A 61,741-nucleotide genomic window follows, 5' to 3' on the forward strand; every position below is an offset into this window, starting at 1 on the left:
GTGGAGGGATGGATACTTGCTTTTTCAAAACCAAGGACAGTGCAGGGAAGACTACACATGGACCGAACTAGGTGGGATGGGGGTGGGGGGCAGCTGGTGGAATACTAAACACACAACTTCATTGGGGGGCTGCCCAGGGTTTTGTGGAATTAGAAGAAACAGCAGGGGGTTGCAACACAACAGCAACATTTGAAAGGATATTGCCCACCTTCAGACAGTGGTCACCCCCGTAGGCTTCACAAATCAAACAGACAATCAACTTCATGCCACTGACGCACAAGATAGAATAAGGTGCATAAAGCATGACTGACAGAATGAGGGAGACAGGACATGGAGTACCTACCTCGGGGCACGTTGGCTGTGGGGGAAACTGTGCTGCTTGCTAACTTCAGCACAGAAGAGGAACCAGCCCAACATTAGGAATCAGGAACCACACTTACCATACTCAGTATACATCAGATGTCTCCAATGTCTGCCATCCCCTCAGACCAAATATCCCTGTTCCATGGATTCGTGAAGACACAATAGCCCCATAGCGACAAAGCTGTTCCCCTACATAGGTAACTAAATGTTGCCTTCGGCATGGGAAGGGGAACTGTATACTACACAACCACAGCAAATACACAGAAAATAACTTGACAGTGAGCACATATAGGATAGAAGGTGAGGTAAACAATGACCCTGACCAGGTAAAGGGCTTTGGGAAATCAAACCAGGTCTCCTGTGAACAACCAGGAAGATAAAAACACCCACCCCAGATGAAACCATGTCCATGAAAACCACACCCAACAGGACCCTGCAGCCATTCCGGCCCCCTACATGTCAGCTCACTCTCTGTAAACCATGAGTGGGAATGGACAGGTAGCGGACAGACTGGGAGCTTGGCTGAATATGGCACAGGATAATGCACCATGTCCACACAACACAGCCAATAAACACATACAAGTATCCACACAACAAGGTAACAACAGTGGGGTGTACATAGCATTAGGACAGTCACATACTCTGTGGCCTGTGGAGACAAACCACCCTGTGTTATACAGGGAGACCACACAAGACATGCTATCAGCAGACAACTCCATGGATGCATTCCAGACAACACTCTCCAGGTATGTCTTCGGGATCTCTGTCTTCTGTCCTTCCAAGAAGGCAGCCATCCTGTTTAGGTCCCACCCAACCCATACAGCAAGTTGAAAGTCATAGAGACATGAATGACAAAGCAAAGGAAACTATTCACAGGCAGCAAACAAAGCTGTGCTCACAGATCCTAAGGGAGACATGTCACCTCCCCGCAGTGACATGCGGCACAGATTCATGAAGGTGAACAGAGTCAAGGCTTCCCATGAGGTACCCCTAGGGTATCCACAAAGATGACAACCTTCATTCAATGCTGGCAAGGTGCGTGCATGGGGAAAACAACGCACAGATCCCTCAGACCAACAGCAACCTCCACAGGGAGAACATGGCCACCAGGAAGGGCACAAAGACCTAGAAAAGAGACATTTCTGTTAGCAGAATCCATAAACAGCAGGTTCACAGGACTTCAACCACAACAAACCCATTCATGAACCCAAACCAAGCAACCCACCCACCCACCCACCCAACACAGGCAGTCCAGGATGCTCAAAAGAAAAATGGACCTCAGGGACAGCCCAAACTCTCTACCCTACTCTACAAACCTATAAATTATCAAACATCAACACTACGACCTTGAAAACAGACTACAACACTTTCAATGACTTTTGGCTCCTTAGTACTGGGATAAGCTCTTCAACACTAAGGTGATGGCTTCCAACTGCCTTCACAGACTGGGATGACGTGGCACACTTCAGCACAACCTAGGCTGGGCTGCTTGCAATGACGGTGGCTTTCCAGAGCTACACAAGATTGGGGAAAACACTCAACTGCAGACACAGATGTCACTCTATGCAACATTAGCATACAAACGGCACCTGCCACCCTCCACAACATCCATCTGTTACTGGTGGACTCACTCTAGAGTGCTATCTCCTTCACACTCCACCAGGCCCCTTCTATATCCGTCTTTTCTACAACATAACACAGCACACCACTACACTCTAACCTTCCCTAACAATCATGGGAGAGCAAGGACCAAGCCTACCTGGACATCACTAGGACCACACATAAATGCTCTGACGGACCGGACCCTATGGGCACTGCAAAGACTGGCTCAAACAACACCCTTTCCACAGGTGGCATTCTCACCCACCCAACAGAAACAACAGACTCAACTCCTCTACGGTGCCAGGTAACTTACAATCAACACATACTGTGGCACAAAAAGGAAAAAACTCCCATGGGGAGCCCTGGAAAAAATGGATGCACGATACTGAAAAGGACAGGGAGCTGACAAAAATAGGTGGGAGACACTGCTTCAGAGAAGACCTACACAAAGGACCTCCTCAGACTTCACAACCACAATATAGGAGATTCACCTACTAAATACTCCTCTCCCCTCCTCCTCCTCCTCCTCCTCCTCCTCCTCCTCCTCCTCCTCCTCCTCCTCCTCCTCCACTACAATCTGTGCATCTGGGCCACATTTCAAACAAAAATTTTTAGAAACTCAAAACACACAGGCCATACACACATATATCTTTTCGTTCAAAAAAAATCAACATGGCTTCCCATGGACCTTAACCTACAGTCAAACAGGAATACAAGGGGAAAACAAAAGCACATGCATGCAAGAAAACCACATCTACACATGGTCTTGCCTCCTCTCCTACAGGGGACAAGACACTGCAACTCCTATGAAACCTACACCGTGGAAACATACAATACACCACTAGGTCCACAGGCAACAAGCTGCACATGCTCTCCACAAACCACTACCTAACCTCCTGCTCTGGGACATCCAATAGGGACACATACCTTCTTCCTTTTCACCTAAGAAAGGACTGGCCAAGCTTCCATGGGTCGACACTGAACACTGTCACACTTTCTATTCCTCACTCGGTAACATCCTGTCATACTTATCCTCACACTCAACTCCCCTACGACAGTACACTGCCATCTAAGCAAACACGCCTGCTCTCTGCATCTGAGATCACTTCAACAAACTCTCATCGTTCGGAACCGTGCCACCTTCTGACTTCTTGATGGCATAAACACAGCCACCCAAAGACACTGCTTCACCTCACAGGGAAGCTCCAAGGAACAACGACCTCCCACGGATGGCCAAACAGGGACTTCCACATTCAATAAATGACCTGAAAAAAAAAGCAACAAACATTTAGACAGCAGCCTTCACCGCAAACGGTCAGAAGGAATCCAAAGCAGACAACACTCGCTGTTCGGGGGTGAGGGGGAAGGGAGCCTCACATGCCTGCACAACACCCACCACAGGACTGTCATACTCACAACCGCCTCCAGAGTCCACGACGGGTCACTCAAACAACTGGCCACAGGACTTCTACGCAAAGAGTGGGGCCAGGGGGACGACCCTGAAAATGGCACGTGACCAATCATCACAGGAGCCACTTACCAACACATCCCCTCCATGGCTGCTTAGCTTCACCACGCCCGCCATTTCATGAGGACCCCAGACATACTCACACAAACACATCAGCCTGCGGCTTCCACCTACAACCATTACACACACATACAAGACTTGAAACAAGTCTATGCAACTACCTATGCCGATTCAACTACCTCTCACACCCATCTTTCTTTCTCTGCTCCCCTCCCTCCCCCCCCCCCGGCACCTCCCTCATACAATCTCTACAAATCACTAGAAGAAATATCCACAGTGCTTCCACGACCATTTAAAACCATAACTGTGAGGGAGGACAATCCATGCAGTTCTGGGACACGGAGACAAGCACACCCCAACCCTCAAAAGCACTGGGGGAAGTAACTCCCAAGGGGGACCCCCAAGGGCTCAAATCCTCATGCTGACATAGATGTTTACCATGGCCACACATCCTCCATCCATGCTCCTCAACGAGGAACACATCATGGGACTAGGTCCCTACTGAAAACACAACACACATCAACTCCACACAGATGAAACGATGACCAACCTCTCCTAGCACAGGCACAGACACCTCAAAACTCAAACAAGACAAACTCAAAAACCATCCCCTCGGCCACTCTCCTCTCCAGGGGATCTTCCCTTCTCTCCCATGCTCTCCCTCACTTCAACACCAAGGAAGCGGTCACAGACCTTTCCGACAATCCTGTCCAACTTCCAAAACGCATGCGGACACTCCTTGCTCTGGTCCATCACCACAGAAAACCTTCTGCAAACTCCTACACCAGGGGTCCTCAACCTTCTTAAACACGGGGCCAGCTCACTGTCCCTCAGACCGTTGGAGGGCTGGACTATAGTTTTTAAAAAAAACTATGAACAAATTCCTATGCACACTGCACAGATCTAACTTTGAAGTAAAAAAACAAAACGGGAACAAACACAATATTTGTATTGGCATGTGGCCCACAGGCCATAGTTGGAGGACCCCTGCTCCAGACAATGGCCTCCCATGCACCTTCACAGCACAACACAAAGGCACCGGAAAAAGAAAAACAGGCCCACAGAAGAAAACCACATCTAGAGAGGATCTTGCCTCATCTCATGCAAGGGACAGAAACAAGCAAACAGATCACACCTACAGTGTGGGGACGTGCACCGCACCCGTTGAAAACACAAAACTCTTCACTCCACAGGCCTCCACGGTCCACAAGGAGGAAAACTGAACAGGGAAAAAACATCTTCATGCCACGGCCCATGAAGACTCCCTCCGCTAGGCACTCAGTCATTCCTCCATTCATTCTCTGACTTGCTCTCAGCTACACAATTCTAGGACGGCAACGCTCATCCATCCTTTAAAAATCGACTCGCATCCTTGGCTAACGTAGAATCCCCAAAACCAGCAAATACGGACCTCATCGCCAAACTGCCCCACAGGTTCAAAAACGTTCCCGTGCCGCTTCAAAAGCACAGGTGGGCACAAACCCCTTTGGATCGCTGCACAGAGCATCAGCCTCCACCATCAACTATCCCAGATTCCATGACAGCCAAAAGTGGGTACCTTGGAGATAAGCACATCCGTCCCATGTTCAAGCTGTAAAGGAAGCAGCTGGTCCAAGTCTCAACCTCTGCATCCCACCCCTCTCCCTCTCCATTCCTCCGTAAAACAATCCAGAAAATAGACTTTCATTGAAAAACCTGCAAAGATGCACATCTCCAAAATTGTACAATTCCATTCAGCATCTCACACTCCCTGCTTGACAATGCACAGTGCCCTCTTTCAAAGTCGTTCTGCGCAAGATCCAGGAGAGGACCCATGGATGACACTTACTTAGAACACACAATGTGCATTTTCAAAAACGATGTGCACAGGAGTGGCAGAAAAAAACCATGGCAAAAGAAAGCCATCAGAACAATGACATCAGGACCGTTCCACGTTCTTTCAAAAGGGGCGGTCATCAATCTACATCAGACTCCCCCAGAAAGGTGGGAGCTCAACAACTGCTGCAGCTTTCACGAGGGAACGGTCGTGCACATACCACAGAAGGACGACAGACGTGCACCGCTCAAGACAAACAGCACAAAAAAAATGCATGCTCTGCACAAAAACCACATGGACGGTTCTCAGGACACTCAAAAAGGCACTCTGTCTTCTTCAATAGAAAACACGGATGCAAAAGAAAACGAAACAGACAAGAAACACATGTAGATAGCCCACACCACCAGAAAACTGGAAAAATACATTCCATCACTAGGACGAGAAAATGCACATTTCGGATACAAGCAACAACTGCCGGAGGGGGCTCCCCTAGCTCCAGCCACAAAAAACACTCCTGACATGGCCTGACCCTCCCTGACTCACAACCCTGGTGTAGGGTTTCTTCCTTGCAAGGGCCCTACCCGAGCCTGCTTCACCCAAAGGCCTTTCACATCCTGCACTGTCCTTCCTACTTCACTGCCCATCCCAAACTACCTTGCCCTCTCAAACGCCCTTGCCCTCCTGCAACCCCTGCATAACACCGCAGCCTTTCACAACCCCCTAGTCCAACAGCAAATTCACAACATACCATGTGGATGCTTGTCCTTTGGAAACTGCCTACGTCAAAAACTCACTTGGGATGACCCACGTAGCCACCACATTTCAGACACTGACCTGTGCTTCCAAAATACTGCCAAAGGGAACAGGACCAACGCTCCTGTTTCGTGCCACCCTGCATCCGCGGCACTGAACCGACGACTCGCGGGCAACACAGGCACACGGAGGCTCCGCTGAAAATACAACACATCCACGCAGTGCTTTCTTCCCCATGGGCTTGCCACACAACACTGATTTCTTCTTTCACTTCCAAACACCATCCACTGTCATCACTCAGGGGACAAAGGACAGAAAACACTGCCTACGCCTAACAGACATACGACACGCAGTTTGGCTAGACCACAATCATCAAACATCAAAACACCATCTTCCTCATGAACCACCTCAACAGAGGAATCGAAGGGATCCAAGCACAACATTTCAATCTTCTTCACAAATACTAAATTACTTCACCATTTCACACAACACCAGTGCCAACACATGACACATCACTCACACACACACACACACACACACACACACACAGAGGAACCCTATCTATCTGGCCCAACTCAAAAAACACAAAACCAACTTCCAGGATTCCCAACTTTCACTGCATACTACAGAACTTGGGGGACGACATGGTCATCGGGACCCCAGCCTCTCCACCCCCTGCAACACTCCACACACAGGATCCCATTCCATACCACAAGCAAGGGCAACCAGCGGCACAGACTCTACACAAACCCCATCCAAACCTCCTGCTCTGGGACATCCAACATCGACACTTACCTTCTCCCTTTTCGCCTACACAACAGAAGGGCCATGCTTAAGCGAGTCCACATGGGACACAGGCACATCAACAAACACATACACGGTATTGCAATCGCTCAACAACACTACAGGACTCAGCCTTTCTGAAAAAAAAAAACACAAAACACATCCTCATGGGCTCACCAGTCACTCTTTCTGGGCCTCCTTCGGTAAAATCCTTCCACACATAGCATGGCAATCAACGCTTCTACAACAGTCCATAGCCAGCTAAGCAAACGCTCCTGCTCTCGCACCTCCTGTCCCTTGAACTGATTCTCACCCTTCTGAAACAAAACACCTTCTTACCTCTTCAGAGCAGAAAGGCATCCACCCAAGGACACACTGGGTCACCGCACAGGGAAGCTCCAAAGAAAAATCACCTCGCATGGATGGCCAAACGGGAATGAACATCCACCTTCAATGCATGACTTGGCCTGAAAAAAAGCAACAATTATCTCCACAGCAACCTTTGCCACAAACCGTGGGAAGGAACCCAAAGCACACCACACACCCTGTTTGGGGGAGAGCCTCACGCGCCTGCGTGGCACCCGACACGGGGCTGTCACCACTCATTGCCACCTCCACCCGCTCCACCAAGGCTGCCTCCAATAGCTGCCCACACGACTCCTGAACAAACAATGGGACCAGACGACGACTCTAAAAATACCACATCGCCAGGGACCACGGCACACACTCACCAACACCAATCTTCCCCCACCCACCGTTTCACGAAGACCCCACACAGACTCACACAAGCACACACGACCTGCATCGGCCGAACGGCTCCCACCTACAACCACTCACAACAAACACATACAACACTCAACACGAGAAAATTAACAATCACAATTCAACAATCGCTCACATCCATCTTTCTTTCTCTACTCCCTCCCCTCCCTCCCTCCCTCCCTCCCTCCCCCCCCCGCCCCCCCCCCCCCCCGCCCCAATCAAAACCTATTGCACCAAGGGACACTGCCAGGGCACCCACCTGGCTGCTTCCATCACACCCAACAGCCAGCGGAGACATCGGCCTCCCCTCAACCTTCTCACACGGAACATCTTGGAAGCACAGGCACGGATGAAGGGACAGAGGGACGGAAAAATGAGGGGGTGGGGGAACAAAACCAAAGTGTGAAAGACCTTTTAGAAAACTATCATCACACGCTCTAACAATTCTAATACGTTAAGGACACTTGCACACGCGCAAGGGAGGATGAATGGACACAGTCTTCCATGACGGACAACGTCCTCGTCGACTCAGAAACACACTTGGACACCAACACGGCACGCACCGCCCACCTACATGCTCCACCACACACCCACAACACACACACACACACACACACACACACACACACAGCCAAACACACCTCTCCCTCACCACCCACTCCAACCACACTCCAAAAACAACACTGCCTGCACAACGAAGCACCAAAAACAACACATCCACCCACTCCCACACCAACGGGACAACAAAATCACAACACAACTCAACCGCTTACCTCTGCCGACAATGGCTGGGGAGCTTGCCCCACGAACAACGCACGAGGACACACTGCTCAGGCATTAAACATCAATTCGATCACCCTGGCTCAGCCGGAATGCCTACAGAAACCACTCGGGACCGGGACCGCGGGCTTTTTAAACGACTTTGGGCGGGATTTCCAAGGGCGGAAACTTTTGGGGGCGGAGACTTCTTCGCGCATACCCTGAGGGCACACATTCCAGTCTCCTCACCGAAACTCAACAGTGCCCTGCATCAAAATCACTGCCCACACGGAAATCACCTCAAAAGCCACGAAAGGGGACAAGGGGACCACCTCCAGGGCTCCATCAACCCAAACGGCACCTACCCCTCAACCTTGGGGACAAGAAGTGCCTTGCACGGCCTCCCTTTCCTCTTCGGGACAGTGACCCGCTGGGATCCCAAAACACAACCTGCACTCTCAGCGGACACGGACTCTCCACCTCACACACAACACAATGCATCACCTGCTGCTCACAAACAGCTTCAGTGCCTGGGACACACGCCTCCTCGCTCCTACACACTCACATCTCCCTTGCCCCACCACACCTGCCCTTCTTCATTGTTGCTCCCACCCAAACGGCCGCCGCTCGCCACACCCTAGCACCGAGTGGACCGCAGGAGACCATTCACCGGCCCTGGGACACACACACCACCTGTCCTTGACACACACCACACAACCTTCGCCTTCCTCACATCACTCAACAACCAACAATCTGACCTGCCTTGGCTCCTCACAAACGTCCCTGCCATCAGGACTCACAGCCACGCACCACACTCAGCCCACTCTCCCGGCCCACACTCACTTGGCCCCAGCCAACAGGCTCCATCCACAACGACCCACACGAGCGCTGCACCCTCTGCACACACACTTCCGGGGAAACAAGAGCAGAGAGACCAGCCGGCTCCCTCACCAACCCCAAAACCTCACCCTTCCTCCCCATTTCAAACCTAATACCATCCAGACACCACTTCCACCCACACAACACCATCGCCTGCCCTCTCAACAGCCACACCCACATGCCCATGCCTGCGGGGAGCCACACACCTCCGCCCTCATCCCCTCAACAATGGCCCATTCACCGTCAGCCTTTGGCCCAAGGGAACCCCAGCGCTTCCAAGGCACAAAGCCTTGCCAACACATTTCTGGCCAAAATCTCCAATAGCCTCTTCTCTTTGGCTTTGGAAATGGATGACTTCTGCTTGACTCCACACCACAGTGGCTACACAACAAAATCACAGGCCGCACACGGATGGCACTCACTTCCTACCCCAATACAAAAAGCTTACCATCCAAAATGCACTCAAAAAAACCACATCTTCACACAACACCTGTCTCTCTCGCTTATAGCATCGGCAAACAGGGACACACTGGCCACTGCCTACCATAGGGACCATGCCACACAACACCCAACTACTGGCAAAGGAAAAGGCATAGATATCACTTCAAAATGTGGACAAAAGGGGACACATGCTGACCTGACAAGCTCAGGGGAGGCCTGCATAGCACTTTTGCAGACTCAGAGACATAAAGTAACCACAAAGGATGGTCTGAAATTAAACTTTAAAAGCAGTGATGGTGGGCAGTTACGTCCTAGGCCAGTATCTTCACTGATAAGGTCAACTGAGCTCATCTATCTTTTTGCATCTATGATAACATATCCTTGGAATGTCTGGGTAACTTGTGACTTCCCTTTTTATGGAGCCCCTGGGGCACAGCCAGGTGTGCTGGGCCCAGGACAGATGCTGCAGATTCTTTCATTTATCATGTTACTTGTTCCTGTACCCACCTAAGGATGTATCCATCATTTTACTTTTTATCCAATCCCAGGGGTTCTCCCCCCCACCCCAGCTTTGCTTTCTCCCTCCTCCTTAATCTATCACCAATGAATTTCATGTAACTCACTTATGTCCCTCCTTTGATTACAAATGTATAAATACAATTGTAACCCCGCCATTCCCCGGAGCACTATCTCAATTCCTTAAGGTTCTGCTTCCTGGCATATGTCGACAGTTTGGCTCAAGTAAACTCACAAAAAGTTTTTATAGGTTTCAATGGTTTTTTTTACGTTAACAAAAGGAACAGCTTCTCTAGAGGCAATACCCAGAACACACATTGACATGCAATCTACTTTCCCCACGACATAGGACTCAGGAGGGACTGTGACTGGGAGGCCCGCCACAAAAGCCTGGGAGTTAGCAAACAGACAGAAAACAGACAAACCTAGGAACATAGACATAGGACAACCTCATGGCATCGTTGTTATGGGTTCAATCAGCGAGATAGACCACTGACTCAGAATTTTAAATTTAAGAGCCTTTATTAAGCTGGCCAGGTGACTACAGCATGTCCCTCCTGTAGGGAACCTCGTACTGCAGTGCCGACCGAGTGTACAGCAAAGCCTTTTATCTGCAACACTACAAACCATTTTTTAAAACATGAAAAAACAAACTGCAAAGCGGTTCATTAGCCGTTCCTGGTACTGGCAGGGTAAAAAGTTTGCATAAAATTTACGAGCAGGGTCACGCCTGGCTGGGTTTAATCATAATGATGGGGCAGAGGCCATGTGCTCAGAAAAGTGCCTTCTTCCCGAGCCCAGGCCCCTGCTGGCCACGCCCAGGATTTCTTTGAACTAACCAATGACAAGCAAGGGATGTGCGCGCCATAGAGATGACCACATCCTGTGTAACAAGACCCGACTTGCGCCTGGCCAATCGGCAGGACCACAGCCAGCTCCCCTCCCCTCACTATTAAAGCCCTGATTTTCTCACGGGTGGCACTCGGTTTCCGGTCGCTGCGTCGACTGGAGGCCCGGGTCGGGTTAGCTAACTCAATAAAGGACCTTCTGCTTTTGCATCGGACTGACTCCCTGGCATGGTTTCTTGGGGATCTTGAATTCTGGGCATAACACATAACACATTGTTTTTCTAGCGAGATAATTAGCAATTTTTCTCTCCCATGGTCCCTGCCCCTCAGCCCACTCAATAATTCTTCTCTGCCAGGCCCCTGCCCCTAGCACAATCGTGTCTTCAAGATTTGGATGGGGGAATCCCCTGACCCAGCAGCGATGCTCCTTCAATAAAGGTCTCTCCAGGGATAACATTTAGCTTTTCTGCCAGGATGACACAACAAAAATACCAGGAAACACAATATCGGGGGCGGGGGGCGGGGGGCGGAGGGGGGAGGGGAGAGGGGGAGAGAGAGAGAGAGAGAGAGAGAGAGAGAGAGAGAGAGAGAGCACGCGCTCTCCAAAATGGTGGTTTCCTAACTTGTTTTATGCATGCATTGAAAACAACAACCGGTTTGGCTCAGTGGATAGAGCGTTGGCCTGCGGACTGAAGGGTCCCAGGTTCGATTCCGGTCAAGGGCATGTACCTGGGTTGCGGGCACATCCCCAATAGGAGATGTGCAGGAGGCAGCTGATCGATGTTTCTCTCTCGTCGATGTTTCTAACTCTCTCTATCTCTCTCCCTTCCTCTCTGTAAAAAATCAATAAAATATATTAAAAAAAAAAAAAAAAGAAAAAGAAAACAACAGCAGACATCAATGAATGACTTGAAATCCATGGCTGATAGATGGGGGAGTAGGGACAAAGCAAAGTGGAGGAAACCTCTGGGGTTGAACAAAAAAGAAAAACTATTCAGCTGGGTGCAGGGCACTTCAAAGTCAACCATTCACAGAACCGCAAGAACAATACAGGCACTTCTGCTCCGAGCCAGGGTGACGGAGCTGCACCCTCAGGGAAACGGACAAACGGAACTCCAAAGGCACAAGGACATTTCACAACTAGCTCATCTCATACACAAATAACAAAAGCCTGCATCTACATGCAAATGCATCTTTCTCAGGGAAGAGATTGCCCGAGGACATGACGAACCACTAGAAACTCACTTTTGAGTCAAGCTTTGGCTTTTCAGGCCTTCCTCATGGGGACGTGCAGTCTCTTCCCTTGGTGAGGCCACCGCGCAGCACTTCCCTGAGTGACTCACGCAAACCTGCAAACGGGACATTCAACACATCCAGGACTCACGATACCGCAAGCATCCCATCTGCTTTCTCCTGCTACACTGCTACACACTGTTCAATGCAATTGCATGGCATCAGTGAGTCCAACTCAACACTCAGTCCTAGGATTCAAACCACATGGGGGGGGGGGGGGGCATGGGGAATTCCAGCTTTTCCAATGGCAGCGACCAATTCATTGGGCAAAGCTCACATCCACCACCCACCCCATCTGAGGGACTCACCCAAGATGCTCAGACACCTGGGGAGGCGTGAGCTCACAAACTCAAGCCTCCACGGACACAGGGGCACAGCAGGGCGGGGGGGGGGGGGGCACGAACCCTCCCTCCACACATGGCCGAGGGAACTCACCCCCCAACGCCATCCACCCTTCCAGGAAAACACCTTCACATGCTTCACCTGGGAATCCCACCATTTTCTCAACGACTCACACACGGAGCCTCTTCCACCACCACACATCACTCGATTGCATGGCCGATCTACAAACCAACCCTCCACAAAACCGGCTCCTCACAACATTGGGGACTGCTGGCCTCGGTTCCAACACTGAAGCCTGGGGGGAGCAAAAAAATGCACAACACTATGGACAGGGGAACCGCGTGCCTCAGGGAACATGACAAATGGCAAGACACCTTTTCCTTAGCACCACCTGACCTGGCACACGGTCACAGTCAAGCAGCAATTGCAGGGGGGATGCAGACAGGATTAGGCATTTGGGAGAATTCGGGTCCATTGAAAAAAGACAGGGGCACACACTGGGACAACGGACATGGCCACAACACAACCAAGCCAGGGGCACTCACATCTCCATCACACAAGGGAGCACCAACACTCGCATTTGCATAACAAAAAGATATGCAAATACCCCACAAAGGTCAACATTTACAAAATAAAGACAAGGAAGCCCTGGATTCAGGTGGAAGGGAAGAAAGCCCAGAGGGAATAAGAGGCGAACCTATTACACGCGTGTCAGAGGTGACACGCGAACTCACTTTTTTGGTTGATGTTTCTTCGTTAAATGGCATTTTAATATATGAAATAAATATCAAAAATATAAATCTTTGTTTTACTATGGTTGTGAATATCAAAAAATTTCTATGTGTGACACGGCACCAGAGTTAAGTTAGGCTTTTTCAAAATACTGACACGCCAAGCTCAAAAGGTTCGCCATCACTGGACTAGGGGAACCAACTCCAAGGGGAATATGGTCCCAGCAGAGGGAATATCAGGCACCAGGATCTGCACCCTTCACAGGCCATACGGAAAGGAACCCAATGGGACCCCTTTCACGCTCCCTACCTGGCAGTCTGCACTTGTTCTTCAACACAGCTCCACACTGGCTACAACACTTTCTGGCCGGAAATTCATTCTGCCATTCCAGCCGACAAAAAAAACAGGTTCCAGTACAAGAAGGATGGAGCCACCCTTTCAGACACCCGCTACAAATGGCCACCCCTGCCCACAGTGCCCACTCAGTGTGCACGAATGACAAGCAAATCTCTCCAACACACAAACACACACACACACACACACACACACACACACACACACACAAACACACAAACATTCCTCCTCAGCTCGGTCTTGGCTCCACCTGCTGGACAAGCAGGGACAGGCATTTCCAATTGCACTCCTCTCACCAACACGGACAGACACACATGGGCTCCCACACAGCTTCCTGGGAGGAACTTGACAACGCGATGATGCTCTCCTCCCTCCATCCTTCCATTCCAAGGAACAGCTTTTCACTAGGAACACCTGTGCTTTCAGAAAAAATCTTCTTTCTGGAGCGTCATAGTCGCACAAGGAGTGCAAGGAAAAATATAGCACAGAAACCTTTCACTTTCAACAAAGAGGCTTCACTTTCCTCAGCTGATTTCACACACAGTGATTTTGGCATTTGAACTTCAAGGGATTCACAACATTCAGAAGCGAGGACGCACTGCTGGATGCTGATCACATTCACATTGACGAGACGTAACATAGCACAACAATCCGACTTCATCGCATGGCCCCTTCAACAGGAATGCCTATGCATGCCACGTGCTCAAAACTGGGCAGAAATACATGTTTATTTCTGATTATGGTAGATGGAAATGGTTTCAAATTGACATCTTTCAAAGGGAATATGAGCACTAGCCCGTGCTGCTCGCTCCATCAGCTTCACAGATACACCTGCTACAACCAACACTCTCTGCTCTCTTTCAAAAGGACACAAAATGAACAGCTTGGACACGGTGAGAGAGTCACCCGACAGGGAACCTCAGTGCACCCATCTCCAGGATGCCCCTCCAAAGGGCTGCAAGGGGTGTACAACCCACAGCAAAAACAGTAACTTCAGGGAATTCGCTCTCATCAAGGATTCTCTCTCAACATGGATAGTTCTCTCTCTCTCTCTCTCTCTCTCTCTCTCTCTCTCTCCCTCCCTCCCGCCCCTCCCACCCTCCTGCTCTCTCTCTCTCTCTCTCTCTCTCTCTCTCTCTCTCTCTTCCTTTCTAAAATAATAAAAATAACTTCCTACAAAAATAAAAACATTCTTTCTGCAACAAGCCATTCAGCAGAATATTTTTCTTGGGGTACTAACACGTTCCCATGACTAAAACTGACTGCGTCTAGCCCCACCCAAAACAATGACAGCCTCCCCGGGACTGACTGCACCTAAAGTGGCGGTCTCCACGGTATGGACAGACTCAACATGGACAGCCTTGCCTCACCGCTACTAAATGACTAACTGTGGAAACAATGGCGGCCTCCAGGTCAATAGCTGCCTGCTTCTTCAGTCATGGCCATCCCCAAGGAAATGGCTGCCTCAATCACAGCGGCCTCCAGGTCACTGAGGGCCTCAACCATGGTCGCCTCTCGATGACCATCGCGGGAATAACATGTTCTCGCCAGACCCCAAACACTCCAAGGACAGACTGGAGGCTCCACAATCACAGCCTCCTGGGGAATCACTCACTGCCTCAACAATGCCTGCCTACAGGGGACCAGCTCACATCCTCAACGCACTGGATCACCAGGCCAGGGCAGCGCTCTCTGAGGCCTCCCTCTGCAGGCCTGGGCCAGAAACTGGTCACACATCTACACCCGTCACTTCACTCCATTCAGCCACGGAATCATGGCCGCCCTGGACAGCCTTTGGGATTTTCCGGGATTTCTTTTTCGGGTTTTTTCCGGAGACATTTTAGGGGACCTGACATTTCAGCACCAAGGACAAAAGCACACTGTGTTTTCCTGCAACGGCCACGAGAGCGCGGCAGAGGATCGCTTGGCCGCAGGGATGGCCTCACAGGCAGCGTCCTTTCACCTTGGCTCCTCCGAGATGCTCTCTTCTCAGTCCAAACACAAGAAAAACTCTGGGAAATTGTGGAGCACAAAACGCCACATTTCTAAATCGGCGCCTCCTCATGCGCAATAACACAAGGAAGCACAGAGGGGAATCCTAAGCTTTAGGTCCTTCCCTGGAATGGAACGGACCTGCTATGGGGCAACCGGTAAGAGACGACCACCAGAGCCAAAGGGTAGAATTTAGGAGCCTTTCTTAGCTGGACAGCGACTACAGTTACAGCACCCTGCCATAACAAGGACGGAACTGCAGACCCGACCAGATGTTGAAGTAAGCTTTTATTCACAAAAACCACAAAACAGTTGGCTAAACACACACAAAGTTCGTCGCTCCATTTCTCAACACAGGTCACAGACTCATACCTTTGAAAGGCCACAGGTTACACACTCATACCTTACAAAGGTTAGACTCTTCAACCCTGGCTAAACCGTGACCTGCTTGTAAAAAATGTTAACAGGAAGCTGTGGTCTTTGGACCACTGAGTTGACAGAAACACATCTAGAGCCCTCGGGTCTTGGGACCACTGAGTTCACAGGGAAACATTATCTGGAACCCTCAGGTCTTCAGATAATTGTGCTGTCCTGGTTCTCAGGTACAGAGGAATTTGCTTTCTAAAACCAGTAACATCACAATCAATGGGATATTCACATTATAATCAAGAAGGCATTCAGTCGAATGGGATCATTTATACAATTCAGAAAATCAAAATGACTTTTCTATTGTTAAGCCAAACAGCAGAGTTAGAGTTAAACTATAGTTTCTACCTGGGATGATTGCTACCATACTTCACCTTGATGTACTAGAATCCGCTCCAGATGAGAACAATGGTGCTACAACGGTTCCTAGCAACCTAGAAAGGTTGGCACAACTATAGCTGTGACAAAATGGGTTTTCCTGGTGTGAGGCTAGGGCAGAGAATGAGGGCAGGCCTGGCTTCTGTTCTCATGTTTACAACTATGACCTCAGGGGGAATCTGCCCACTCCCCCTCCACACTGCCAACACCCCTCCTACCCAGGTTCCCCGGCCTGTGCTTCCTGGAAGAGGTAGTAGAGGCATCCTGAAGTCAATGACAGCTGAGAAGGAAGGTGCATTTAAGCAGCAAAGCAGCACCTTGGCCTGTGGTCTACACCTCCACACAGGTGGAATCAAGTGAGAACGTGCACAGCCAGGGCAGAGGATGCTCCGAGCGTGGGAGGCACCATCCTCCCAGGCAGCTCTGGAGAACACACTTTCAAAAGACTCAAACTTAATCCCATGGTCCCCAGTGGTTTCCCTATCAAAAGCAAAATTATCTCAGCAGAGCGTTAATGAAGAAAGGCAGGGATATTAATGAGCATCTGTGAAAGCTCTCTTTCTCTCCCTCAAGCCTAAGGAAATAAGATATTCGAGTGTTAAGAGAGGGGTGGAGAGAGAGAGAGAGAGAGAGAGAGAGAGAGAGAGAGAGAGAGAGAGAGAGAGAGAGAAGGAACACCAAGAAAGAACTGCAACTGCTGGTTATATAGTGCCCTGGCTTCCTTCCCTGGCTTCCGTCCTTGCTCCCCGGCGCTCTGCCCAAGCTCCCCGGGCTGGGCTTGGTTAAATACTCGCTGGGTGATTGAGTACTCCTGGTGTGGGAGTAAGTAATTAAACTGAGGAGGCTCTGGGAGCTGCCAGATGCATGCCTGGGGGTGTTCTAGGGGTGTTCCCAGGCCCTGCTGAGCCAGAGCCACTGCTCCTGTCCAGGGATTAAGCTGACAGCCTGGGCTCCTTGCAGGCCCCCCATGGCCAGGCCGCCCCCCTGCCTCCAGGCTTCTGTAGTTGCCATGACAGGGGCACAGCGCCCACCCTGCCTGCCTGAGCTCAATCCCGGATGGCCGTGATGCCTTTGCCCCATTTTGCTTCCATTAAAAATGTCTGTGTATTTCCAACCTTCAGCCACCGGCTTCCGCCAGCGGAGGCAGCCTGAGCCCTGGGCGAGGCCACCCCTGAGGAGCCCAGGGGCCTGTGGCTGCCACAAAGGTGGCTGTGAGCACAGGGGCTGAGATGGGGGCCACACGAAGGCTCCAGGGTCCTCACGGCCTGGCAGGGTGCCCACGGGACCCCGCTCAGAGGAGAGGGACGCTGGCCTGGGCGGGGAGGGGCCTGGGTGCTGAGACCGCGCCCCTAGGGTCGCCCTGGCTGAGCCTGACTAGCTCACTTTGGCACCGGCAAAGCCCCCTGGGCCACCAAACAGCCACCAAACAGGAGCAGATAAGCCACCTCGGCGGGTCTCCCCTGCTGTGCGCTTCCTTTTCCTCCAGAGGGAGCCACCGAGGCGGAGGGGAGGGGAGGGCGGGGCGCGATGCGGTCTCACTAGGCGCCTCCCAAAGCCGGTGCTGGGTGTTCGGGTGGATGCTGGACGAACGAGAGGTCCGGATCCTTCTTCCAAGAACACACAGTCCAGTGGCTCTTCGTGTTCCCAACAACAGGAAGGCCACTGAAACGAACACTCCATTTCTCCCCCCACTGATGAGCACACCCTCCGCAGGCCGGAGGCACTGGGCTGGGCCTGGGAGCAGGTGCTGCACCCGAGGTGGGTGTGGAAGCGGCAGCATCGGGGAGGGATCTGTCTGGTCCCCACAGGTGGGGAGACACGGGGACCTGGCCAGCAGCCCCAGCTCGGTAACTCGGTCACACTGGCCACCTGCACAGCGACCTACACATACCATGGCTCCCGGGGCAGAGCCCGCAGGGCAGAGGGCAGGAGGGCCTGGGTTATGGCGCCCGGGCTGCTGGGACACCAGGCAGCTCTAAGCGAAAGCAAGAGGGACAGGGAGCTGCGTGTTGCTGTGAAGGTCGTCAGAGCATGAGGCCAAGTGAGAAGCAAAATACAGACCTGCAGGGGTGGGGGGAGGGGTGTGTCAGCATGCGCTTTTATTTACATAAATAAACAAAAAATGATACAGCTGATGAGGGAACTGGGTGTGGCAGACATCTTTAAGATCATGCTGGGCTTTGAGCTTCAAGCTAACACCCGGCCGGCTGGTGTGGCTCCATGGATTCAGCATCGATCTGTGAACCAAGAGGTCCCGGGTTTGATTCCCAGTCACACCACAGGCCTGGCTTGTGGGCTCGATCCCCAGTAGGGGCGTGCAGGAGGCAACCCATCAATGAGTCTCTCTCATCATTGCTGTTTCTATCTCTCTTCCTCTCCCTTCCTCTCTGAAATCAATAAAAAATATATATTTTAAATCTATTGTAACCAGGTTGTTTTGGTATTTGAATTCCTCAAAGTTGAATAGTAGGAGCTCCTCAATGCCTCCATCAATCTTTTTTTCCCCCCCTTTATAATCATTACTATTTTATTAATGCTTGGATTGCCTGCTCTCCCAGAACTTGACATGAGACCAGAAACACCAATCCCAGCCAGAGAGGATATGAGGGCGAGGAGGCATTTGACCACCATACCAGGTATGTCAATAAACCAGAAAAGGCCTCTGTGGGCTCTGCTCTGACCCCCTCCTCTACCCTATGGCTCCCAGTTGACATCTGAGTTCTACTTTCCTTCCTGTCTCTCCAGAAGTGTCAGTCCACCCAGCAGAGAAGGACAAGCCACTTTGCCAATCTGGTCTATTACATCTGCCAGATCTGTCCAAAGAGCTCACCTTCTAACTGTCTAAGATTCTGCCTATCTCATATGGCCTTTATGTTTTCTCTTGCTAAGCACTGTTCATTCCATGGGTCAATTATATTGTCCCAGAGAACTCCTGTGGCCATTTCCTGTTCCCTATTGTCCTATCTTTCCTAGTTCTTCTAGCTACTGTGTTATTTGAAGTGGAGTGAAGGACGGGAAGATAACGTGTCTTTTCCTCCCGTTCCCGTGGGAACCACCGGGGCCCTGCTGTGGTTTCACCTGTTCTTTGTGCCTTGGAAACAGACAGAAACACAGACACCACGTCCATCAGGAAAGGAGAGCACAGCCCTCTGCTCTGCCTTGTGCTCACCATGGAGACGGTTCTCAGGGTCAGAGTCCCCACAGGAGGCTCAGCACATGCCACAGTGAGAAGCATGCAAAGAGCCAAAGGGCTGGACTGAGGGCCTGGACTTTATGAGGAGACAACAGGGGAGTGGGGTCCAGTGACGTGAGGTAGGTGATGCTCGGGAGGACAGGAACTCCCAAAAGCAAGGCGTGTGAGCGCGTTCTGTTCTCGGCTAAAGGGAGAGCTGGTCTCTGAGGAGCTGGCTGGGGCTCTTGAGACAGACAGACAAGGCTTCCCAAGCATGCTGTGCCTTTGTGCTGGCTGGTCCTGGAACCTAAAGTCCATGGGAGGGTCCAAAAAGGAGGAAGGTATGGGATCCCAGAGACCGGCTTCCACTGGGACAGGCCAATGCCCAGTGGGTGGAGCCAAGACTCCTCAGTGAGTAGCACCCATTCAGGTGGCCTGTGAGCAGGAACTTCAGGTGATGCTGGAGGCGGCTGGAGAAAAGGGCACCACTGAGCTCTGAGAAGGGAGGCCTCCCCGGCACTGTCACTGAGGGCGTCTCTCGGGCGCATGGACCTTGCTGCTGCTCTATTTCTCCGTATCCTGGATTCCCCACTGAGGAAGGGGGCGGGGGGTAAGCAGCCCACCTTAGTCTTAGAAACAGAGTCTCAAGCCAAGACCGGTTTGGCTCAGTGGATAGAGCGTTGGCCTGCGGACTGAGGGGTCCCGGGTTCGATTCCGGTCAGGGGCATGTGCCTGGGTTGCGGGCGCATCCCCGGTGGGGGATGTGCAGGAGGCGGCTGATCGATGTTTCTCTCTCGTCGATGTTTCTGACTCTCTATCTCTCTCCCTTCCTCTCTGTGGAAAATCAATAAAATATTAAAAAAAAAAAATTAAAAAAAAAAAAAACAGAGTCTCAGGCCTGGAAGGATCTTGGAAGCCAAACCTGGGGCCACCCGGTGTCTCGGCACTTGCCTCCCGCCTCCTCCTGAACCCCAACCCAAAGACCCTCTTGTCGTGGGAGGATGGAACTTTGGTTCTCAAATGTAGGACCCTCCCTGACGAAGATGGACTAGGAGGGCAGAGGCATGAGGATCACAGGGACCCCAGACTGGACTGGCACAGGGGCTGAAATGCCGTCAGGGCCCACCTGGTGTACAACCACGAGGGACTTGCCAAGAGTCGCACAACAGCTGACAGTGGAGCTTATCGCTCCTTTTTACCACCTCAGACCTGAGGCTGGACAGAGGGGGGTGGAAAGAATGGGAATCAGGTGGAGAGCCTGGGAGGACTTCCCCGAGAGGGTGGTGTGGGAGCAGGGTGTACAGAGGGGGCGGGGCGTACAGAGGGGGCGGGGCACGACCACAGCCGCTCCCATTCAGTGAGTGGTTACTAAGTGTCAGGCGCCCTTTCAGGCCATTGCACATGCAATCCTCACAGTGGCACCAAGAGAGTATATTCATCCGTGTTTTACAGATGAGCGCAAGGAGACCCAGGTTACAACCTGCGAGTGGCTTGGCTAGTGGGTGACGGAGCCTCCCTTGGGAACCAGGGGTGTCTGGCTCCAAAGCACATGACTAGAGTGGGTCCCACCCTGGCTGTGTCTCCTGGAGCTGTGGTCTCAGGCTCCCTGCTCCTCGGGGAACAGAAACCCCCCGAGTGGACCGTGCCCAGCATCTCAGCACTAAGCACTCTTCTGTGGTCATTTCATTCCTAGATTTTCCAAAACAGCCTCCAACACCCAGAGTCACAGCACTTTCATCAAGTCGGTGCCACCGTTCCTTCAGACCCATGGCTTCGATGGGCTGGAACTGGTCTGGCTCCACCCTGGACGAAGGGACAAGGGGCATCTTACCTCTCTGGTCAAGGTGATGGTGGGGTCTGGGACAGGGGCAGGGAGGCAGACAGGACCAGGAGGGGTGGACAGAACTGTCTCCTACTGATGTCCTGTGAGGGCGGGGAAGAGGGATTGAGGCCTCCATGCTTCAGGGTCCTGGGACCTGACCCCGGAGGTGGACCCGCAGACCTGTGTCCAGAGACCCCACAGAACAGGAAGACGCCATGACCGCAGTGCGGGCACGGTAGGGTCAGTAAGCAAGCACCCATGTGTCGCTGCCCACTTAGTGGGTGTCACTGTGCACAGTCCCTATGACGGGGACACTCAGGCACATCCAGGGAGAGCAGCCCAAGCATCTCCAGGGACCAGCGGGGAGCGACTGTCCAGACAGATTGCCCACAGCACCAGCCCAAGCACGTTCAGAAGTGATACTGGAAGGAATCATGGCTGAGTATTTCCAAAAGACGCGAAGGCACAGATTCAAGGAGCGCTAACCCTTAACCACTCACCACCAAATTGGTGAAAAATGAAGTTAAAGAGAGGACTTTAAAAGTAGCCAGCAGAAAAGGCACAATTATGTTAAATGGAGTAAGAAGCACAAGGCTTCAAGACTCTTCAAAAGGGAACACGAAATAAAGATGTTTGGGGATCAATAAGAGGTATCAGGGTTTCTCACCAGCTCACCCGCACTCAAAACAAACACTGAATGTTCATCAGGCAGGGGGAAAACTATCCAGATGAAAGGAGTGAATAAAGAATAAAGACTGCCAACCTGAAAGATGGATTAAACTAAATAAATATTGACTGTTACATAATATCTTGTGGGATTTAAAACATATATACAATAGACATGATTTAAAAAAACAAATTAAAAGTTGTCAATAAGAACTTACAAATCTGGAACCCAAAGTCTTATCTGAGTCCTGGCCAAAAAAAAAGCACCTCCCCAAATACTGCTGCGCCTACTGCCACCTAGTGGCAGCATACAATAATTGCAGGGTAAGCTAGGAGAAGAGATTTACAAGGAGTAAAGATTTACAAGGTGTAGTAACCAAAACCTAAAGTTATCAGTAAGCATGGCAACCTGGCATCAAGTTGTCCAATAAATATTTGTTGAATGACTAGGTCATTGCTATGTTTTCTTCCTGTATTTATTTTTAAGAAAAAAAATCACACTAAAATAAAAACTGGCATCTGTCCATTATACAGAATTCAGTCAAACATGCTGAAGTCCCAACGATGGAAGTAAAAACACAACCCCAAGCCCACCAGCCAGAATAACCAATCACATACGTGAACGTCCTTTTGGACAACTTAATATGCAAATACAAAAAGAGAAGCATGGGTGATGAACAGATGGGTAGAGATATTTTATGAAAACAATCATATCTTGGATACAATTTTAAATTTAACTTTACTTTAATTTCACCAAACAAAGAGAAGTTTATGGAATTGCTGAATTCATATATTTCCTCGATACAAGAGACATTTCCCCTAAAATATCCCTTCAAGATTAAAAAAAGAAACTGTGAGAACATTAAAGGTTGAAGTCATTATGATTTTCTCCAAGGACATAGTTTCATATTTTTTTTTTTTGGTATAGACTAACTTCTTGCTGTGAAAGATGAGTTCACTGGCCCAGCCACATGGGCATGAACACACAGTTCTGAAAATACTGAAGCCCTTCTGTAGTTAGTAAATGTCAGCCACTGCACTCTGCCCAGGGCTCTCCCTCTCTCTTGGCTGCCCGATCCGACCGCCAGGACTGTCTGCCCCGAACCCAAAGACACAGGGGAAAGGGGCCTCTGGTCCCATCTCCCAGTCGCCTTCAACACCCACCCCCAACACCCACCCCTTCGCCCCAAGCAGCTTAGCTTCCATCTGCTTTACATAATGGCCTCAGGTAAAGCTTTTGAAAACCGCTGCTCAAGGTCAGCCCTCAGGCCCTTGCAAGTTTGCACAGCTAGAAGAATGGAGGCCTTTCTCCCAAACACAGCTCCTATGAAGTCAAGTGAACGTCTGCCTCCTGGTGTCATTACCTCGCTTCCTAATGGGCAGCAGACACAGACCTGCGGGTGTGGAGACGGCCCCTGAGCCGGCTCTAAATTGGATGAGGCAGAAGGTGCTGGAGCCCATGCTCAGCAGGGAGTGGGCTTTGATCCGTGCCCAGCCCTGTGCCAGGTGCTCACGGTCCAAATCCTCTCCAATCCTGAGAGGTGTTTCTTTGCTCCCTTCCCTCCCTCCCTCCCTCCCTCCTTCCGGATTTACTGAGCACCTGTCTGTGCCAGGGGCTGGGGTATAAAGGCAAAGCTAGCACCCCAAGACCTCACCGCCCCGTGAGAGCATCATCCACAAAACGGCTGTGAACGGGGTGGGTGCAGGATGCAGGGGGAGCCCCAAGTGACTCAGGGAAGGTTCTCCAGTGGAGTTAAAGCCAAGCTGGGACCTGAAGGATGAGGAAGGGCATTCAGGTGGAGGGAACTGCCTGTGCTAAGGCAGGGAGGCAGGAAACAGTCTGCCCGGTCAGGGAACTGTGGGAAGGCGATGGAGCCCAGGTACAGTAACTCTGCTGGGTGAGGTTGGGGTCCCAGAACCCACTACCCGGACCCTCTACCTCCTTGACTTCTTTTGCTCTGGGCTGCCTGGAAGAACCCCCCCCCCCCCCATCTGCACAAAAGGCGGCTTTGAAGCTGGAGAGAGGGAGTGAGGAAGGAGGGGACAGCCCCTGTGCATTTTTCGATTGCTTCTCAGGAATCTCCTCCTCCTCCTCCTCCTCCCATACCATGGCAACCAGGCTGCAGCTGGGGGAGCAGACTGTGAGCTGGGCTAAGTTGAGGGGAAGTGGGCAGGGGATAGGGACCTCTGCTCCCCTCTCTGAGCCTGTTTTGGCATCTAGAACATGGGCACCACCACCCAGTTGCTGGCTCCTGTCGACCCAGGTGCCCCAGGAAGCCGAGGCCCAGGCTGGACGCATGAGGGGGAGGCCTGGGAGGGGAGGGCGGGGCTGGGGAGGACCCTGCATCCTCCTGCAGCCGGGTGTCCGCCAGGCGGCGGGAGTCCCTGAGCCGCGTGGCCTGCGCTTCCCACCCAGCGGCTGCCTGGTGCGCCCACTGCACCCACCGTCACTGCCAAGGAGCCCGAGGGAGCAGCAGGCAGTGCCCAGGCCCAGGCCCAGGGATGGGTCTCCCCGGGAGCCCCGCCGTGAGCGGTCTAGGGGTCTCCCCTGCCGGGGCACAGGGCTCAGCGGTTCCCAGAACCCGGTCAAAGCCCCCAAAGGAGGGTCCGTGTCTTGGGGCGGCTGCTCCGATGACTGCAGACTGGCCTCAGCCAACAGGACCCTGTGCTCTCCCCGTTCTGGGGCCAGAACCTGAAACCAGGGCCTGTGCTCCCCCCAGAGGCTTCCGGGAGGGGCCTTCCTGCCTCTGCAGCCTCTGGGGGCTCCTGGCCCCATCCCTTCAATCTTCAAGAATGAGAGTGTTTACGTGGCCCCGCCCCCTTACCCAGAGGTCACAGGTAAAGGAGTCACACAGGCTGTGGGCAGCCCAGGGTTCCCTTTTCAGCTCCGCCCTTTTGCTGCTGTGTGCCCTCGAAGAAGTCGCTCGCCCTCTCTGTGCTGCAGAAGCCTCACCTGTGCCATGGGTCACAGCTCTCCTCACAGGAGTGTGGGGTGCTGGTGTGTGCGCCCCACTTGCCCTGAGGGCTTTCTGCTCCCCAGTCAGCACCCCCGCCTCACCACCCTCCCCTCCCCCAGCCTCCAGGGACGGCACAGGCCCCTCTGACCTCCCGCATGGACGGCCGGCCGCTGCTCTCCTGTCTCCTTTCAGTCCTAGCTGTCACTCCCACAGGAAAGAGAGGACTTTGTCAAAGGGCTGCCGACAGGTGTGAGGACAGGCGGACAGCCAACCAGGGAGGCGGCTCCCCGGAAACAGGTCCATCCAAGGCCTCAAGGGGGCGGGGCCACGCGATCACCAGGAAGTGAACAAGGGGCGGGGCCACGTGACAGGGGGTGGGGCCAGGTAACGCTGACCCCCCAGCACGAAGCCTCACGCTGAACCCCAACCCTAAAGCCCAGGTCCCGGCCTAAATCCTAACCCTTTAGCCCTGGGCCCTGACCCCTAAGCCTTCCCTAACCCTTCCCTTCTCATCCTCCAGCTTTTGCCCTCACCCCCTCCCCGCGCTCCCCGCGGCCCCGCATCTCCGCCCTAACACTCGGCAGCGCGTTCCCTCGAGAAGCCCCAGCAGCTCCGCCCGGACTCGCGCCCGCAGACGCCAGGGCAGCGGAAGTGGGCGCGTGTCCGCGCAGTCGGTGTCAGGACTGTCGCCCGAGCTCACACAACCCGCGTGCCGCGGCACCTCACGATCCCAGGCACGACACCGGAAGTTGGTCACACCCCTCGTCCAATCGCTTCCGGTCGGCTGTCCGGTGCGCCTTCCGGGACCCGCCTTCCGCCTTCCGCCTTCCGGCGGGGGCTGCGGCTCCAGGTGGCAATACCCACGCATGGCGGTCGTGCGCGCCGGGGCGGCGGAGCTGGGCTTCGCGGAGGTGGCGCCGGCCTGGCGGCTGCGCAGCCAGCAGTTCCCCAGCAAGGTCGGCGGCCGGCCGGCGTGGCTGGGCGAGGCCGGGCTGCCCGGGCCCGCGGAGCTGGCGTGCTCGCTGTGCGGCCGCCCGCTGGCCTTCGTGCTGCAGCTGTACGCGCCCCTGCCGGGCCGCGCCGACGCCTTCCACCGCGGCCTGTTCCTCTTCTGCTGCCGCGCGCCGCCCTGCTGTGCGGGCCTTCGCGGTGAGCGGCGGGGAGAGGGCGGCGGGCGGGGGCGCCGCCTCCTGGGGTTCGGGGCCCGCCCCCGCGCCTTCCAGACGCGACTTTTCTTATCGAACCGGTACTCCGCGCGCTGGCTCATATTCAGACTTTAAAATGGTCGGGGTTCAGAAAGCCGGGTCCCAACCGCTTTTCCGCATTTTTACCGTCTGTTAGGCTCGATGGTAACTGGTTGACTGGAGCCAGCTCGGCGGTGGTCCCCAAACTAGTTTCTAGACCTGCAGACTTTATTTTTCTTTTCCACTTTTTCCCCCTCTTCTCTCATAACATAAGTTCACCGAAAGCAAAAATGGCCTTATGTCTTTTTAACAGATGAGAGTCTTTCATTCCTGTGTGGAATGGAAGCTAAATGATTTGAATTGACATACTGTTTTATTTAAAATGCAATGTTTCTTCTCATTTTTCTTAGTTTTTAGAAATCAGCTACCCAGGAAAAATGACTTTTACTCCCATGAGCCGCCTTCTGAGGATCCTCCCCCCGAGACGGGAGAGTCCGTGCGCCTCCAGCTCCAGTCCGGGGCTCAGCTCTGCAGGGTGTGCGGCTGTCTAGGCCCCAAGACGTGCTCGCGATGTCGCCAGGCGCATTACTGCAGTAAGGACCACCAGGCTGTGGACTGGAGATGCGGGCATAAGCAGGCGTGTAGACAGGCAGGTGAGTCCATCTTCTGTTTAAATTCCAGCTCAGCTGCAGAGCATCTACCAACTGAGATTTTTATTTTGCCCAGAAAAGTTAAAATTAGAAAAGCTATGATACTTCTCAGAAGTTCGGTAGGACACCACCTTTATGAAGGAAGAGCTGTGTGCCGTGGCCAGTGTGGCTTAGTTGGTCTTGTGGTGCAGGAAGGGTCTCCCTTGGATTCCCAGTCAGGGCACGTCCTGCGGTTGCAGCTTGATCCCCAGTAGGAAGAGCTGTGAGATTGTGCCCACTTAGGTCTCATAGGAGCAGCATTTAATGGTCTGCAACCTAAAGTGTTGGAGTTATATATATTAATTTACTAGGAGAAGCTGTTACTATATTGGAATATACTTTAGAAATATACTGGGAGACCATTCTTAAAACTAAGTGTTTGTTTTTTTTAATATATTTTATTGATTTTTTACAGAGAGGAAGGGAGAGAGATAGATAGCCAGAAACATCGATGGGAGAGAAACGTCGATCAGCTGCCTCCTGCACATCTCCCACCGGGGATGTGCACGCAGCCCAGGTACATGCCCTTGACCGGAATCGAACCCGGGACCCTTTAGTCCGCAGGCCGACGCTCTATCCACTGAGCCAAACCGGTTTAGGCTTAAAACTAAGTTATTACTGGTGGTACAAGTTACCTTTTTTTGTTTCAGGTAATGTGGACAATACAATTCCAGATCACAACTTCCTTTTTCCAGAATTTGAAATTGTAATAGAAACAGAAGATGAGATTACACCTGAAGTTTCAGAAAAAGAAGATGAACCGGAGATTATAGGGAGCATGGGTAAGGAGTCAGTTTCAAAACTTTATTCATTAAGTGATTGTATGCAATGCTTGAAACAGTGGGCTTAGAGTGTCCAGAAGAGAGGTGCTGACAGGAAAAGCCAGCTCACTTTGGAGGCTGCAGTACAGAACCTTCCAATATTGTCTCATCTGACGACACCCTTCTTGTTCCTCCCACCGTGACACATGTCAGGCACATTCTGGGTCCATGAGGTATGTCAGTCAGAGGAAGTGTGCAGGTGGCACTTGGGTAGGGCTGCACAGGATGCTTGGAAATTGGTAAGTTCATCTGGGTTCAAGGTCTATTCCTCAGATCAAGATGGCGTACGTGAGAGAATCTGGGGCACTTTTCTCTTTTTCTTTTTTTCATTGATTTTAAATATGGTTTCTTGATGTTGATTTTTAGAGAGAGGGGAAAGGAAAGAGAGAAACATCAGTTTATTGTTCCACTTATTTATGCATTCATTGGTTGATTCTTCTATGTGCCCTGACTGGGATGGAACCCATAGCCTTGGTGTATCAGAATGACGCTCTAACCAACTGAGCACCCGGCCAGGGCCAGCAGGCCCTTTGAAGTGAGAGGCATGTCTCATTGTCCCCACCTTGATCCTTATCTTCTCATATAAATTTAAGCAAGAGACCTCCAGTGCATTGCGAAAAGCCAATTTAATAAAGCAGTTAGAGCAGTGGTCGGCAAACTCATTAGTCAACAGAGCCAAATATCAACAGTACGATGATTGAAATTTCTTTTGAGAGCCAAATTTTTTAAACTTAAACTATATAGGTAGGTACATGGTTATTAACTTAGGGTACTCCTAAGCTGGCCTTTGTTAAAAACGTCCTCAATCTGATTGAGGCACGTTCGCTGAGGTCGACCCCTTCCAACTCTCCCATCCACACTCATCTTGTATACAGTGGGGCCTTTACTTACCAGTGTCCTGACTAAGGAGTCTTTTGAGATACCAGCTGTCTCTCAGCTGATTTTTTGCTTTGAGTTGACAGAGTAATTTGAGTTAACGAGCTCCTTAACGAGCTGGGTCTCAGAACGAATTAAACTCGTAAGTCAAGGCCCCACTGTAGTTGTTCATCTATCTCCTTTCAGAAAACCGACTTCTGCGCATGGGCCACGAAGTTTCAGTCGCGTTGTACGTGCGCACCCGCACGTGGTTATTTTGTGGAAGAGCCACACTCAAGGGGCCAAAGAGCTGCATGTGGCCCGCGAGCCACGGTTTGCTGACCACTGAGTTAGAGCATGCACCTTTGGTGAGAAAGCAAAGCAAGCAAACTTGTGCATGTGGCTTAGGAAGCGCTGACAGACTCTCGGCTAATCTGCAGAACCAGTTGGGTGGGGGTCTGTGGCATTATATACTCTCCTGTCTGTAGGTTTCAAAATTACTCTGCTGGATATTTTGGTGCAGATTAATTCTCAAGGTCCCTGTTTACTTTGTTGTGTCCTTCCCAGAATTCATGAGAAGCACCTGGCAACTTTACCTTGCCAAGCCTGAGACTGCTGGCTTCTCTGCTTAGGAAGTAAAACGCCCCTTTTTTCCTTTCCCCTCCCCCTCCCTTTCTGCGTTCTCTCTTTAGGGAGGTTTTTAACCACTTGCTCTCAGTCCTTGGCTGGGGAAGATAATGGCTTATTAGTTACATGCTAACTTCAAATTGCCCACACTGTTTGGGCTTGTTTTAACTTTGCTGCCTCGGTTTCCCTAACCCTCCTGCCCTGGAACCCTGTAATATGACCAGTTTTACACACATAATTTGGTTAATTCTCTAGAGCTGATCATACTCCAGAGCCTCTGCTGATCAGATACCTGAGAGGCTGATTGGCAGCAGCATTTATTCAACACTTACTCTGCACCAAGGGCTTCTGGGCATGACCTCATGAAAATCACAATTAATTAGCAACCCCACTTTGCAGTGAGGACTTTGAGGTTCTGGGTGTAACTTGTTTGGTCATGTAACTGACACAAGTTGTTAGGTTTTAAATGGAGTTTGAGCTCACGTCTCACTCACTAGAACTCGAGCTCTTAAGAACCACCACAAAATTATATTTTAGATTAGAATGTTGACTTACTGGTCTATAGTTCATATAAGGACATCAGAAATATATAGTAATACTTGTCACAAAGATTAACTGCTGTTGGGGACAGCAGTGATGCAGGTGGCTGGGGTCCTAGGAGCTAAGAGTGCAGAGGAACAAGCTGGCAGGACAGCTGAGCAAGTGGGACAGCTGGGAAGAGAAGTGTGAGGTTTGAAGTAAGAGTCCAGGTGGCATAAGGGTGATAGTGATAAGAAGTGCTCATGGCCCAGCCTGGGTGGCTCCCTGTTGAGCATTGTCCCATGAGTCAAGATGTCCTCAGTTTGATTCCCAGTCAAGGCACATGACCCGGTTGTGACTCGATCCCCAGCCAATGGACGTTTTTCAACTATATTTCCATCTCCCTCTCCCTTCTCTCTCTAAAATCAACAAAACCGTTTTTTTAAAAAAGAAGGCCTCACATTTTTTGAGTGTCCTAATGTGTACTGGTCACAGCGTCCTGAGCCCAGGACTTGGGTCTGTTCTTTTAAATTTGAAACTTTACTGAAAAGAAGTCGTCACCAGGAACCTGGGTAGTGAATAGTGCTTCATGGAGCACCTGGAAATTCAGGTGGTCATGCAGAGCCAACCTGAAAGAACTTAAATAGGGAAAGCCCTTGGGAACATCTGGCCCTCGCTGTCTGATTCATTCAACACTTAGTTGGTTGTTTGAAACTGGCTGCCCTCAAGTGGTGTGAATTGTTGAGTCCTGGGGATGATTCCTGTTGCCATAATGGTTGTGTGGATGGTTTTTAGGTGAAGCACCTGCAGAAGAATTGGAATCCATGGCAAAACATGAATCCAGGGAAGATAAGATTTTCCAGGAGTTTAAAAATAAAATAGCCCTGGAACCAGAACAGGTAAAGTAGAGCTCGCATGGTTCCCTCTTGTGTTCTTTTAGGGATTTATTTTAGGGGTGTTATCCTTAGAAGCTCTCTCGTCACAGCAGCCCTTCACACAAAGGGAAGGTGTTTTTCCTGTTATGATCCTTTTAGCAGTTACTGAGAGAACAAAAGTTACACTATCATATAGGATGTGTTTTATTTTTCTTCCCTTTTTTTGGCATTGGGAGAGCGACTATATTATCCGCTCCAAGTCTTCTAGCATACACTGTGCAGTTGGATCATTGCACATACTGTCAGTGTAAACAAATGTAGTTGCCTGTATTGGAAGAACCTGGTACACAACGCATGTAACTGCCGGCTTACCCAGCACCCTCACCCCCCTCATAACGTGTGAGTGAGCATCTATGATCCCCAAGGCCTCCCCAGCAGCAGCGGGCCAGTGGCACATCTGCTGGCTGAGCACATGGGACTGCTTTCACCCCAGCATCCGGCATAAATGACTAGCAGCCCGCACTCTGCTGCACTGAGGGCACTTCTCAGGCCGCGACGGCCCTCACAGCAGCACAAGGCACATCTTTCTGTTGTGAAGTGAGTCAGGCCCTGGCTCTGCACTCTGCAGGTCAGAGGCCAGCACCCGGGCTGGTCCAGCAGGAGCCCCATCTCTCCTGAGGTGACCGTGTTCACAGCTGCAGTCCATCCCACTGACCAGCCTGCCCAAGCTGGGTGCACGCCCTTCCTGGCCCCTGGATCAGACTTTAACCAGGTGGTTCTTGCCATGAGCACGTGGCCTGGTCTTGTCTGGCTGCTGCAACAGCACTGAGTTCACACCTGATGGGCTCCAGGTCACCCAGCAGCCCAGCACAGGCGCCAAGTGTCAGGCTGTCAACCATCCAGATGCCCAAGGCCAGGATGGTGGGTGTAGGCAAATCTCTCTCCTCTCTGCCACCTAATGACATAGAAGAGACATGGCAGCCACACCTGCAACACCTCTAGGGGCAGTGAAGGATGTATTTTCTAAAAACATTAGGGATAGGAATGTGTAATATGGCTTGAAAAAAACAAAAAGACATGGTAACACAGATACTGGTTTTGTAAAAAGAATCCTGGATCCTGGAGTTACATCATGAGCTTATGTAATCACAACTGTGGTGTGAAACAAAGTGGGAGATTGCTCAGCACGCTTCCCTTGCTCATTTCTGTTCTGCCCCTTCACTCCCTGGCCGTGAACAGCAGTCACGAGAGAAAACTTCCATAAGCCAGTCACTGGATCACATCAGTATCCAGGAGCTCCTAGGAAGAGTTGATCTAGGTTGAAACACTGACAAGATGGTGTTCAGCACTGTGTGCTTTAAACAAAATAAAGGAAAACCATTCCATTGTTACATAATATCTTAAGAAATGTGCCTCTCCAAGTGGCATTTACTGAAACACTTTGTTTCACTTGGTATTTGTCCCTTTAAAAATGAAGGTTCCTGATACCTGTGTGAAGGAAAGCACAGACGCTGCATGTTCGAGTCAGAATGGGGGAATAGGCTTATTGTCGGTCCCTTCACAGAACACAAGATTCAGATTCAATTTTTTTTTTTTTAAATATATTTTATTGATTTTTTACAGAGAGGAAGGGAGAGAGATAGAGAGTTAGAAACATCGATGAGAGAGAAACATCGATCAGCTGCCTCCTGCACATCTCCCACTGGGGATGTGCCCGCAACCCACGTACATGCCCTTGACCGGAATCGAACCTGGGACCCTTCAGTCCGCAGGCCGACGCTCTATCCACTGAGCCAAACCGGTTTCGGCTCAGATTCAATTTTGATATCCTGAATTGGAGAGGCTAAAATCATTGCTTTGATAACATTGGAGAGGAATTAACTTTGAGAATATGTGGGGTAGGGGCGGGGAAACTCTTAGGTAAGATGTGGGTGATCGGAATGTGATCCTAATTGATTTCAGATTCTCAGGTATGGCAGAGGGCTTGCCCCCATCTGGATCTCTGGTGAAAATGTCCCCCAAGAGGAGGATATTCCAGACTGCCCCTGTGGAGCCAAGAGAATATTTGAATTCCAGGTATGATCTTAAATACGAATTATTTCACTAGGTCATTACCCTGCTTTATGTTTTTAAAACATTACAAAACTACCAATGCAACGTATGCACAGGGTCTGAATGGTATTACAGAAATTGCCCTACCATGAAAATCATGTTTCCTGCCCCACCTCCGGGCTTAAAACTCTGTCTTACTGCTTTATTTGGTAGTTTTTCCATCTCTAAGTAACATGACTTTCCTGTCATTTATAATTTTACTAATTTCCAGATATCGGTGTGCTTCTACAATGATGAGGGTTTACATGTGTTTGCTTTTACCCTCTGGACCAGCCCCCACCTCCCAGTATAAATACAGCATTATTTTCAGAGCCTCTCTTGTTCTCTTTGTAATTTTAAATAATACATCTTCCACTGATCAGGGTATGACTACTTTGTGAGAGGAGTGTTTCAGAACTTGCTCTATTTAATGTGGATTTGTGGATTTGTTAGGAAAACAAATGCATGTATCATTACGGTACATTAAGTACCATTAAGGTAAGTGTTTTTTCAAAAGAGATTGTTAGCATCAGAATCATCTTGGGGTTGGGTGGAAATCAATCCTCTAACAGTGGATTCAGTAACCTTACAGAGTGGTAGGTAATACTTGTTCCTTAGGGTAGAAAGAGAATTCTGAGGACTGCATCCAACACTGGTTGGTTCTTAGTCACAAAGCTCTTGATGCCGAGATGAGCTGCCAGTGTGTGTGTGAAGCAATTTCCTACTGGTGGGGCAGACCTTCACTCTTCCATCCAACTGCTGGCCTCCTGAGCAGACATCAACGGATTTCCTTTTTGTATTCATTAACCTAGTGTTCCTTCAGTCATTGCACCAGCACCTGCTGTTCAAATGACAGAAAGAAAAAGTTTCCCGGATAGAAGCCTGTCCTATTTTATGGCACATTATTAATAAAATTAATTAGATAACCAGCCAAGCCAAATGGATCGGCCAGTCTTATATTTGGGAACTTCTTTCTCAAATGGAAGTGAAAGATGCCAAATGAAACAGGTTCTGAGGACAGAGCTGCAAAATATTTTTATATTGTTCAGTCCATACATTGCATAATGTCTATAATTCTGTGTAGCGTGGAAACTTGACAGCTCAGGATCAGCCTGGCAGGGAAGGTCTGCTGAAGGCAAACGGCGCTCCTCGCCTGAGCAGGTCTCTGTGTTGTCTTCTCAGGTCATGCCTCAGCTGCTCAACTACCTAAAGGCCGACAGGCTGGGCAAGAGTGTTGATTGGGGTGTCCTGGCCGTCTACACCTGTGCTGAGAGCTGCAGCCGGGCCACTGGCTACACAGAAGAATTTGTTTGGAAGCAAGATGTAACAGATACACCTTAAAGAGAACCTCAAATAGCCTTAAAAGTGCTCATAACCTCTTAGACCTTGCAATTCCATTTTTAGGATGTTATCCTAACGGAATAATTGTACCAGAGAGAGGGGCACAAAGATGTTTTAGGCCTTATTTACAATCTATAATAACAGAAGTGTAATATGCTAATTAGACTAACCAGACAGCTGAACTACCTTCCAGATGTCCTTCTGGACAAAGCCATGGGGGCTGAGGCAGTTCGGGGCGATCAGGCAGACAGGCTAACATTTAGGAGCCAGCGGTCCTGAATTGTGAGAGGGATGTCCAACTGCTGGTTTAGGCCCGATCCTGCGGGGTTGGGCCTAAACTAGCAGTTGGACATCCCCCGAAGGGTCCCAGATTGCGAGAGGGTGCAGGCCAGGCTGAGAGACCACCCCTCCCCCCCCACGCACTCTAGTGTCTAAATATTAGTGAAACAAAATGCCCAGTAACAGGGAATTACATATATTTTGGTCTATCTATGCAGTTTTTGATGCAGACCTGTATGCACATCCAGTACAGTACAGATCTGAACACACACCAAGATACCATTACAGGTGGTATTCCTAGTATGATCACATATTTTTTTAAATATTTGTACATCTGTGTCTTTATTTTTCTAAGTGTTTGGTTTCATGTGTTTCACATGTGTGTGGACCTCTGATGGAATAAAACTTAAAAAGAAAATGGCTCTTTTGTGAAGAGTAAAAAGAGACGATCTATAGAAGGATCTGCAAAGTGGGCTGTGTCCTGAGCTGGCTCAACTCTTCCTTGTCACCACCTGCCATCCCCCGTGCTCGCCCCCAACCACCATCCGCCCTTTCTCATGTACAAATACATCACACACCTCAGTAGCCTCTAGAAATGTCAAAACATTTTATGGCTCCTGTAGAGGACGTCCATCACTGCTGCCAATCCAGACTCTGCCCCACCAGACAGCCCATGTTGGGGAGCAGCCCACTGGCTCTGGCCTTACCAATTCAGAAAGCACAGCAAAAAATATACTGTAACGCTTCCAATAATCGTTTGTGGTAGTGTGTAAAACTGTTGTGTGTGTGTAATGTGAAATGACTGGGATATTTTAACTCATCCCATGTGTTTTTAAATATTAAGAATTTTCAGTGTAGAGGATAATAAACCAATGAATATGAGGAGAAGGGAAATGATTAGAATTTCATCATCTGCAACCCCCTAACAAATAATGAGAAGAGAGACAACCACATACTTGATTGCTAACAGAAGAACACGCACTCAGCCTTAATGAAAGGGTCCAGCATCTGGATGCAGCCCCACATGCAGGAGCTGAGACGGGACACGGAACCACAGCACGAATTAGCAAATGGCCCACCACATGGAGGATCCACCAGCCAAATGGCCTGAAATGTTAAGGAAAAGAGGTGGAGAGAAGACTTGAGGAATAAAACAGATGTGCTGGGACAGGGTCAGGGTGAGTCACAGGCAACAACGTCTCTGGGAAAAAGGAAAAAGGAGAACTCGGTGCATGACCATGATAGACGTGTTTGATGGGTAACAAGCCTCCGGGCAGTTCTTCCATTCCCATTGCAGCAGACAATGACATGTTGATTGAAACAACAAGAACACACACAATGAAGCGGTTTCAGGCATTATATCTAAAATATAGCCTTTTTAACAGAATCACATAAATCTTACAAGGCATCATTTATAACATCAACCTAACACTTTTATAAACAGCATTTATTGTACAGAGTACTGAGGAGAGAAATATTTACAGCCATCTGTGTTCATTAATACATCTGTCCTGCAATACTGAGAGGGCGGAATGTGTCTGGCACAAAAATAAACCCTAGGATTACAAATTAGAAAAACAACACTTGTAAAAAACATTTTTACTTTTCTGGTAGAAATATAAAAACTGTGGTTTATGGGGAATAAAGCAAACAAAATTAAAAGTCCAGTCAATTGTAGAAGTGGCTTTAACACCAACGTTTTGTCCCTTAAACCAACTTGTCAACAGCAGTAAGAGTTTAAAATCTAAATCTAAATAGACAGGCAGCACTACAGTAACACCTGGTGTGTGCCCAGGCGTACATGCAGGCTGCAACCCACGCGGACCCAGGCCACCCACACCACCACCACTTAAATGTACCAAAACGGATGTGTTTTTACAAGTGGGTGGGAGGGCAGGCCAGCCATTACGTTGTCTTCCTGAAGCCCTTGAGGATGGGGTAGATGTTTTCAAAGGCTTCATAAATTTCTGCTCTGACTTTAGCACCTATGAAGACAAGTAGGGTAGTGATGAGAGTCTAAAATGGCATTTCTTAACCTATTGAGAGGCAAAATTATGATTTTAAAACCGCTAGCACAAATCTCTCCATGAGGTAGACTAGTAGACACAGGCATTAAAACATTAATGATAAAACCCCTTGTCACAATTTTGTTTTTAAACCAGTTTCCTTAAAAGGGCTTTTTAAATTACAAAAGCGATGCCCTATGTGACTCAGCCTCCCCCTCTGCAGGCATCACGGTGCTGGTCCCTGCACCAGATCAGGGCCACAGGCACAGTAACAATGGATGAACAGTATTCCCCAACTGCTGCCTCCCACCAAGCTCCTCTGAATCTCCCTTTGTCGTCTCAAAACCACATTGCTGATGAATGCAAAGGCTTTAGGACAATTTCCCACGAGAACTCCATCTCTTATCCAATGTGATGCCCATCTTGTCCCCTCCCCACAGGTCAAGCCTGGGCTGAAGGACCAGCAGGAATGGGGTCTGATTTTCCCTCCTCTCCGGTATGTTTCTTGCCAGCATGTTCGGTGGGGGGGAAAGAAAAGGCCTCTGGCCAAAACCGGTTTGGCTCAGTGGATAGAGCGTCGGCCTGCGGATTGAAAGGTCCCAGGTTCGGTTCTGGCCAAGGGCATGTACCTGGGTTGCGGGCACATCCCCAGTAGGAGGTGTGCAGGAGGCAGCTGATCGATGTTTCTCTCTCATCGATGTTTCTAACTCTCTATCTCTCTCCCTTCCTCTCTGTAAAAAATCAATAAAATATATTAAAAAAAAAAAAAAGAAAAAGAAAAAGAAAAGGCCTCTGCAAGTAGCTACCAACGAAATTACTTCTCACATGGAGAAAATGACGTTCTTTAAACTTTCAAATCTTCAGACACCACTTCTTGTTACAACTTACCTGTTAATACAACTTTTCCAGAAACAAAAATAAGAAGAACAATTCTGGGTTTGATCATTCTGTAGATTAAACCAGGAAATAACTCTGGCTCGTAACTATAAGGAAAACATAAAGAATAATTTATAAGTTAAAAGCTGCCCATGCTTTTCGATAAAATGAAAACCTTTATAAGCAAAAACACGAAAAAAAACAGCTGTAAGGAGGCCAGGCCCAGCTCCTCAAGGAGCATCAAAGGAGAGGGGGCGGAAGGCCAGGGAGGGCAACCGGTCATCTGCACTTGAGGACTAAGTCACTCTCTACTGAGTGTGGACTTTCTGGCATAACAAGAGCTTTACATAAATGTCCTAAAGTCTCTCTGACCCTTACCCAGTGTTATTCTGGACAAGTTTAGGGGTAACATTGCTTCTCAGATCTGACAGCAACGTTTTGCCTTTTAACCATTCTCATCTCATCTCCATACATTAGAATATTTTCTAGCTGTTCACCCTGGTCAGGCAGTTTAACCAAAGTGCTGGAGCAGATACTGGGTAGAGAATGAACCTTTCCCTGACTCCACCGTTTGGATGCTCTACTCACGTGTCTTATTCTAAACCTAGAAATCTCATGGCATTAGTTCAGAGACCGAAAACAGAATGTGTGCGTCACCGAGCAGAAAATTCAGGAAGGTTTCTCTGAGGAAGAGGTGCTCGGGTAAGAAATGTGAGTGGGAGTGCTCAAAGCAAAAGTGAGACTATGCCAAGTATGAAAGTGGGATGTGCAAAGGCCCTGGTACCCCAAAGGGCACAGTAAGCCTGAGGGGTGCTGCAAGCAGGGAGGCTGGGGAGGGACCATCTACCTGGTAGTTCTCAGCAGGAAGAAGCAGAAAAAATATTCATGTCCCTCAACCATGCCCTTCGCTGGTGGATCTGATAATGGTGAGTAGACCGAAGAGGCAAGGTTGATGCACAAGGTGGTGGGTTTAACTAGTTAACTGCCACGCGCCCAAAACAGAAACCATCTATACGTCTAAAGATGCTTATGGCGTACAAAGGGCTAATTCACACATTTGAAATGTAGTCACTGAGCAATATGATGATGGAACATACAGAAGGGGAATCAATTTCACCCGGTATAACAATAAAAAAGGTATAAATTGAAAAAAAAAAAATTTCACCCAGTAAAGGGGGTTTTCATGTTACCACATGAAGTGGGAAGGCCAGCGAGACCCAGAGATGTCACTCCAGCCATCGGGAGAAACCTCCACAGTAAACACAGTGGGAGCTACAGACAATTTATCATGAACTTGTAAACAGATTGCTGCCAAAAGCAATCGCCAACACCCTTCAGACTTACCTACTGAACTGTTGGTGGGTCAGCACCAGGCCTTCTAACCTTATGGGGAATTTCACATCGCAGCTCCCCACCATGTTCTGAATCTTAAAGTCCAAAAACTTGGCTGGGAAACCCAACTTCTGCACAACTCTGGCGTACTTTCTTGCTGCTAGTCGGGACTGCTCTTCACTAGGGAAAGGAAAAAGTGAGCTATTCATACTCAGAGCCAGCTAAAATAGTTATTTAAATGAGTCACTTTACAAAGTATGAACTGGTCACCCCTTCCCAATAAGAAAAGAGAAATGCAGACACAAACAAATTTAGGAAACTAGGCCTACCAAAATGATCACCTTTCCAATGCACCCCATTACTGCCAGCCCCCGGGGTTTACAGATGTGCGCATACAGTCACCATCATGACCACTGCTTTTGTGTTTTAGCTCACAAATTCCTACTGAGAGAAAATGAACAAGCTTCATTTTGATAAGAAAATACTGGTGAGGTTTGTACTTAAAGAATGCACACACTAGTTCTCCCCTATTTTATGTCCATTTCTATAACTCACCAGTTGGATAAAACTGACTCAGAACGCAGAGCTTATGTAGAACACGGAGAATGAGAGCAACGATACCATCCTAAACAAGACTCTCGGGTACAGGGTCAGGAATGACAAAAAGTAACAGTACACACAGTGCCTTTTTTTTCTTTAATAATAATAAATGTATTTATGACTTCTTATCTTGAGAAAAGTCACCCACACAGATACCCACTGCTCCTTGTGAGGTACAAGACAGCGTGCCTGCGGTGAAAGCAACACATGGAGCATCCACTGGAAAACCCCACGTTCCCCAGCCGCGTCCCAAGTAAAACAAGCTGGTAAAGACGCCAAAATGAAGAGGGACGTGGAGCCAGGGCAGACCCCATGTCTCGCCTTCGAAAACACTTTGAGACCAGAGCCAGAATGTCCACACCCATGGCTTCCTTAAAAGACGACTTTCAAGTTCAGAATTAGCAAAAGCTCCACAGCCCCTCTCTACATTAACACCTGCAAGTGCATCAATCACCTTTTATTTTTGGAGTTTATTTACTTCACTTCTGTTTAATCCCCCTCCTTGTGTCTCCTACCAAGTCTGTGGGCTGTTAGGCTTAGACTAGTCAAGGCCTTCGCAGAGGGGCTCACTGCACACTGAGGCAGAGCACAGGCAACAGCATCTGACACGAAGGCGCACAACTCAGACTGTCAGAATCAACACCATTCCCCACGAGGGCAGCGGCACCTGTCACCACGTCACTGCCAGAGCCAAGGGGGTCTGCGGCTCTCTCCTCATCCCTAGGCAGATTTTTCCCCCTTGGGCATGAATTTGTGTTATATATAAAATTTTTTACATAAAGGAATCCTTAATAGTTGTGATGTAATATTTTACCAAAAACACATAAAATGCAACTGAATTGTAGGGAAATAAGCAATGGTAACATATGTCCAAAAGTCTTGCCTAAGTTTTATTTTTTTATGGATTTTTAAAAGTTGATTTTTAGAGAGGTAGGAAGGGAAAGGGAGAGTGAAACATCAATGTGAGAGAGAAACACTGATGAGTTGCCTCCTGTACACGCCCCAACCGGGGATCGAACTCGCAGTCCAGGTATGTGCTCTGACCAGGAACAGAACCTGCCACCTTTCCGTGTACGAGATGACACTCCAACCAGCTGAGCCAACCAGCCAGGGCCAGGCCTAACTTTAAAAAAATGAAATTACTGCCAACTAGAGTGATTAGAGCCAACCACTGCAGTAAGAAAGCAACAACAGCATTTGATTAAAGCATCAGCCTACCACCGAGACCACACAAAACACAGACAGATGGCCTCTCTGCACCTACCTCTTAGCACCCGTGCACACCATTTTCCCGGAACTGAAGATCAGGGCTGTGGTCCGGGGCTCCCTTATTCTCATGATGACCGCAGCAAACCGCTGGAATGGTGAAGAGTCATTAACATGAGGAAAACTAGACAATGACAGCTAAGAAGTCCTTGTGCACAGCCACCATAGCATCCGCACGCGCCCCCAGGCAGGACCTCCCATCACCAAGCAGGGCACAAGCTTTCGCACAGGAAGCAGAACTGTGACGACTGAGTTGAACCACAACCTGTATATTCTTTCCTACATTCCTGTAAGATAGGGAGTACTTGCAAATTTATTTATTTATTTATTTATTTATTTATTTATTTATTTATTTATTATTGAGAGAGGAAGGGAGAGGGAAGGAGGGAGGAAAGGAGGAGAGGGAGAGGGAGAGAAACATTGATGTGACAGAGAAACACTGGTCTGCCTCCCATACGACCAAACCTACAATCCGGGCATGGGGCCTGACCGAGAATCGAGCCAGGGACCTTCCAATGCCTGGGACAAGCCTAACCAATTGAGCCACACAGGCCAGGGCTCAATTTTTTTTTTTCTTTAATTACACGAGGGCCTCTACTTCTACCTTGTATTTGCTGCTTCCCACGACTAGCTTCTGTAACTATAAACTTTGCTTGAAAAACCTTCACCTCCAGAAGGAATTAATAAGGCAGAACACAAGCACATCAACGCCTGTGGAAGTGACCTCCTATTCCCAGTTGGCTTTCAGAAGCAGCATTCCTTTATTACCATGGCACAACGTTTTGATCCAGGGATCTTGAGAAGTAAATTCCTGTACTACAGTTTGAAATATATTAAAATTGCTCTGACCTTGGGATTATATTCAGCATTTCGGGCACGAAGTGCAATGGTCTTCAGGTCAAGCTTACAACCCAGATTCACTGTGGATACAATATTTCTGCAAAAAAATTGAAAAGAAAACATGATTTATTCATTTAAATTTTACAGGATGAGGTGTTAGATTATCTAGAAACCTGATTGTTTCATTCGAACTAATTTGATCTCATTAAATTTAAACTTAATTTCAATTTTAATAAGTTATTGACATTTTTAGGTGTTTAAAAAGTAACACATCCCATGGCGAGCATTTCACATATACTGAGGCTTAAGCGGGGTAACCTGCCCAGGAGACACGTGGCTCCTCAGCGCAGAGTTGGGAACCATCTATCCAGAGCCCTAGCCTTTCACCGGTACCAACGCACCTCATCTCTGAGCTCTGAAACACCACCACTGCTAACCCCAAGACCGCTCCTTACAAAGAAAATGGGCAGGCATGACTTTCTCAGTCCTCTCAAAATAAGTATCCTTTGGAAGAACAATAACTCAGAACAAATGAAAAAAACCTGTTTTATTCTGCTTAACTCTCAGTAAATCAAGAAAAACAGACAACCATGTATTATCTATGCCCAAGACCCCCATTTTTAGTATTCTTGTATCATTTTATGAATAACTTACAAAAGAAAAAATATACTACAGCGAAAAACAACTTTATTACAAATTTTAATAAAAATTTAAACAGAGCCAAGCTACATTTTTACTCTATAGTTCCCTGGTCTTGAAAGTGTAGACTTGCTATGCGCCGTGCCCCCAGAATAAAACTATTGTGCATGGACCCGGCATCACTGTCCTGTGCACAGTGCACCCAGCCTGCAGACGCACCTCCCGTGGGTGCCAGTGCACAGCTGTAAGGCACTCAGCAATGTTTTCACCTCCACATCACCCATTTCCTTCCAATCAACTTCAATACACGCTTGCCTGCAACACCTGTCCATGTATGAACTCAGTCAAGTACATTTTGGTGCATCTATCACACACTTAGTCATATAACAGTTAAATGTATTCTTTTTTTTTTAATCCTCATCTGAGATATGTTTTTCATTGATTCTAGAGAGAGTAGAAGGGAGAGGGAGAGGGAGATGGTTGCCTCACTCATGCACCTCAAGCAGGGATCGAACCTGCAACCTGGGTATGTGCCCTGACCAGGAATAGAAACTGCGACCCTAGGGTGCATAGGACAATGCTCTAACCACTGAGAAACACCAGCTAGGGGCTTAAATGTATTCTTTTTTCTCATTTTGAAATTGTCTTGAAAAGCACATAACATAAAATTTAGCACCTTCACCAGTTTTAGTGCACCGCTCAGTGGTGTCCAATGCATTCAGTGTTGTGCGGCCGCCGTCCACCCATCTCTGTACCAGTTAGATACTTCCTCCTCCCCATTGTGTGAATATATTGTATGCCCCCCCCACCACCACCACCCCACCCCGAATCCTGTTACATATAGAACCCACTGCCTTTAGGTAGAAAAGTCCATTCAGGGCAAAAACAGCCATCGTCAGCTTGTGTGAAAACAGCCATCCACAGCTCTTCAAAGATGTATATGCAGCCCTCATAATAACCGATAAAAAACAAGGACCACTATGAACCATACTAATTCTATGACTAAGTAACTAACCGTACCAAAGACAGACAGCATGCCAAGGGAAGTAGCTATCTGGCCTGACTGAGCAAACCAGCTACAGGGAAATGTCTACAACAAGAAAACACACATGGGATTCTGCTGGTCCAAGAGCACAGGCACAAGCTGCCAACTTCTAAAGCTGGGAGAGCTTCTCACTGAGGGCGACTCACTAGGACAGCTTTGCTTCCCTCTCAAGTGAGACAGAAACTGTGATCCAGTCCCTGTAAGATCCATGGATGCCTCTGAAAACAAAGAGCAGTGGCAGGCTACAAGGGATCCTCCCAGGCAGCAAGAGGACACAAGTACTCACTGCAGCTGTGGCACAATCCCCGAGCTCTCAGAGGCTGGCGTGGCAGGCGTGATGGGGGTCATGGGGGTCATGGGCGAGGGGTACAGGGGTGTGGTGCCCGGCAAGGGTGCAGTGGTAAGAGTCTGTGAGTGGAAGAGCTGTGGTGTCTGTCCTGAGGCCCCCTGAGGAGCCTGCTGGGACGCTGACTGCTGCACTGCGGCTGTCACTGTCGTCACTGCTGCCTGCTGCTGCTGCTGCTGCTGCTGCTGCTGCTGCTGCTGCTGCTGCTGCTGCTGCCGTTGCTGCTCCTCCAGAATGGACAGACTGTTGGTGTTCTGAATGGGCTGTGGAGTCAGCCCTGTGCCATACGGCATCATCGGACTGAAGATAGGGATTCCAGGAGTCATGGCGCCCTGTGGAAAGTCAGAACGGTGGGTTAGACTGGTTGGTGCTGCCTGGTGAGAGAACAGATGAGATGTGTAAAGACAGACCCCTTCTGGTGTAAATGCAGTTATTGAACATTAATAGGGAGGAACTTGCTGTTCTTTCACGCATCACTTTCTTCAATTGCCATAATATAGTAGGTAGGAGCTTAGGTGTGAAAGCCAAATCTGCTACTTATTACACGTGAGAACCTGAGGAGGTTGCTTAACCCTTCAGGCCTACCTAGGGGACAGTGATGCCCTGAGATTGTTAGAAAGAATCAGGGAGACCACTGGGGTGACCCACATCCTTGTTTAAACCATTATCCTGCATACCGTCTAGGTAGCACCCCATTTCCAGCTTGGATAAATTACATGGTTACCCTAGAGAAATCCACTTACAGCGTCCAGCAGGATGATAGGCACATTGAAAACACTGAGTGCTGGCGATGGTCATGATGATTATTCTAACACTATTAAAAAAGGTTAATCACTGCTCTCAAAGGTTAAATCAACAAAACCCAATGCATCTATCAGAATATCAATTTACTTTTCTACATTGCTTCTCAACGTTCCCAGACATCATGGCATTTATTAATCGCCCCGAGTCTTACCTACAGCTCTCTGGGAAGGGAAACACACGCTCTTCTTTTTTCATTAAAGAAGGAAACCGGAAACCGAGTCTAAGAACAGGTACATGAGTTGCCCAAGACCACAGAGCTTCTTGGCAGATGAGCCAAGATCACAAGCACATTTTTCAACACCGACATCCATGGAGGCTGTGGAGCCTGCAGAGCTCATGGCGGCTGTGAACCTCCTAAAGCCGCTCCTGACAGGTCTGCATGGAGGGGTTCCGTTTCCATTAGATTTTCAAATAAGTGCAAGACCCAGGAGCCACAACCCTTTCCTGCTCTGCCACTTTATTTGGCAGAAAACATAAACTAGAAATGTGTAAGACGTTTATGTCAAACTATCTCACCAATGTGGTGGCAGAAAGAACAGGAGGAAGACAAACTACACACTGTGGCCCCAAGGACAGACATTATTCCACTGCATCTACCACTAGCTTCTATAAAAATACTGACTAGAAAAAACGCAGGTTACGTTAACTTAAAAAGACTAAGGCTCGCCGAAACCGGTTTGGCTCAGTGGATAGAGCCCCGGCCTGCGGACTGGGGGGCCCCAGGTTCGATTCCGGTCAAGGGCATGTACCTTGGTTGTGGGCACGTCCCCAGTGGGGGATGTGCAGGAGGCAGCTGATCGATGTTTCTCTCTCATCGATGTTTCTGGCTCTCTGTCTCTCTCCCTTCCTCTCTGTATAAAATATAAAAAAAAAAAAAGACTAAGGCTCAGGTTTTGAAAGGTCTGCCTTTCTTTACGCCATGTGTAACAATGAGCTAAAAACAAATAAATAAGTGACAGATATACACATAGAAACAAGAACTACACAGAAAAACACCTTATGAGTTCAGGTAGGCAGATTTCTCAGGTAAGACACAGAAGACGAACCATGAAGCAACAGTGATAAAGAGACCATAGAAAAAGGAAGAACTACTTTCCAAAAGGCACCATCAAGAAAATTAAGCCGAAACCGGTTTGGCTCAGTGGATAGAGCGTCGGCCTGCGGACTGAAGGGTCCCAGGTTCGATTCCGGTCAAGGGCATGTACCTGGGTTGCGGGCACATCCCCAGTAGGAGATGTGCAGGAGGCAGCTGATCCATGTTTCTCTCTCATCGATGTTTCTCTCTATCCCTCTCCCTTCCTCTCTGTAAAAAATCAATAAAATATATTTTTAAAAAAAGAAAATTAAAAAGTAAACCACAGACAGGGAGACAACACCTGCAGGACACATGTTTTTATAGACAAATACACATTTTTGCTGCCACAGAGGCTCCGCAAATTACACACCATCATGCCTCCTCCAAGCCTAGGAGCCCTTCTCACCAGGATGTGAAAGGCTTGAGGAACACAAATCCATCTCCAAGAGCAGACGCTCCGTTACCTGCGGGGAGGCCAGGCCCTGAGCATAGGGCGGCAGGCTGTTGTTCTGATCCATGGCGATCCCTTTCTTCTGGGCAAGTCGACAGCCTCTGCACTGGCGCTGCCTCAGCAGCTGGTCTCTCCCAGGAGCATCCCCAGCGCAACCTAACAGCAACTCCTGCAGCTCTCGGTTCTCTTCACACCAAGACGCTGCCCTGAAAAGGTGAAGGTCGATGTGAGAACACACATGAGCTCTACAATCTCATAAGCCAGTTTCGTGGTGACACACACACAAACCCCCAAATGAAGCATTTTGTCTATAAAGCTGAAAGCTCATTCCTTCCATGTTGCCTGTGACTGCATGCAAAACTGCCCGAAGGACAAACCGTTTTGTTACATGTTTAACTTAAATGCTCCTAATGTTCAAAATTAAGGTGTCATAATCAGCACTGAATTCTTTTGAGGAAAAATACCCAGAGAAAACAAATTCCCAAGCAAACTTTATGCCTGAGTTTGCTCTGTGTACATAGCCCTATTGGGCCAATTTCAGGCTCTTAAATATTCCAATCAGTTTTATACCTTCAGTGTCTTGGACACTGAATTCAATAAACATTTAATTGGATCCAATGCACTTTAGTGTGATCATATATTGACCTGCCACTTTATGAAACACTGTAGAAGCTGTCCATTTTATGTAATAACTTTACCTCTCTAGAAGACGTGGATACAAAGTGTGCCTCTCTCTGGCTTTCCTTAAATTACTACTTTTTTCTTGGCTTAATTTTTGAAGTTACTTTTAGACAAAAGAACCAAGTGGCTGCTCAGGGGCCCTGGTTCCGTTCCGTTGGGATGGGCTGTTGCCCTGGGAACCGGTTGAATCACGTGGGGTGAAGTGATGCTCACACGCGGCACCTCCTTGTCCCACAGGATAAACGTGCGGCATTATTACTAGGTATCAGGTTAAACCTTATCTAACAGGACGTTCTCACTAGCCTTGCGGGTCTTAGTTACAAGTTAAAAGTCAAAACCCACATGCGCCTCAAGCATGAGCTGCTGCAACGCACACACTGACATTTCCTGAACGGACCAGGAACCCGATGATCACTGTGAGGACAACGGGCCACACTCCTGAAAAACAGGCTACAAACGTAAAAACGAGAACCCCGCTTCAGAACGTGTCAGAGAGACACGAAAAGTTACTTTTTGGACATCGTTACCCTAAAACCACAGAAGTGCCGCATATACAAAAACGACAAGGAGAGACGGCGGCAGTACAGGAGGACCCGGCCCCGCGTCAGCCCGGCGGGGCGGCGGGGGCGGCGGCTCGAACGGAGAGCGTTCCCGCGCGGCCTGGGCGCCCATCCGCCTCCTCCCGGCCTCCAGGCCGGCCCCGCCGCAGGGTCGCCTCCGCACGGCCCTGGGAGGAGAGGAAGCCAAGCCGCTGTTACCTGGGGCCACGGCTGACGCCAACACCACCTGCGGAGGCCTCGTCTAACGGCCGGCGGCCCTGGCCCCCGCCGCGGCGACCCTGGCCGACCCTCCAGAGCTCCCGGCGCAGGTTTATAACGTCACTTCCGCCAGTCCAGCTCGGCTTCACCGCGAGGCCACGCCCAGGTGGCAGCCCTGAGAGGTGTGGGCGTGCGTCACTTCCGGCGCCTCCCGAGATAAACGGTTTGAAGGGCTTGAGGGGCGAGGCTATTCTGGAGTTCCGGGGCGGGGCCAGCTGGCTCGTGTCTTCTCATTGGTCGTTGCTGGAAGCTAACAAGAGGTGGATTTCCAAAGCAACTGTCTGCGTGACCTTTGGCCCGTTGCCTGCCTCTCCGCCTGTTTCTCCGTTTTTAAAAGCACTTTTAAGAAATTGTAAAATATATTCATGTAAGGAAATGAAAACACACGTCCAGATGAACAGGATGTTATAAATCAGGAAGCCGGGTACTGCCGGCCCTTCCTGCTCTGTGCTGTTACGTAGCGTGTCCCGACAGAAGACCCTTCCTTAGCGGACATCGGTTAACCGTCGTTGCTGTGACATCTGCCTGCGTTTGTGGACATTTGCTCACTTCCAGTTTGGGGCTATTGGGAACAATGCTATCTGAACATTCTTGCACATGCCTTCTGGCGGAGTGCACACCGGGGAGCTTAACTGCTGGGGCCTCAGGTGTGCTTCTCTCCAACGATGCCAGGTGATGCCAGTCGCTTTCCAAATACGGCCGCACCAACATGCACTCCGGTAGACGATTGGACTTTGCGATGCGCGATAGTGTTGACAATTATTTTTGTATGGTCAGACTTTAAAATTCCTGTACATCAAGAGGGAATTCGGATGTTTTCTTAAGGAAGAAAACCCTAACACCTCTGTCAGCTTTCTTTAAGTGGGGGGCCCGGCGGCCACGCGGACCTCTGGGAGCCGGGCACCTGAACGCGCCCGGGCGACCGGAGGGAGCGCCGCGGGGCAGCCGGAAGTGGCGCGACTTCCGACTTCCGGCTGGGTGGCCATCTCGCGGTGAGACAGCAGGAGCGAGTGCCGGCGATGATGTCCTCCGCAGTCGTGTCTTGGGGTCCCGGCCGAGAGCTGGCGATGGAGCCGCGCGGCGCCGGCCCCGTGCAGCTGCGCTTCTCGCCCTACGCGTTCAACGGAGGGTGAGGCCCCGCAGTCGCTCCCCCTCCCGGGCCCTGCTCACGCCCTCGGGTGTACGGCGGGCCTCCGTCTCTGGGTGGCTTGTCCTCTCGGCCCATCGCTTGGGCGTCGGTGCGGACGGCCGGTGGGCAGTGAGGCCGCAGGTGGGCACGGAAGCCCGGCCTCCGCTGCGGGGGAGCTTTCCGGAGGGACCCGGCGGCAGCGACGGGCAGGTGTAGCGTCTGAGGTGGATCAGTCCGCGTTGGTAGATGCATGGTTGTGTCTGTAGCTAAGAGGGTTGATCAAACAATTAATTCAGACAGAAGAGGTGAGATCAGGAAAGGCTACAAGTAATCTGGAAAAATACCAAGAGTTCCCTAAAACACAGCCTACCTCACAGCAAAGGGTCCGTAGTGGGGAGGTAAAAGAAGAGCTACAGAATTATCATCATTAAAAATTAAATACTTGCCCTCCTGGTGTGGCTTGGTGGTTGAACACCAACTTATGAACCAGGAGGTCACTCTTCTGTTATTTTAGGTAGAAAGTAGGATTAGTTGGCCGGGCTTCGTTTCATAGTTACGTGCTTGTTTTTTAAGATTTAGCCTAAGTTCGGGGGAGAATACTCAGAAGAGGGTCTTTAAAAATGTTATCTTGCATGTTACATTTAAGTTGTCCTTTTTAAAATAAGAATACCAGCTTTACGTTACGTGGTGCTATTCCTTGATACACACTAAAAGAACGAGGGTTGTAGGGAGATGCCCCATTAAGGACTCTTGGCAGCTGTAATTTGAGGCAGTGGTTGCAGTTTACCGACTGAACTACCTACAGCGAACACACCGATGGGAAGACGGCCAGGCTGTTTGAACAGGTCTTGTGGATTTGAAGGTCTCATGCATGTTTTGCGGATGTGTTGGAAGGAGAGCGGAAGTTTTGATTTTAGCCTTGTGCCTACCACTAAAGGGCAATGCAGCCTCTCCACTTTTTTAACACAGCTTCTTAGAGTTTGGAGGAGAATCAAGCATTTTGTAAATTGCCAGCCGTTACATTTTTTTCATCCTCATGCTGCCCTGAGTGTTAGATGGTATTAGCCCCGTTTTTACAATGAACCAGGAGCTCCAGCCACAACGCTGGTGTGAGGTTGAGCGAGGACTTGAATCCATATCTCTGTGTCCACTGAGTTTATGCTTTACTCTTTCACTTCTAACACTTTTGGAGACAACTGATGGAGTAGTTTAGGTCATCAGGTAGCGGCTATTCGACCCATTTCATAAGGCAGTTGTGAATTCTTTGTAAGACTGTGCAAGGTGTTGAATATTCAGTATCCGTTACTCTCTTTTTAGCCCATTGTAATCCAATTTAAGCCCTATGAATTTCTGATTATTAAATTGAGTTACCTTTTCTCAGTGTTATTTTTTGTAAAAAAATTTTTTAATTGATTTCAGAGAGGAAGGGAGGGGGAGAGAGGGTTAGAAACATCAGTGATGAGAGAATCATTGACTGGCTGCCCCCTGCACACCCTACACTGGGGTTTGAGCCACAACCCGGGCCTGTGCCCTGACCAGGACTCAAACCGTGACCTCCTGGTTCATAAGTTGGTGTTCAACCACCAAGCCACACCAGGAGGGCAAGTATTTAATTTTTAATAATGATGATAATTCTGTAGCTCTTCTTTTACCTCCCACTACGGACCCTTTGCTGTGAGGTAGGCTGTGTTTTAGGGAACGCTTGGTATTTTTCCAGATTACTATAGCCTTTCCTGATCTCGCCTCTTCTGTCTGAACCCTGCTCTTGCTAGCACCCAGTGGTTTTCTCCCGGTGCAGGCACACCTCGTGTTGTGTTTCCTGTGCTCACAGATGATGCATTCTTTACAAGTGGTTAGCATTTTTTAGCAATAACATTTTTAAATTAAGGTATGTACATTTTTAAAATACATAATGGTATTGCACACTGATTTCAGTGTAGTATAAACATAACTTTTCTATGCTCAGAGAACCCAAAATCTGACTCGCTCTGTTGTGATACTCGCTTTATTGCAGTGGTCAGAACTGGACCCGCGCCCTTCTGTTGGGTCAGGCTTGTTTACCATCCAGGAGGACTCATTAATTTTTTTCCCCTTCTTTTCCCTCAGTACTGTATTGGCTATTGCTGGAGAAGATTTTTCAATTGTTGCTTCTGATACTCGACTGAGTGAAGGGTTTTCAATCCACACCCGGGACAGTCCCAAATGTTACAAATTGTAAGTAAATTTCTAATTCCACATTTCCCAGCACCTTGTGGTAACAACAATGCTACAGAGATTTAACTTCTAAACAGTGTGTTGCATGAGTTCTTAGACTGCCTGTGTTAGAAAACAATTTTATAAATTAGTATTTCCTGATAATTTACTATGTAGTGTTCATGGTATCTGCCATATGTGGATACCAACAGTGCCTTTCATAAACTCAGTATTTTCATCTCAACATTTTGTCATGAAAAATTTCAAATATACAACAGAAGTAAAATGTTGTGGTGAAAATCCATATATTGCCACCTAGATCTTATTAGCATTTTACATAATTATCGTATTTTCTCATCCTTGTATCCATGAATCCATTAATTTTTTTTTTTTAATCTGCCCATTTTTTTTAACCTGAAACATTCAATTTAGCCGTGTCCTAAGCAGTTGCACCCATGGCTCACAGTGTTAGTAGATCCATTTTTCCTAAAATACAAAAATAAAGTCATGTACAGAAAGAAAAAAAGGGTTTGTATAAGTCAGCCAAATGCATCTTGCAGGTTGGCAGTGGTTTGTAACTAACATTTTTGGCGACAGTTGTACATGGTGGTTAATTCCCAGGTTTCACCTGAATTGTAACAGGAAAGGACTGAGGAGGTTTGTCCCGTGTGTGCAGGAGGCGGTAAAGAAGGGAGGTCTGTCCTTCCTGCTCAGGGTAGACTGACACATATTACCCCCGAGAACTGAAGTTTGTCTTCATCGTCCCAGTTCCCCTTTTATATATATATATATATATATATATATATATATATATATATATATATATATATTATATTTTATTGATTTTTTACAGAGAGGAAGGGAGAGGGATAGAGAATTAGAAACATCGATGAGAGAGAAACATCGATCAGCTGCCTCCTGCACACCCCCCACTAGGGATGTGCCTGCAACCAAAGTACATCCCCTTGACTGGAATCTAACCCAGGACCCTCAGTCCACAGGCCGATGCTCTATCCACTGAGCCAAACCAGTCAGGGCTCAGTTCCCTTTTGACCACTTCTCCATCTTTGATGCCTCGTTCTTCTCTCCGGTTTATAGTGCACCCATGCTACCTTGCTTCTTCTAAGATGTAATTTTTATAATTTGAAAGTAGTGAATTATATAAATATAACTTTATTGATATCATCTTTGTGTAGTCTTCTCTTTTTTATAATGTTCTACTTTATCTTATTATTATTATTTTTAGTTGAGAGAGAGAGAAAAAAAGATCAGTGTAAGAGAAATATCTATCGACTGTCCCCCCTACCCCACCTCTATGCTCCCCGACTGGGGATCAAACCCCAACGTGGGTATGTGCCTTGACTGGGAATTGAACCTGCTGCCTTCTGGTGTACGGGATGATGCTCAAACTAACTGAGCGACACTGGCCAGGGCTGTAACATTGTATTTTAGTGTGTATGCTGCTAAAGTGAAGACCCATTCTTTTTTATGACATACTTCAGTTCTAGGAGTAGATAGAACACGTGACAACTTCCTGTGTCCCTGTCATCCATTGTCAGCCCTAGACCATGTGTACAGCGAAGCTGCCTGCATACCCTGATCCCACGCCCTCTGGGGCTGACCTAGAGCTGAGCCTGCCTCTTCCCCACCTACTTGAGACTCTACAGTTACACTTTATTCTTTGCAGTCCACTGATGTATTTGGACATTTGGGAAAAGCATCTTGAAGCTCCCAAAATGTTGTCCTGACTGTTGGTATTGTCAGCCCATCTTGGTGTTAGATTGAAGGTCTTTACCTCCGCAGAGAGGCTGGTTGTAGGGAGAGATCAGGAAATGCTGGTAGCTGGTGATGCCCCAGAGGGTCGGGGGTCCACAGTTGGACAAGAATGATTTGTATGCTCATCCATAAAGTCTGAAAGGAAGAAATCATGGCCTCTGTTAAATAGTCCTTGACGATGTGGGTTTAGCTTTCTTTATAGATCAGTACCCAGATTTATGGGTTTATTTTTGAGACATATGGTTGAACTTGTATGGATGTCCCAAAATTTAATCAGTTTCCTTCTGGTGGGCATTTGGGATGTTTTTTGTTTGTTTTGTTTTGGAGAGCCACTAAAATAATATGTATACTCACACAAGTGACCTGAACATATCTTTGCAAACTTGCTGACATGATGAATGTCAGGCAGTGGGATTATTGCGTGAAAGTGATGTGCGCTTAACTCTTTGCTAGATCCAGCCAGTGGCCCTTCTGAGGCTGAGATCGATGTGTCCTCCTTCCCAGCATCTGAGAGGACCGTTTTCCACAGGCTGCCAGCACGAGGCATTACAGCCAGTGCGATAGGTGGAAATAATTTCTTGTTTAGATTTGGATTTTTTTTTTTTAATATATTTTATTGATTTTTTACAGAGAGGAAGGGAGAGAGATAGAGAGTTAGAAACATCGATGAGAGAGAAACATCGATCAGCTGCCTCCTGCACATCTCCTACTGGGGATGTGCCCGAAACCCAGGTACATGCCCTTGACGGGAATCGAACCCGGGACCTTTCAGTCCGCAGGCCGACGCTCTATCCACTGAGCCAAACCGGTTCCGGCTAGATTTGGATTTCTGAGAGACCCAGAGGCTCTTTTCATTAGTTTATGGTGACTTGTGTCTACTTTTATGTGACTTTCATAACATTTTACCCAACTTAGTTTCAGATGTAGAACATGATTCTAATTTGTATATAATGTAAAATGATCATAATCAGTCTAGGTAAAATCTGTCCACACACATAGTTGCACAGATTTATTTATTGTAATGAGAACTCATCTTAGCAGCTTCAAATATGCAAGACAGTATTAGTGACTACAGTCACCATGCTGCATATTATACCCCCATGATCCCTTGCGGTGTTAACGTTTTTCATAATTGTAGACTAAGGAAGTTAAAACTGGACTTTGGTCTTATGTATTACAAATACATTTTCTTAGTTTTTTATGTTAACCTTGGTGTTTTTCTCTGTAATTGATGTGGTGGAAGGAATTAGATATGTGATTACAGACCTTCCCCCTCCCCATTTCCATTCTCCACTGAATGGCGATGGCAGTTGTCCCATTACCACCCAGTGAGTAACGGGAACAGGAGCTCTAGGGTTAACATTGCCCAACAGGTGTTTTGCTTTACTGTTTAACCAACTCAGTGTCCTGAAATGTGCTTTTTATAGAACAGACAAAACAGTCATTGGATGCAGCGGTTTCCATGGAGACTGTCTAACCCTGACGAAGATTATTGAAGCAAGACTAAAGGTAGATGTGTTTTACATGTCTGACTATTGGAAGTTGGTAACTCGTTAGACTCTTTTACGGACACAGCATAGCTGCTATTCGGAATAGCTGGAGAAGCGCTAGGTTAGTACGAGAAACGGACCTGTCGATGCAGCGTCACTAACATAGAGAATGTGGAACCACAATAGATCCACCTGTCAGATCCCTACAACAGAGAGGATTTCTGCCCTTTTTTGAGGCAGCAGGAACGGAGTTCTTCTGAAGATTCTCTTCCCTGAAAACCAAACGGATCGATTTCTGTGGAGAAGACAAGCTTTTTGTTTTGTTTTGTTTTCTTTAATATATTCTATTGATTTTTTTACAGAGAGGAAGGGAGAGAGATAGAGAGTTAGAAACATCAATGAGAGAGGAACATCGATTAGCTGCCTCCTGCACATCTCCTACTGGGGATGTGCCCGCAACCCAGGTACATGCCCTTGACCGGAATCGAACCTGGGACCTTTCAGTCCGCAGGCCGACGCTCTATCCACCGAGCCAAACCGGTTTCGGCAGAAGACAAGCTTGGTCTGGACTTCCCCCACCTCCCCACCCCCCGCCCCTTCCAGACAGGACTTGTGGGCAGGAATAGGAAGGGGAAAGCCATTACTACCTTCTACCTTCACAGGCTTTAGTTGACGGGAGGCTGGTGGGGTAGGAGAGAGGAGGGGCAGTGTTAGGAAGAAGTGAGAGAAGGAGTGGGACCAGCCGTTTGTAAAGGGCTGACATGTCACTGCCTGAGGCCTGAGGTGAGATCGACTCTGATGAAGCAAGGGCGAGTCTGGACTCGGATTAGGGTCTGTGTACAGTAAGCGTTTGCTTCTAGTCGTTTCCAGACGAGAGCAGGAGTGTTTGGACTGTGTTCGGTGGGTTTTACTGCGCTCAGGTGGCTAGAACTCCCAGTCACCATTGTCAGCATTCAGAAATGTAGGTGTTTCTCACCATGTAGCCTGGCGAGGCTTTGTCAGAGCTGTTGGTGGTATTTGCAGTGTCAGTCCCCTTGCCCTTGGTTCCTGATTTAACTGTGTTGGCTATGGTCATGGTTTTTAAGTGGCTGGTAGGTCCATCTGGTACATGAAGAAATGAGCCGTAGTGATCACGTCGTGCCTGCCTGTTTGTAACACCTGAGATGGTTCCCACTGCGGGGGGTGTGGTCGCTGGACTACACAGTGGCTTACTACCTGGCACTTGCTTTTTGCATGTGTAGGAACCATTTCATTCAGTATTCATCGGTTGTTGGTACTTATTTAAAAATTCTACTTACATTGCCAGCTTCAACAACTTACACTTATTGACCTGTGTGTGGTTTCTAATATTTTGTAAATGGGACTTAGAGGACAAAAATAAACATGACAGGGAGAGTTGTTTTGTTAAATAAAAGAAGAACCAGTGAGGTCATCTTAGTGCACAATACTTCCTGAAGTGTTTATTCGGTACATTATTACATAGATGGTGAGGTGAATAAATGGGATTTGGTTTTGAAATAAAATGAAATTAAAATTTTTACTACTCATTTTGGAAAAAAATCTTCTGGACACCGACACATGCACCACTCGTAGCTTCTTTCTAATGTGTCTTCAGTACTTTGTCACTGACAATTCCACAGTATTTCCTAGGTTTCTCTTTAGAGGTGGTTGCCAGGTGGCTGACAATTTGGAGAACTTTATGTTACGTTTGCTATTTTGGTAGGATTCCTCAGTCTGTTAGATAAGTTGGGGTTCCCACGGGTGAAGTCAATGTGGGCTGGGACTCCCTGAATGTGAATGCCACCTGGATTTGGGGGCTTCAGGAGCAAGACCACACCCTGTCCTAGTGTCTGCGGCTCCAGGTTAGCGCGGCCTCATCTCTGTTCTCAGGCAAGGCTGCTGTGCAGAGAGGGGCCTCGACCTACGTCTGATCAGGGCTCAGCAGACTGCAAAGGCCCAGATAGGAAGTGTCTCAGCTTTGTGGGTCATTGGGTCTTGGTGGCAACAATCAGCTCTGCTGTTGAAACGCAGAAGCAGTTGTAGGCGGCCTGTGATGATGGGAAAGACTGTTCACAGACACAGGCGGGGCTGGATTTGGCCCACGGCCACAGTTTGCTTGCCGGGGTCCAACCCCAGCGGGTCCAGGGGTCCCCAAAGGTGTGGACGGAGTTGGCGAAGAAGGAATGACACAGAGACAGTGTTCAGTTGATCAGCAGCCTAGCCAGGATCTCTAGCCAGGATCTCCAGCGAAGTTCTGGTTAGGATCTCCAGCCAGGTTCTGTGTCCATGTTCTCTTGCTAGGTTCTCCAGCCAGGTTCTCCAGGTTCTCCAGCCAGGTTCTGCAGCCAGGTTCCCTCGCTAGGTTTTCCAGCCAGGTTCTGTCCAGGTTCTCCAGCCAGGTTCAGTCACCAGGTTCTAGTCAGGTTCTCTTGCCATGTTCTATAGTCAGGTTCAGTCCAGGATCTTTTGCCATGTTCTCTCCAGCGGAGTTCTTCTGTCTCTAGGTTCTGTGTAGGTTCTGTCTTCTAAGTTCTGTGTTCTAAGTTCTGTGTTCTTACATCTGTATTTATACCAGTTGATTCCAATCCTATCAATCTCTATTCCAAAGGTTAGGGCGTTTCTCATCTCCATTCCAGGGAGTAAAGATTATGTAGCTTAAGCATGATTGTTCATAGTTAAAGTGATTAATTACCCGCCTGGCACTTAGTTAAGAGGTTTTATTCCCTCCCTAACTTCAGGGGAAAACCCCTACCTGGGGAAACAACCTTTCTCAGAGAGGTGACCTTGGTTAAAACACATAGTGCCAAGAAGGTGAGCAAACATATTAAGAACAGTATGCCATATATGCCAGGTCCCTTGAAACAGCAAGGATGGACCGGCTCCCGGCATTTGCTGACTGGTCTATGCAGAGTGAAGAGCTGGGTTGGTGTGAGTTTGCTCTGGAGTTTGTATCTTTGTCTTGGAATAAGGATGACATGGGAAACAGTCTGTAAACCAGACACTGGGGGGCACACCTAGTGTTCTTTCCTCTAAAAACTCTTACTCCTCCCACAGTGATAGGGCATAGTGAATTATTTCACCTTAGTGATACTGAGTTTTTTGATCATGAGAGAAACGGGTATCTTTTCTTTCACCAAGATATGCACTTATTCTTTTCACTCTACTGTTCATTGTTGTAGCCTGTAATAAATATATTCTGCCTCTGCATTCCTGTTTTTGTTAAAAATCGCAGATGTACAAGCATTCCAATAACAAGGCCATGACCACGGGGGCAATTGCAGCAATGCTGTCCACAATCCTCTACTCGCGGCGCTTCTTTCCATACTACGTTTACAACATCATCGGGGGACTCGACGAAGAAGGTAAAGTCTTTCTTGTGGAAAAGGAGGGGCCGGCTTGTCTTAGATGTCGGGGTTTCATCTAGACTTGAAAAGAACCACAAGGGCCATCTTGCCCGACAATTTCATTTTCTGATAGAGCAACAGAGACTGAAGCTGAAAGGAAATAAATGGTTGTCCAGGGACACAGAGCAGGTGGCGGTTGGCGCTGGAATGTCAGCAGGCGTTGCTTTACTATTTCCTCAAGGTCTCAGTGAGTTCAGAAGTAGGTACTCAGCATTTTAGTCTTAAAAAGGAAATCTGATCTGGAGGACAAATTTATTTGACATCAAAAAGTTTTTAAAAAGTGATGTCTTGGAAGGAGTGCATGCGTTTTCAACCGTGTTTCTGTAACATTTTTGAAAGGCTCTGGTTTCCAGCAGAGCAGAGACGTTTCTGTCCTGCTGTATCGCTCAGCTCAGGCACCGAGGCTTCACACAGGTCTGAGCTGTGCTGACTTTCAGTGGCTTCCAAACACCAACCACATAGACTCTCAGGACCGTCTGTGCCACCGTTCAGAGCGGCCCATTGTGAAAGTTACAGAAGCGTCCATGAGGACCTGGTCCGTGAAATGGGTCTGCTTCTGAGAGGGAAGGTGGGTGGGGAGGAGTCAGCACTTCTGGGTTCTGTCCCTCCAGGGTCTGTGTCTCTTTTCTGCCCCCAGGCTTCCCTGCTGCCCTCACTCACCTGCTGCTCCCACCCAGGGGCTCTGGGAGCTCTCTGCTCTTCCACCCTCATGGTTCCCATGAGACAGACTAGGCTGACAAGTGTCTTTTGAGGCTTTCAGCCTCACTTGAAAACTAGGAGAAAGTGTAAGGGCTAGAAATGATCATCATAAATTAATTACTCTTTACCTGGGCAATTAAATTCTAGCCACCGATCAGCTGCCTAACGTAGCAAAGCTCTCCTGGTGCCTTTTTGACTTAAATTATATCTGATTTGAATGTCAGACCAATAAATTCATGTTTTAGCAGCATTAGCGGCTACCGTTGAATTTCAGCAGGGCAGGCAAGGTCCTTGAACTCCCCCTGAGAGCCAGAGATGATCTGGGAGCTCACGGCTACTCACTGGCAGGCTGGGGTTTGGGTCTGTTTGACTGCAGGCCCTCCCTGGCCTATGATTTTCACGTGACAGCACTCCTTGTTCAGGTGGATTTGATTCTCGGGCATTTCCAACTGTCCTTTCTAATCTTGTCTTTGATTTTCCTTAGAGTAACGCTATTTCTTAAAGAAGTTTATCCCCCGACAGTCTTCAGCTCTGACCAAGGCATCTCTTTTCTTGGTTTTCCTCCCAGCAGATTCTGAAAAAGAAAGCAGCAGGCCTTCCTGAGGCTTGGCTGTTGGCCTCTGTTTCATCCCGGGTTCTGACCCTCACCCCGGGTCTGTCCTCACTGTGTCTCCTTCTCCACCAGCTTTCCTTTTTTTGTTTTTCAGTTTCCTTATTATTATTACTACTTTTTTAAGAATCCTGCTCTTGTTAGATTTTGTTGTACTTTGAAGTTTCCTTGAGTTGTTGCATTCTATCAGATTGGTTTTCATTTTGTTTGCTTTTGCCTCTGTCTTCTACATTGGAGGCTTCCTTCAAATTTCTGTTCCAGGTTTTGGCTTCCATTCCTCTTGATGATGCTGCACCCAGGTGTGATGGTCAGGTCTGATCGCCACGCCCAAACCCCACCCTCTCTATAGGCTGTCCATCACTGTGGACGTGTCCCCTTCTGATGGAGTTGAGGCTGCTAAAAAGGTTTTTGCTCTGAGGAGCTACAGAAATGGCCTTGTCCACACTGCCGTGTTTCACAGGCCAGCTTCAGAGAGATTGCAGTTTTGGTTCCATACCAACTAGGGGTGTTCAGGAGGAATTTGGTGCAGAACTTAGAACGGTACCTATGACCGTTAACCAGCTTGCCTGTGAGGCCACATGCACGCAGGGAGTCAAGGATGGGCAGGGCGGGGGGGGAGGGCAGAGTGCAGTCTGGTGGCAGACATCACGGGAGACAGGAGTGGCAGGTGGGCTCTGGAGGGTGGGAGGCAGGCTGCTGGTGTCCCTTGTGCAGCAGGGCTTGTGCTCCTCCCTGAGAGTTGCTGACGCTTTAGCTCAGTCAGTAGTCCATTCAGCTTCACACTGTTGCCGTGATTTGAGATCGGGATCAGGATGCAGCCTCATGGAGATTTTTCCTTCTTGAAGGGAAGGGAGCCGTGTACAGCTTTGACCCAGTGGGCTCCTACCAGAGAGACTCCTTCAAGGCGGGAGGTTCAGCAAGTGCCATGCTGCAGCCCCTGCTGGACAACCAGGTAACAACACTGCCCAGTCCTCCTCCGCTCCAGGGAGGGTGGGGAAATCAAGGCTTTCTCATACATCTTTGTGTACTATGGCCGATTAGCCTGCCCAGACCTCCTGGTCTCTGCTGGCCCTTAGCCACTGCTCACTTACCCCACGCCTGCCTGCTTCCTGCATCCCTGTGACTTTTTGGTCTCTGGTGCTGACCACAGTTGGTCCATCTTTTCAGTTCTCCTTGCCATCCTCACCCGAGTTTCCTGAAGACACCTTTCTCCCTGATACCATCTCTGTGTCTTATTAACACGCCCCTTTTCCATTTCTGCTGACTGAACTCAGACCAGCATGGCATCTTGCCTGGATTGGCATATCTCCTCACATACATCCTTCATTCTGGCTCCCTTCCCCAGGACATTCTCCTCACTTTTCTGGAATTTGTCACATGCAGACACTTCTCTGCTCATTGCTTACGACCTCCACTCCACAGCCCCTGGGAGCACTGCCTGTCCCGTCTCCTCGACCTTGGACGTGCCGCAGCCTCGCTCCTTCACGCCCAACTTGAGTGTCCTTTGTCCTAGCGGGTCTGGTCGTGGCTGCTGGGCTCTCCTGGCCCCTCCCCTCCTCGGCCGCAGCCCAGCCTGTAACACTCTACCCCTTGCCCACCTCCAGGGCAGGGGCTTCCTGGGAGCCAGGGCTTGGTCTCCATGCGTCTGTGTGGGAGGACCCTGGTCTGCGACTTGTTCGCCATGAACTCTCAGACATGTGAAGGCAGAGGGACAAGGGGCTTGGTCCTCTGTACGGTCACGTGATGCCTTACCCAAGTTCCCTGTCCCATCAGGTTGGTTTTAAGAACATGCAGAATGTGGAGCACGTCCCGCTGTCTTTGGACAGAGCCATGCGGCTTGTGAAAGACGTCTTCATTTCTGCTGCCGAGAGGGATGTGTACACCGGGGACGCCCTGCGGATCTGCATCGTGACCAAGGAGGGCATCCGGGAGGAGACGGTGCCCCTGCGGAAGGATTGACCTCTGTGCCACGCGCTGCTTTGTTTATTAAAATAAACCCTGATGCTCGTCCTGTTGGAACTTGGCTTCTCTCAGCAGCACAGGTCTGGGGGCTGCGCTCCCTTTCCTTTCATTTTCCTCATTCCTCCACACTTTTCTGTCCTTCAGAGCTATTTCTTATTTTAAGGATGAAAAAATAAACAGCTCATGTCAGTTTTCCTTACATTTATGAGCAAGAAGTTTATCTGGAAAAGCTGACTTTTGTCCGTGGAGATGGTCGACCCATCTCATGCAGAGGGCGTCTTCTCCACGGTTTCCCTTTACTCCCTCTGGCTCTTACTAAGACGTCGGGGGATGTAAGTGAACACCTTGGCCTCACTCCCGGGGTTGTAGACGCATCTTCTAATCACCACATAGAGGGACATCTTGGAAACGAATAGGCCTTTACAAGGTCCTTAGCCAAGCAGCTTAGGAATGTTAAAATCAGGCCTAAGTTTTGATGGTGCTAGGTAGTTTTTGCTCTAGAATTATGTACATTGTAGCTCCATTACATATAATCTTGGACTAGTTTTCTTGGTGTTGAGCAAGTCCAATTATACAACATAACCTAGGGGGTATGATTTTCTTTATAGCCTAACGGAGAATTTACTGTTGACCTCGTTAAGAGTTAATTAAAATTATTAAAGCCCCTAGTTTGGTCTACAAATAGGGTCACAGGTGAAAACCAGCGTCCACGTCAAGTTCAGCCTTATTGGACTAGTTCTCTGGGGAAGCAGCTGGTCGGACAGGCCGACTTAGGGTGAAGAATTGACTTGCGCTGATCTGCCCAGGTCTGCGAGCCAGGGCCAGAGCCAGGAGCAGGTTCCCTCTGCAGTGTGCAGGGTGAAGCTGGGTGGGAGGACCCTCCCCGCTCAGCGCTCCCTCCTTGGCTCCTCCCGGCCTCAGTGTTGCAGGAGGGCAGCCGCCTCACTCAGCTCCTGACTTAAAATGCTGTTGAAATCCTCACAGACACTCCAATAATATTTAGCCAAATATCCGGGCACCCTGTGATCCAGTCGAGTTGACACAGCCATTGCAATTATATAAACGGGCTATTTTATTTTTTTGTTTCAAAGCACTTTTTGTTGAGTTTGGGGTTCATTGTTTCACTATTTGAAATTTGAATGTGTGTGTCTAGAATTCTCTCTGAGGTCCTCACCTCTGAAGGGTCCTAGTATGTAACCATCCTTTTCACAGCTTCAGGCACAAGTTGTTCAGC

At 48.9% G+C, this 61,741-nt stretch overlaps 3 protein-coding genes, 1 long non-coding RNA gene and 1 other non-coding gene across 14 annotated transcripts in view; 2 read left to right on the forward strand and 3 right to left on the reverse strand.

Moving 5' to 3' along the window:
• Positions 1–7,940, reverse strand: part of LOC118659723 — a 9,964-nt gene extending 2,024 nt beyond the window's left edge. The window contains exons 1-5 of one of the 2 annotated variants that reach the window (XR_004968677.1): positions 7,867–7,940; positions 7,185–7,312; positions 3,382–3,464; positions 3,157–3,230; positions 1,379–1,488 (exon numbers count right to left, since the gene is read on the reverse strand). This is a non-coding gene — a long non-coding RNA (uncharacterized LOC118659723). Of the gene's footprint in view, positions 1–1,378; positions 1,489–3,156; positions 3,231–3,381; positions 3,465–6,863; positions 6,983–7,184; positions 7,313–7,866 lie in introns of those variants that run through there. The other variant, XR_004968678.1, reaches the window with a different exon arrangement.
• An 18,044-nt stretch (positions 7,941–25,984) lies between these two features.
• Positions 25,985–37,079, forward strand: PDCD2 (programmed cell death 2). Of its 6 annotated transcripts, none has more exons than XM_036315998.1 (6): positions 25,986–26,333; positions 26,779–27,021; positions 27,708–27,839; positions 30,675–30,778; positions 32,717–32,830; positions 36,912–37,079. In XM_036315998.1, exons 1-6 carry the CDS (start codon positions 26,051–26,053, stop codon positions 37,062–37,064), a joined length of 1,029 nt encoding a protein of 342 aa, XP_036171891.1. In that variant the 5' UTR covers positions 25,986–26,050; the 3' UTR covers positions 37,065–37,079. The 6 variants fall into 6 exon arrangements, 2 of the variants coding, with proteins under 2 accessions (XP_036171891.1, XP_036171890.1); XR_004968674.1 differs by having other exon boundaries at positions 25,987–26,333; positions 32,725–32,830; positions 36,912–37,002; XR_004968673.1 differs by lacking the exon at positions 36,912–37,079 and adding an exon at positions 34,028–34,164 and having other exon boundaries at positions 25,988–26,333; positions 32,725–32,830.
• LOC118660896 lies at positions 31,634–31,763 on the reverse strand. The gene has a single exon (XR_004969080.1). It is a non-coding gene; the product is annotated as a small nucleolar RNA SNORA17 (small nucleolar RNA).
• Positions 35,809–47,334, reverse strand: LOC118659721 (TATA-box binding protein). 4 transcript variants are annotated; one of them, XM_036316000.1, is made up of 8 exons: positions 47,185–47,334; positions 45,759–45,951; positions 43,356–43,747; positions 41,395–41,482; positions 40,544–40,635; positions 38,692–38,859; positions 37,360–37,454; positions 35,809–36,450 (listed from the first exon to the last, which is right to left on the reverse strand). In XM_036316000.1, exons 2-8 carry the CDS (start codon positions 45,810–45,812, stop codon positions 36,371–36,373), a joined length of 969 nt encoding a protein of 322 aa, XP_036171893.1. In that variant the 5' UTR covers positions 45,813–45,951; positions 47,185–47,334; the 3' UTR covers positions 35,809–36,370. The 4 variants fall into 4 exon arrangements, with proteins under 4 accessions (XP_036171893.1, XP_036171894.1, XP_036171896.1 ...); XM_036316001.1 differs by having other exon boundaries at positions 45,701–45,951; XM_036316003.1 differs by lacking the exon at positions 38,692–38,859.
• Positions 47,335–48,199: 865 nt separating this feature from the next.
• Positions 48,200–60,708, forward strand: PSMB1 (proteasome 20S subunit beta 1). The gene is made up of 6 exons (XM_036316004.1): positions 48,200–48,373; positions 50,480–50,587; positions 53,770–53,851; positions 57,065–57,194; positions 59,391–59,497; positions 60,319–60,708. Exons 1-6 carry the CDS (start codon positions 48,264–48,266, stop codon positions 60,502–60,504), a joined length of 723 nt encoding a protein of 240 aa, XP_036171897.1. The 5' UTR covers positions 48,200–48,263; the 3' UTR covers positions 60,505–60,708.
• The last annotated feature ends 1,033 nt before the right edge of the window (positions 60,709–61,741 follow it).

The sequence above is a fragment of the Myotis myotis genome, unplaced genomic scaffold, assembly GCF_014108235.1.
Source record: "Myotis myotis isolate mMyoMyo1 unplaced genomic scaffold, mMyoMyo1.p scaffold_m19_p_7, whole genome shotgun sequence".
Taxonomy (NCBI): Eukaryota; Metazoa; Chordata; class Mammalia; order Chiroptera; family Vespertilionidae; genus Myotis; species Myotis myotis.

Excerpts from the sequence above, each read along its gene's own strand:
- PDCD2 (XM_036315997.1), top strand. The coding sequence starts at position 26,051 with ATGGCGGTCGTGCGCGCCGGGGCGGCGGAGCTGGGCTTCGCGGAGGTG. Across the intron at positions 27,022-27,707 it reads GCAGGCGTGTAGACAGGCAG|GTAATGTGGACAATACAATT; the intron begins GTGAGTCCATCT and ends TTTTTGTTTCAG. Across the intron at positions 30,779-32,716 it reads TAGCCCTGGAACCAGAACAG|ATTCTCAGGTATGGCAGAGG; the intron begins GTAAAGTAGAGC and ends AATTGATTTCAG.
- LOC118659721 (XM_036316000.1), bottom strand. The coding sequence starts at position 45,812 with ATGGATCAGAACAACAGCCTGCCGCCCTATGCTCAGGGCCTGGCCTCC. Across the intron at positions 40,636-41,394 it reads ATGCTGAATATAATCCCAAG|CGGTTTGCTGCGGTCATCAT; the intron begins GTCAGAGCAATT and ends TCACCATTCCAG. Across the intron at positions 36,451-37,359 it reads TGGAAAAGTTGTATTAACAG|GTGCTAAAGTCAGAGCAGAA; the intron begins GTAAGTTGTAAC and ends TTGTCTTCATAG.
- PSMB1 (XM_036316004.1), top strand. The coding sequence starts at position 48,264 with ATGATGTCCTCCGCAGTCGTGTCTTGGGGTCCCGGCCGAGAGCTGGCG. Across the intron at positions 48,374-50,479 it reads CCCTACGCGTTCAACGGAGG|TACTGTATTGGCTATTGCTG; the intron begins GTGAGGCCCCGC and ends CTTTTCCCTCAG. Across the intron at positions 59,498-60,318 it reads AGCCCCTGCTGGACAACCAG|GTTGGTTTTAAGAACATGCA; the intron begins GTAACAACACTG and ends CTGTCCCATCAG.